Here is a 60,948-nt window from a genome sequence, read left to right as displayed (position 1 = left end):
GCCACCCAAAGAGGTGGGCCGTACGGACAGGGAGGAGAGAGAGAGAGCCGAATAGAGAGAGAGAGAATTAGGGTTTTGGTCTTGGTTGCTTGATTCACAATTAACTGTTAATTGTTATGTCATACAACCCTAGGTATGGATTATATTTATAGATCACATCTCTAAATAAATCCACATCAAGACCAAAACATATTAAGCCCTTCTAACTATTCTAGCCCAACAATCAATGTAGCATGTCATAAACTCATGAGACCCAATAATGGGCTTCTAACTGTTTGACCCAATACTCTTGTGTGTGACCTCATAGGATCCATTCTAGCGGGCTTTGGACTATTCGACTAACCCAAAGATCATTGATCATAGTCTAGCAACAGATAATGACGACCCAAAAGAACGAACTTATTATCTCCATAATAGTGATCCTTGATATATCTAGTAATTGCACTTATCGAAGACACAACTCCTTCAATCTCCCACTTGTCTGAGACAAGTGCAAACACTAGTAGAAAACCAGCAAAGGGCACCCCTATATTTCCACGGGTTCAAGGCACACCGGTGGCAAAAAGGCTAAGAATAAAGCAGCTTTAAACCGAGCTAGACATATGGCTCCGGTTCAGTTTGAACCGGTGGCAAAAATGTAAAGGCCACCGGTTTGAACCGGTGCCAAATGAACCGGTGCCTTTTCAAAAAAAAAAAAAAAACCCGCCTTTACCTTCTCCTTCCTCTCTTTCTCTTTCATTTCCCTTCTTCGACTTCCTTCACTGTTTCATCAACTGAGAAACGAACCCTTCCCCTTTTTCCCTCCACCACATCCGCCACGTTCACCGGCCACCAGCATTGTCGAAAACCACCGCCCTTCTCTTTCAAGTCTCCCCTGCCCTTCTCTTTCCCCTTTCTTTCTCTTTCACAGCTGCTGCCTCCACCAGCGTTGTTCGAAAACAATAGCCGCTGCCTCCACCAGTGCGCACCGCCTCCACTACTCCACCGTCGCGCTGCCTCCACCACCGAGGGTCGTCCTCAATCTCTCCTCCCCTTCGCTTCTTCCACCTCCAACTAGTTTAGGGTAAGTTTTTATTTTTATGTTAAAAATTGAACAATTATTTTGAAATATGTTATTCAATTATTTTCAAGAGCATTTTGAACAATTATTGTTAAGAAAATTAAAGTCAAGGATTGAATATAATTTTACCCTAATTTTTTTAATTTTTGCATTGGTTGTTTATTGAGAAATTTTGAATACATATTATAGATTAGAGTAATTTTGCGTTACCTTGTTCCTTAGTTGAGAAATTTATATGTTTTAATGGGTTATTTTGAGGTTGATTTAATGAGTAATTTTGAATATAATAGAAATTAGTAAAAATGTTACTTAAATAGTTGAATTTTGGTATGTTTTAATGTGTAAGTTTAGGTTGTTTTAATTGGTAATTGTGAATATGTTAGAGAATTAGTGACCTTGCTACTAATTAGTTGTGAATAAATTAGAGAATTGTGAATAAGTTAGAGAATTGTGATTACGTTAGAGAATTGTGAATAATTTAGAGAATTATGATTAAATTAGAGAATTGTGCATAAATTAGAGAAATAGTGATATTGCCACTTAATTAGTTGTGAATAAATTAGAGAATTGTGAATACATTAGAGAATTGTGAATATATTAGAGAATTAGTGACGTTGCTAATTTTTTTTTTTTAATAGATTCATATGTGAATTGAAGCACGAGTTTAGCTTGAGGACTACATATTGAGCTCAAGTGGGTAGTTCATAACTGTACATTCATTGTACTTGCTATATTGGTATGACTTATAAAATTTACTAAGCTATATTTCTTTCTATTTATCCATTTAATAAAATTTTATTCATGATATTGCAACTTGTGTATTGTTTAATTGCAAATAAATACAACAATATTTAGAATACTTGCATCAACATATGCCTAGGTACCCGTTCAAGGCTTTCTCATTAGGAGAAAGTCTTGAATAGTCCCCGGTTGGGACAGTTCTTGAATGTGTACTCTCACTTAGGTGGTGAATGTATGTTTTCTTTTCGATTTTAAGGAACATCTTGGCTTACCATTTCCTCACTATGTTCTTTGGATACATATGTGGGTAATTAATTATCTACATCGTGTACTTGGAGAACTAGGGGGAAATGCTGCCGGATTTTCCTTAAAATTGGAAAGTTGACATACATTCACTAGTGAGAGTAGACATTCAAGGATGGGTTAGGATGGAGTGATAAGGACCCTTTGGAAACATGCATTTTTTCACTATATGAATGGTATATTCACGTTTTGTACTTGAATTTGATTTACATAAAATATGTAGCAATTACACATTATTCATTATATGTTGCTATATATGTTTAGAGACAATTTACTAAATGGAGAAGGATTGTGGTTGGATGTATGGTAGACGCGATACATTGGAATTTTGGAATGGGGTTCAAGAGTTTTGCGAGAGGGCTTTAGCTTATCAACGCAAACTGGGTGGCAAAGGTCTTTATTGTCCTTGTGCTGATTGTAATAATGTGAATGTGGTCGATAGTGTTGAAATCGTTAGAGATCATGTATTATGTCGTGGGTTTAGGCATAAATACCATGTGTGGATTTGGCATAGAGAAAGTGGAGAGTACAGTGGGGATCTTGATCAGAATGATGTGCGTGTTAGAAGCAATGAGATTCATGTGGACGAGGAATACGAGAATGATGACTATATTGTTGATAATGGTGAGGATGGAGCCGATGATGATCAGGCGGATGAGGTCGAGGATGAACAAGTGGATGAGATGTTCCATGGTGTTGAAGGTGGAGCGTTTAAGTTATTATCGGAGACTTCCAAAAAGCTTTTGTATCCTCGGTGCAAAAAATATTCCAAACTATCGGCCATGCTAACACTTTTCAACATTAAGTCAAAGCATGGGTGGACGGACATTAGTTTTACTTCTTTGTTGACCGCATTAAGTGATATGTTGCCTGATGGGAATGAAATTCCTAAGTCTTACTATTACGCAAAGAAGCTCATGTGTCCCTTTGGTTTGGAGTATAAGAAGATACATGCATGTCCTAATGACTGTATTTTGTATCGAAATGAGTATGAACAATTGCAGGAGTGTCCACGATGCAAGCGGTCGCGCTACAAGCGCATGAGTTGCAATCCTGGTACGGAGGGACCTCCTGCTAAGGTGTTGTGGTATCTTCCCATTATTCCAAGGTTTAAGCGTCTGTTCTCAATACCAAAAGACACTAAAAACTTGAGGTGGCATGCAGAGGGAAGAAAGAAAAACAGAATGCTGAAGCATCCAGCTGACTCTCCACAGTAGAAGAACATTGATTTGAAGTTTGAGAAATTTGGTGATGAAGTCAGAAATTTAAGGCTTGGGTTGTGCACGGAAGGGATGAATCCATTTGGCACTCTTAGTACCCAACACAGCACATGGACGGTACTTTTAGTGATTTATAATTTGCCTCCTTGGCTGTGCATGAAACGTAAGTATGTAATGCTTTCATTGCTAATAACGGGGCCTAGGCAACCTGGAAACGACATAGATGTTTACCTTGCGCCGCTTATTGACGACTTGAGAAAGATGTGGGACGAAGGGGTTTCCGTTTTTGATGCTCATCAGAACGAGATGTTCACATTGCGTGCAGCCCTTATGTGGACCATGAATGACTTCCCTACATATGGCAACTTGTGTGGGTACAAGGTGAAAGGGAAAAAAGCATGCCCCATATGTATTGATGACACATCAAGCGTATACCTTACTCATTCTCGCAAAGATGTCTACTTGCGGACTCGAATGTGTGTCGATTTGATAATATGGTTGCATCTCATGTTGGTGCCCTTTGCTATTTTTCTAATAGTGGCAATATTTAAATTCCTTAAATCAATGTGTGTCGATTTGATAATATGATTGCATCTCATGTCGTAATCATATTAATCTACAAATCTTTTCTTGAAAAACTGAGTTAGAATTACAAAACAAATGATTACTATGTAATCCATTTGAGCACGGCCATGCATTTTCTGAATTCTCCCTCTTCAAGGGGCCAAGACACATTCCTAATTAAATAGGTAGACTCAATCCAATCTTGCAGCAACAAAAGCTCCCACTCAACTCATGAAGTAACCGGGAAACACACTTTATAATCTCCAGTTACAGGTAGTCGTTTGAGTGTACCACAGTTAAATCAATCATTGAACGGAATAAGTGTTCCACTCATGTCAAAGGAATCCACTAATATATCCGGAAGCTCTATACTTGAGCTTCAAAGTAGGTCTATAGTTCGATCATGCATCATTCATGCATATCCATGTGATTGACAGAGCTTCACTACGCTCCTATAGCCCATGAAACAGAGCTATCCAATCAATCTTACATGCTAGTCCATTAATTGAAATCATCTATGTCCAGTTTAATGATTCCAAACTAGGAACTGGAATAATATATGGATTTTGTTCAGCTGTGGGGTTTCATTCACCAGGTCATTAAATAATTAACCTGAGAGCCCATCAATTCATAATTATTTTGGACATTTTATTTAATATTGAAACCACAATTAACTAAGAGAAATGATAAACTTCTGATTAAACATAATTCTGCCAATGAATGTATTACATATGCAATAATTTTTTCTCAAAAACAAATACAACTTAAATTACATCATTAGCCTCAATCCAGTTGCATCAACATGTTTATCATGCTTAGGCAATGGAAGGGGTTTAGTAAGGGGATCAGCGATATCCTCATCCGTATGAACTTTTCACATCTTGACATCTCCTCTGCCAACGATTTCTCGAATGAGATGATACTTCCTCTCAACATGTTTGGATTTGAAGTGTGACCTCGGCTCCTCTGACTGCGCAATGGTGCCATTGTTGTCACAATACAACTCAATCCCTTTTTAAGCACTTGGTACAATGTCCATCTCAATAAGGAATTTCTTAAAGCATATGAAACATCCGGCCTTGTACTGATCATGGCATACATTATCGACCCTATTGCCGGAGCATAAGGTACATTGCTGTCCAGTGCGCTTCACCTGGATTTGCCTGAAACCTGCTACACATGCTTAAAGCATATGAAACATCCGGCCTTGTACAGATCATGGCGCGTGTGGTGGTGTCGTGGGTGGTTTTGTGGTGTGCTCGTGACTTACATCTCCGTCAAAGGTTGATTGAAGTGTTCGATCACGACTAACTAGCATTAGTGGAGGTTTGATCCGTGCTCGTGGACCAAGTAGAGGAATCACGCTTGGGGTTCTTTATCTCCCTTTGTTCTTGCTCGATCACTTGTGGAATCACGCTTCAAAGGTATTAATTCTAATTCTTTATGTGTTATGCATGATCTTGGGATTAGGTGCTATATGAATATGATTCATGTTTTCCGCATTCGTACCTATAAACTCCTACACGGTTTTAGTACTGTTTGCTCGATTTTACTTTCTGATTGAGTTTTTCCTTCTTTTTTGAACCCATATTTGTTCTACATATGGCTATAACCCTCTGAAAATTCACGCTCCATCTACCCAATTAAACGCTCATTGCAACAATGGGTACATCAGAGTTTGTGAATTCACCAAACCATGAAAGCAAGTTTAACTTGCGGGGTCCCATCCATACGCGTCAACCCTTCCAAAGGTAAGGCTTCCGCGCGATGCATCCGGACTCATAACCATAGACCCTCTTTTGACTACCCTTATCCTTGAACTTTAGAGATTTAGAGCCATGGTTAGTTTGCAAACTCATTGCATCATATTGTGCTTATTTGACTACTTGTGCATCTCTTACTTGTGCATCCTTCTTATGTGACTAAGCTAACTGTTTGTGTTGACTTATGTTCATAAGTAATGTTTTAAACAAACCAACCAATGACTAAAAAGGACTTTGCTCAATTAATTAATTAATTTGAACTTATAAATTGTCTCAAACCGAGTCATAGTTCCTTTGAGTCAACCCGGATTTTTATTCCCGTATACTGCACAAGAGTCAACTTGTTTTTGTCATAGCTGGAGTTCTAGAAAGAATTACGAGTCGTACAACTATATGGATTTGTAGCCCCCAGTTTTATCTTTCATTAGGAATTGGTTTAGTTCCAATCAGAGTCACTTATCAAAAGTTATGACTGAAATACTACAGCCTATCCATTTTAGTGTATATACATGACGTCTTAACTTAATCTTTGTTCGAGTCTAATCACATATCTAGTCGCATGGTCATGACACGAGTCTTGAACATATCACTTTCACTCAAAAGTCTTAGAACACACTTTTTACATTATTTTTCTACACCATGACCATGTCTTATGTCCATGCATGAGTCGTCCTTTCCGTCATTTGAGTTGAGGGTCCGCCCTATTTTGAAAATTTTCATATCTTCCCACATTCTTTCACATCATTTTCCATACATTACATACCTCACACCTTCCTTCGTATAACACTTTCCACATTCTCTCATTTTACATTCTTTCTCCATACATATCACTCACCTCATACACTATGATCTTTCCCCATCTATGCATGTTGAATCGAGTTTGAGTCGTGTGATTGACAAGAAAAAAAGTAATGATGAGACAGAACACGAGACAAGCTTCTCACCAAGATTTCATGCTTTTTTCTTCTTTTTTTAAACTCTTCCCCAATAAGTCTAGCATAGGTACCATTCATCTACCTTTAGATTTATTTCATAGGTTTTTCTTTACCCTTTCCACTTTTAATAAAATGAGCATTTCTTTCCTTGCATATGATCATTGCATTAAAAAATAAAATGTTGAACTAAGCACAAGGTATACCAATGATTTGAGGCACATCTTATAGCCATATCATATCACTTTCACCCTTCAAACACACAATCCTTTCTTGAGAAACCACTTTGAGCTTCGTCTAACGGTTGACTTTTCTTTTTTTCAACCAATATTACCTAACCTTGGGATATGATGGTGTGTAGCTTATGCAATTTCCAAATACAAAAGCTTGAGTGATTTGTACTAAAACCCCAAAAGTTCAAAATAATAAAAGTGTGCAAAAGGGCAAGTGTTCCAATGTCTTTGATATGAACGTGTTTCTTTTCGAGTGCTCGCTACTGTTCCCGAGAAACATGAATGCCAAGTGAGTGATAGACCTCATGATCGAGATTGCCCACAATTATCAAAAAAGATTCAAAATAAAAAAAAAAAAACGCAAAAGGCAAAAAAAAAAAAAAAAAGAGAGAGAGAGAGAGAGAGAGAGAGCAAAAAATATAAACAAAAGAGTGTTCAAAAGTGAGAAACCTCAAGTATACAAATACAAAGATTCAAAAGAAAGGTTGCACACCTTGGGGGACTTATCTAGGGTCTTGAGCCTTTATCCCCTTCTTCTTGAACCTTTAGCCTAACCCCTTTACAACCCTTCAAAGACCTTTTTGAGGTGTACACATACTTGTGCGTGGATCGTCTAGAGCTATGTTTGGCCTGATTCCTAACGGATACGTAGGCAACCTCACATTGGGGTGCGGCCGTAATAAACATGCATTTATTCACATTCACATACTTATTCACATTGTGATCATATCAAGGGATCTCCAATGCTCATCCCTATCCATTTAGAGCTAAACTTGGGGGCTTGATCCCTACATCATTAGCTTACCCTGCCTAAGAGTCACCATCATTTGACTCTTCTCAAAATATTTCCCACACTGTTAGCCTTTGCAACTTAGACTTAATGTCACTTTCACACACATCACAGATACATGGACAAATAATACTTCCCTTAGGAACTCTTTGTCATGAGATCTTAACACAACATTGAAGCATGCCTTGTCATATCAAGATCACTCATTATCATAATTATCATCGCATCAAAAAGTAAGAAGTGCTTAGCCTCTATGCCTAAGTTACCTAAATACCTTCAACATTGAGTCAACAATTGAGATACCTTGGGATGTTATAATCCTCGCACCATGAGATACAACATTAACATATACATTTGACTAAGCTCATTCAACATGCACCGCAAACACTCAAACACTTCACTTCTATTCACATCTTTCTTTTTCGGGAGAAAGTCGGTACCCTCCACAAAAATGACGAAATTTTTTTGCATTTTCGAGTCACACAAGAACATTACAATGCACACGCGATTCATATACATTAAGTCATGTCGTATCATATCACATCGAGGTCAGTCTACAGACACGTGTCAAAACACCTTGAGTAAACCTCAAGTCAAAGCAATCAAAAAGAGCCGAGTACACTAAACCTTGGGTCAAACCCAAATATAAACATAAGCAAAGTTCTATAGTCCAAAATATAGATGCAGGTACACTAAGTCCCAGACGGACAGGTGATCTTTACAAACATTTAAGACAAAAGACGTAAGTTTTTCAAGACATGAGAAGCTATCACTTCCAAGGCGTGGAGATGAGAAAATTTGAGAAGACGGCCCAAGGCGTAGTCGTCTTCGACGGCATTCCCTAGGATGTGGAGGATGTCACCTTGATTTGAGAAGACGGCTCAAGGTGTAGTGGTCTTCGACAACATTCCTTAAGATGTGGAGGTTGTGAAACAAAACAACTTTGATTCAACAAAAATCGATCGTATCCTAAGGCATGGACGCTTCACACAACAAGTTTCTCGAGGTGTAGAGACCTACAATCATCAAAAAAAATTTCTCAAGACGAAGAAAAAATTGTATGTTGATGCACACTTCCCAAGACGTAGAAGTTGGCGATTGCATCCCAAGGCGTGGGTACTTAGCGGAATTTTACTTGCGAGCTACTCAAGGCGTAGAAGCTCACAATAGGACTCCCAAGACGCGGAAACTATTAAACTTCCCAAGACGTGGAAAATCATCATTGAAAAGACTACTCAAGACGTAGCAGTCTACGACATGTTGCCCAAGGCGAGAAAATTTGCCATCATTCATTTGTGGGTTGCTCAAGGCACAGAAGCTCACGATAGAATCCCCGAGGCGTGGAGAAGTCGTCATTCGATGGATCGCTCGAGACGTAGTGGTTCACAGTAAAAATTCCCAAGGCGTGGAAGACCGTCATTCAGTGGATCGCTCAAAACGTGGTGGTTCGCGATAGAATTCCCTAGCTTGTGGAAGATAGTCACAAAACAGAAGATGGCTACAAGTAGAGTCACCTTCGACGATGATCTCTAGCTTGTGGAAGATTGTCACAACAAAATAGAAGAAGGCTACAAGCAGAGTCACCTTCGACGATGTTCCCTAGCTTGTGGAAGATTGTCACAGCAAAACGGAAGATCGCTACAAGCAGCAGTCTTCGACAATATCCCCTAACTTGTAGAAGGTCATCACAAATGCAGCAACAAAATCGGTTACCCAGAGACGTGCACTTGACGGTGCAAGATATGCGTTTCTTAACTCTTTTATCTGCTTAACACTAGTTTGCAGGTATCGGCGTTACAAGAATGATTTAGGATCGTAGAACGTCATGAATCATTCTCCGTCTATATCGCTACTTTGACTTTTATTTTCGAAACTTACGTTTCTCCAAACTCAGTCAAAGTGGGGGCTTCTTTAGACACCTGATTGTGTCTCCCCAAAAACCAAACCCAATTATGAATATCTTTCACGTCATTGATTATCGAACAAGGTGAAATGTGAAAGAGTCTCGTGACGCACCTGTTTTTGATAAAAATACTTCTTTCTGTTTTCAAAAATGTTTCTTTTCGTACCTTATTTATGGAAAAGTTCCAGTCCAGTTTAGTTTGGTCCATGATATGGGTCCAACGATAGGACTCCCAAGGAAGTTATGGCCAAAATACTAAACTGGGCCCAAACCGGATTTTACCTACGAACCAATGATCATGTGAAGGGTCCAAAGACATTTAATCTCATTCCTAAACTAATTAGGATTAATTAGAAGCTTCTTTAAGTTTCTAAAGGTTTTAATTATCCTTTTTGAAAAGATAAGATCAAAGAGTTTGAAATTGAATAAAACTCCTCTTTTTAAGAGTCCTTATTTTGTGCAAATGGAATATGTTCAGATAGTATTTTCGTGCCTCATAATTTTATCCAAATATTATATGGTTGGATAGCTCTTGAAATTATCTTTCCAATGATATATTATAATATTAATTTCAAGCTATAACGAAAAAGATATGAAAGAAATAAGAAACTCTATCCAAAACTTACACCCTTCCACTATTTCTGCCATATCTTTTATTCTACAAAAGATTTTAATATTATTTTAATTGGTTTGGAAAGTAGACTTCAAGATCCAATGACATATTATATGACTTTTTACGACTTCTCAATCAAAAGATATGATAAAAATAAAATCCGCAAAAAACTGTCTTATCGCGCCGCGATAGAGCCATTGCAATGCGATAAATCTATCACCGTGGGATAAAAGGAGTTTTAATCCGATTCGAATTTCGACTCATTTCTTATCGTTTCCGGACAATTTTCTCTACAAATAGGGGCGATATTCCTTATTTTTAAATCATCAATAAGCTTGATCACCAACAATCATCCTCTCTCTTCTCTCTCTAAGCTAAAGCTTATTTTTTTCTTTCTATCTCTTGATTTTCTAAGCCTAGCCTTTTCAAAACACCATTCGTCCATCACGAGACTTAGACACACCTAGCCAAGCTCGAAGTTACCTTCACCTTGACGTGAAAGGTTGATAAATTTTGAGGGTTTGGTCCCAAATCCTTATTTCAATTATTTAAATTAATTATTTAATTTAATATTTTATAACGTGTGTATTCTTTTAATAGAAAGAGGTACGAGGCATCAAAATAAGTAGCTTAATTACTCTTTTGATATAGAAAGAATGCTTAATTTAATTAATATTCCTAATATCATGTTAGGATGCTTTTATTGGTTTCTAGTATCATGTTTAGGGTGCTTCCTATTTCTTCTATCATGTTAGTATCATGTTAGGGTTAAAGCTTTGATCTTTAATGCTTAGTGACATGCTAGGATTTGTTATTAATCTTGTTAGTATCATGCCTAGGATCTTGCTAATATTATTATGCTTTGATGAGAATATTATTATGATGATGATGATTGTTGTGACTAATATAGTTATTATCATGTTGCTTGATCACGCATTTTTTGCAGGTTTAAAGGGAATTTGTACTTGAAATCACACTTAATAAGATAATTAATGATTTGATTTAGTCGAATATGATTTTAATACAAGTGATCACCATTAATAGATTTATTTGTGCATTAAAAATCAACCAACATAGATTAAACAAGTTTAGGGCTAACCTAAAGATTGTATATTAATCGGAAAGTGCACATGAATATGAGAAGAATAAAGTAGAGGCCTATTTTAGGGCAGGTTCAATCTCTTTTAGGTTGGATTCGTACTTTCATCTCCGAATATTCAGTCATGGTTCCAAACCACTATGGAGTTAGCGATCTCTAGGGTCGTGAAGGGGTGTAACCTTCATCCTATGAACGGTTTACAAGTTCCTAAAACTTGTTGGCGACTCTTTTACTCTAGCTTCCTTCATTTGGGACGCCACCATGCTTAAGTGTATGATCGTAGTGGGGTTCAAGTTTGGGATGCTTGAAATATTCCCTACACCGGCTGAGTAGGCAACTCTCTTTTTGTTTGTCAGACATCTTAGAGTCTGACTGATTTCTGGGAGAGAAGAGGTCGGTTGCCTGTATAAAGCTTTCCGCCTCTATCAGCGCCTCTTGGAGGGTGAAAACCCTCTTTCTGACGAGGTCGAACTTAAAGGTCGACCCGTCCTTCAGACCCTTGAAGAAGTCTATGTATGCTACCTTGTAAAACAGTCCTTGAATCCGGATTCTCACCAGATTGAACCGCCTGACATAGGAGTGGAGCCCTTCTCTCACCCCCTGCTTGATGGTGCTCAAAAGCAGGGATGTTCATTGAGAAGTTGGAAGCAAACAAGAAGGCAAGCCTCTTAAAACTATCAATACAACCGGCTGGCAAGTTGCCAAACCATTGTTGGGCGATGCCCTTTAATGTAGCCAGGAAGCATCTACACCACGTGGCATCATCCAACCCATGTAGGTACATGAGTTTGGTATAAGCCATGAGGTGATCTTCAAAGTTGGTGGTACCATCATAGGTACCAACCAAAACATTCTTAACCTTGGCCGGCTGTGCCAGCTCGGTTATCTCCTTAGTGAACGCAAAGGTTGTTCACCGAGTTTGAGCATACGGAGTTGCCAGTCCAAGGGTTGGACATTTTATGCCGCCTGACCTCTGAAGAGGGCCGGCTGCATATATGGGAGGGCATATTGCCCGTATGACATCTGAGGCACATACGGGGCTAACCCAATCATTTAAGGGCCCGTGTGGACGGACTTGCCACCTGTGTGGCTCTCATGCAAGGATTGAGTATTCCTCGCAGAGGTATTTTTCAAGCTGTCTGGGAAAGTCGACGTTGAAGCTGATTCAGACAGCTGCTGATTTCTCTTATGCTCAATGATATGTCGAGCGTTAGAGAATGATTTCTTGTTGCCATCCAGCTAGACATGCCAGATGACTTTCCTTGTGCCCTTCTATGGTAGAAGGACCTTTGACCAATTTATCGTTGCTGCGGCCTTCTCCTTTGGATAGGGAGTAGGCTGCCTGTCCTTGGCCGACTGACCCTTGCTAGAGCCTACCGTCCATTTGTTGATCTGGTCCTTGATTTCACCCTTGAAACTTGTCATGAATTTCCTGAGTTCATCTAGGGTGACTGGAGCCTGACCCCTTGCCATCTTGGTTTCCCAAGCTGGTTGTCCAGAGGGTCTGCTTGTACCCGCCTGGCTGTCGCCCCATTCCAGTTGATCACTGTGACAGATGCCTTTAGAGATGAGTGACCCATCAAAGGCCACATATGTTTCGACTTCAACGTTGTTATCAAAATCACGGTTTGAATAGGCCTCGCCATTGACTCGAGGTCGACTTGGTTCAGGTGGCAATACAGACTCTTGAACCATCTTAGAGGTACTCTCTCCACAGACGGCGTCAAATATTTTGGTGTTTTTTCTGGTCCCTCGGGAGAGTTACAACACCAAGACTGGTCCCGCGCGGTCTGTACCTGCAAAACACGGAGACCCCGGTTGGTAGGAGCTCCGCCTCCGACGATCAAGTTAGTATCGGTCGAAGAATACGAAAAGGTGCGGAAAAGGTAAAAGTGAGATCTTCTCGGATTCCGAGATCAAGTGATTTTCTCTGATGTAAGAGAATGTAGGTATAAATTAATAAATGAACGTGCCCCCAAAATGGGGTAATCTCCCTATTTATAGGGTCATTGGTAAATGTGCCCTTTCTTAGGTCACTCTGACCTAATTCTGGTGGGCTGCGCCGCATTTCTCGGGATTTAGGCCCTAAAGGCTGCCACATGTCAAATGGGGATAGGTCCACTTTGGACTTATCTTGAGCTGACACGTGTCGCCCATTGGTTATGCCACGTGGCATGGGTAATTTTATCAAAAACAAACTTCGTACCCAAATCAAGACATTAAGAATGACAGCTTATTATGATATATAAATGATTAGAAAAATTGTCAAAAATAATACAATCTTTAAGCGGTCCGCCAAAAATTAGTCGACCTTATGATTATTTCTGAATAATACTACCTTTATAGGGTATCCGCTTTAAATAGGATATTTTACCTGGAACCGTAATGGCCGGTCAACTTTTTAATTATTTTTTAATAAATTCATTTAACAGTTTCATTAACTCTTAATTAAAACTTTAATCATGTTAGCACTTAATTTTTTTTTTAATAATTTTACTAAAAAAAACACTTAACAATTAAAATTATAAAAAAAAATCCTCCACCCATCTCCCCCACCAACCAGGCAACCACCACCGCCACGTCCTTCATTCCACTTCCCTGGGGCTTTGTCGGCATGTCGCTCCTTACCGTCCGGCGCCGGCCAGCCGCGCTCATATCCTCCTTGCCCCGGCACCAGCGTGGAGCTCTCCCCCTGTCGCACGTCACCCTTATCTCTCTTCCCCTTAACGACCAATTTCCTCCCCGAAACCCTGCTCCCTCACCCACAAAACCCCCTAAAACCATCCCCCACTCTCGAAAAACCCTAACCAGACCTCCTCAACCATCGACGGCGGCTTCTGTTAGGGTTTTTGAGGTTAGGGGATGGATTTTAGGGGGGGGGGGTTTGGGGGAGAAAGGGGGCATCGGGGAGGGGGTTGGTGGTACGTGCGACAAGGGGAATGGGGTCAACGTCGACACTGGTGCTGGGGGATCTGGGCATGGCAGGTGTCAGGAATGAATAAGGTGGCAGCGGTGGCTGGTGGGGGAGATTGGTGGGGATGGGTATTTTACAAAAATAAATAAAATAAAGAAAAAAACTTAATGAAAACTAAATATTAAATAAATAAAAATTAAACTAAATTAAATTTCAAACCAATAAACTAATGACACGTGTCCCACATAACCTGTTAATCAGGTTAATAACCGGTCATAACTTGTATTAAGCGGATACCCTATAAAGGTTGTATTCTTCAAAAATAATCAAAAGGTTGACTTATTTTTTGCGGACCGCTTAAAGGTTGAATTATTTTTGACAATTTTTCCTAAATGATTTTGTATATTTTAAAAAATTTTAAAGTTAAGCTCTTTTGAAGGATTCTTGGTGAATTTTGGTGAATTTTGGTCTTAGAAGTAAAGACAACCATTGGGTTGTGGAATTTAATGGTTGGTACATGCCAACATGTTGGGCTACGGAATTCAAGATGTAATTTTCCTAGGTTAATTGTTGTCGTCCGGAACTACTTGGGCTACGGAATTCGAGTAGGAAAATCGGGATTTTGGTCATTCTTATATGTAGACGGTTGTGGAATCGTCTGTAGGTTTGCCCTAACAAACCTTTGGTGGTGGGCTGCAGAATTTACCGGTGTTCATATTTGTATGCTTGCCTCACTATCAATCTATTTTTGAAAAGTTAAAATTCGTTGTTTTCAAAGTATTACTACTTTGAAAGGTCTTCATACGTCAAGTCAAGAATTTTCTTAACACTTTAAGGAACCTTTATGAAGGTTAATTATTGTTTATATGAGATACCGTTTCTATTTTTGGGTGCTATTATTTAATTATGTCATCTTATGGTAATATTTTTTTTACAGTGTTCAATATACATGTTTGATTTGTATTATGATCATGTTTCCATGTTTCTTTTCATACTTTGAGTTCGTCTTGTTGTTCTTGATTGAGTTAATGTGTTTCTTGTTTTTTTTTTTAGGTTTTATTCTTGTGTCTAAGGGTTTCTTTACTTAGCTTTGTCTTTCTACAAGTACTGGGAGAACTGCTAGTTACTCCCTACTTATTGTGGAACCTAAATGTTATTTGCAAGTGAAGAGTAGCGTCTATAGAGTCTGGGATGAAAGCATAGCGTTTAGTTTGTCCCTTAGCAGTTTTATAGACTGGCCTTCTCTTTTGGATAATTGGATTTGAGGTTGTTCACCCCTCGTTAAAAGATTTCTTTGCTCATGTGATATTTCTCTTACTTAACTATTTTAATTTCAGTTATTTATTACTTTCTTTTTTTAAAATAACCTTTAAAGTGTCACTACTGTCTCGACGTTATTTACGCTAACATCTCGCCTTCTGTTTAAGACGGGGTGTTACAAAAAGCTATTTTCAATAGGAACTTAGATTTATTAAATTGCGAGAGCCTATTAGATCTATGTTGATTAATAAATTACAAGAGCCTGTTAATAATGTTATGTTTGCAATATTAATCGTTGATTGTTATGTTTTATTCCTAAGTATTAATTATTGGTAAACTTATGACTCTAGGCTTTTTATTATTGATTTCTTCCTTAATTTAATTCATACAAACCTTATTCGTTTCTTTATAATTTAGATTATAATAATTATTTAAGCTTACCTTCGTAAAATCGAACGGTTACGATTTAAGTGAATTTAATCTCACATCTTTCATGAGTGTTTCTCTCTCTCCTGATCAACTTTTTCACTCTCCCTTCAAAATTTTGGGGTTTCTCTCGTTCAGAAATCAACGGTGAAGTACCAAATCTCAACTTCAATCACTACTAATTTCGATCTCGTCGGAAGCGAAAAGCTATAAATTGCAGCATAAACAACTCATACATCTAATTTCTCTAACTTTTGAGTTTTTTTAACTAATTTTTTAATTTACTTATTCCTTTTTATTTTGCTTATCAAATATTTGCTAAAATTCAGTAATTATAAGATTTTCATTGTGTTTGTGAGTTTATCTAGTCTACAATTTTGTTGATTTTGTCAATTTTCGATTTTGGCTAGATTAATTTGCATGTTTAATTGATTTTACTAGTTGTCAATCAATTCCTCTTACACTAAAGTTCTTCGCGTCGGAGATCCTTAGTGTGATTTTTGTTTATTCATCGATTTTTGAAGTGAAATTTGATTTGAGGAAATTCCTAGGTTGAGAATGGATGAGTTGTTGAGTTAGAGTTTGTGTTGAATTTCTTTTGGTGTTTATGTGTTTAATCATTTAGGGAAAAAAATATCTGAATTGATGTTGTATTTTTAAAAGATGGAGACTACAGATCTTACTCAGATGAAATATCTTGTGGAAAAGGATATTGAGCATGTATATCTTATTTTCTTACATTTTTTTTCGTATTTTATGCATAATATATGATTGTTAGAGCTGTAATTGTTACTAAAATTGAAATGATATGAGCTTAGTAGGAGCATTTGATTTAATTTCAGTTACTAACTTAACCGTTGACTTCTTTCTTGAGTGATAATCTCGTTTTTCAAGATGGTGTATGAATGTAATCATGTATGATAGCCGTTAGGCGTCAGCCCGTCACCCATGCATATGGGTGAAACAGTAGCTTAGGTGTTTTAATTTTAAATTAACTACAACACTATCTATCGAGTTACATGATTTTATGCAAGTTTCTAAGTGGTCCTCTATTGTGGCAGAGGCTATAGCTCCTTTGCACCTTCTGATAATAGCATTCCACTAGAAAAGATTTATCATCTAATTAGGAGGGTTAGTATGTACTACCAGTATGTAGTTTTGTGATAGTGTTCTAATGCTGTAAATTTGTCCTTTGGAGTAGACATTTGATTCTCTATTTTGTATCTACAGATTTTTTTAGCGGTTGTAAATTGATATAGTTATCTTGTTTTTATATATAGTGAAATTTATGTAAATGTGGTCAAAATTTATATAGTTACCCTACTTTTGTATAATAGTGAAATTTATGGTCAAAATTGATATAGTTACCCTATTTTTGTACATAATGACATTAAAGTAAATGTGATCAAAAAATTGATATAATTATCTTATTTTTGTAGATAGTGACCTTAATGTATATAGTTACCTAATTTTTATATATAGTGACCTTGTGTAAATGTCATTAAAATTGATAAAGTTGCCTTATTTTTATATATAGTGACCTCTGTGCAAGCGTCGTCAAAATTGATATTGTTACCTTATTTTTATATATAGTGACCTCTGAGCAAGCGTCGTCAAAATTGATATTGTTACCTTATTTTTATATATAGCGACCTCGTGCAAGCGTCGTCAAAATTGATATTGGTGCCTTATTTTTATATATAGTGACCTCTATGTAAATGTCGTCAAATTAATAAAACTTGATATAATTACCTTAATTTTATATATAGTGACTTCTAGGTAAATGGGGTCAAATTGATATAATTACCCTAAGTTTTATATAGTGACCTCTATGTAATTATTTTCAGATTGATATAGTTATGTTATTTTTATATATAGTGACTATATGTAAATGTCGTCAATTTAGATAAAGTTACCTTATTTTAGTATGTAGTGACCTTTAAAACGGTTGGATTGATTATATGTAAAGTTGGAAAGATCTCAGGGCTTTTAAACCGTCCGATCTTTTGTGCTAATGATGAATGGTTGAGATTTGTTGTTTTCAGCATAAGCCTTGTAAATAAATATATATATATATATATATATATATATATATATATATATATATATATATATATATATAGAGAGAGAGAGAGAGAGAGAGAGAGAGAGAGAGAAGAAGAAGGCTCATGTAAGAACCCTCCTCTATATAAGAACTCAATCTTATATAAGAATCCATCTCAGTCGTTCATTGGTTTGATCTAACTATCTAAAATACTCCTTTAGTAATGGCATTTTCTATAATTCTTTACAATTTTTTTTTACACTTTCAACAAAATACCCTAAATCTTTAAGATTATTCTTTCTCTCACCTCAACACTTTCTCTCTCCTTAGAATTTTCTCTCTCCTCAGCACTTTCTCTCTCCTCAGCACTTTCTCTCTCCTCTACATCAACGAAAATTACTTGGTAAGTTTATCAATTGTTAAAAAAGTCTGATTTAATTTTATTACTTGATTGCTTTGCTGTATTTCTAGATTTTTTTTGTTTGATTTTCCATTAGATTTTTGTGCGTTTTTTTTTCCTATTTTTTAGTTCATTTTTTTTTTTGGTTCGATTATGCTGATTTTGTTTTGTGATTTTATTGTTTTTTTTTTTTTTGCGATTTTTTTCTCTTCTTTTTTCAAGTTTTTTTTTCGATTTTCCATTTTTTTTCTTTCGATTTTCCATTTTTTAATTTTTCGATTTTTTATTTTCAAATTTTTATTTTTCGATTTTGTTTTCGATTTTTTTTTTCGATTTACTTTTTCAAGTTTTTTATTTTTTGATTTTTATTTTTCGTTTTTTTTTCGATTTTTTTTTCAATTTTTTATTTTTCGATTTTTTTCTCTTTTTTTTTCCGAATTTTTTTCGATTTTTTTCCAGTTTTTCGTTTTCATTTTCAATTTTTTTTTTCTAGATTTTTTTCTTGCTTGAGTTTTTCTATTTGCTTGAATTTTATTGGATTTTAATTTCAGATTGTTTTTTTGCTACAATTTGTATTTTTGATAATTAGGTTTTTGCATATTCATGGATTTAGATGATGTTGAAGATAATTCTCCTTCTTCCACTGTTACTCATTCAGGTAATTTTCATTGTTTTAATACTTTAATTTCAATTTACTTACATGTTCTAACCTTTACTTAGTTGCATGTTTTAAAGTAATTTTGTGAATTTGTGGATTATGTTCAAAAGTTGTTTTAATGTTCTAAATTATTTCTGGTTATGTTCTAAAGTAATTCATTATGTTCTAAATTTTTCCACTTTATTCTATTTCAATTTACTTACATGCTCTAAACTTTACTTACATGTTTTAAAGTAATTTTGTGAATTTGTTGATTATGTTCAAAAGTTGTTTTAATGTTCAAAATTTTTTCTGGTTATGTTCTAAAGTAATTCATTATGTTCTAAATTTTTTCACTTTATTCTGAATTTTATTATGTATGTTATAAAGTAATTCACTATGTTCTAAAGTTTATTCTTAATGTTCTAAACTTTTTTCTGTATGTTCTAAAATTTTCTATGTATGTTTCTCTTTCTCTTTATGTTTTAAAGTTTATTTTTATGTTCTAATATTTTCTTCATATTCTATGACTTTTATTGTAAGTTCTAAAGTTTACCTTCTAGTTTTAAATTTTACTTTTTATGTTCTAATGCAGTTGGTGTTATTTATCGTACTCCTGAGATTGTTGGATCATTTAGCCCCGGTGGTACCACTAAGGAATGGATTCCAAGTGTTCCCGAGGAGTTAAAACCCCGTTTGGGGATGATATTCAAAGACCCCGAAGAGGGTCTTAGTTTATACAAAGCATATGGAAATGCCGCTGGGTTTACTTCTAGGAAATCCACTACTTCAAGGAAGAAGAATAACAATGCTATAATTGCTTTTCAATATGGAGTTTGCAATAAGGAAGGTTTTAGGGCAACAAAAAAACCTATTGCTCAACAAACCGTTAATAAAGAGGAAAAGTTCGTATTACTAGGAAACGTTTAGTCACTCTTGTAGGATGCAATGCTCACATATGTATGAGATATGATGCCGGAAAGTATGTTGTTAGTCATTTTAAAGAAGAACATAATCATCCTTTATATACTCCAAGTTGTGCAAAATTTAAGAAGGATAATAGAAAAATGCATATTATGCATAAAAAGTTGATTGTTAATAATTCAAAGGTGATTTATTTTTATGTGCTAAATATTTTTTTTTCTTTGTTATGATTTACTATGTTCTAAAGTTGATTCTTAATCATAGTAATTTTATTTTTTTTTTACTTTTTTTTGTTTTTGTAAACAGGTAAATGTTGGTCCTGTGAGGTCTTATACTATGATGAAAGAATTAGCTGGATCACATGATAATGTTGGTGCATCTAAACAAGAATTCAAAAATTTTTATAGAGATTTGAAGGCTTATATTGCTGGAACGGATGCCCAAATGTTTGTGGATAATTTTCAAAATAAGAAATTGCTCTGGAGTGCATTTTTTTTTACTATGATGTTGATGAGGAAGGTAGACTTTGTAGAGCTTTATGGGCTGATCCTATTTGTCGAAAAAATTATGCACTTTTTGGTAATATGGTTTCTTTTGATACCACATTTAAAACAAACAGTTGATGTTCTAAATGTAGATTTCTTAATGTTCCTAAATAAATATCTATCATGTTTTGATGTTCTAAACATATATTTTTTATGTTCTAAACTATGTATGTCTGATGTTTTAAACATAGATTGGTGATGTTCTAAACATAGATGCCATATGTTCTAAAATATATCCATTATGCTTTCATGTATTAAACATTATGCTTTTGTGTTTTACACTTTATGCCTTGTCTTCTAAACTAATATCCATCATGTTTTGATGTTCTAAACATTATTTGTTGTGTTCTAAATATTATGTCTATACGTTCTAAAGTTTACTTCTTAAGTTTAAAGCTTCATTCTATATTCTTCTTAAGTTTATTGTTTATGTTTTAGGTAATTCATTATGTTTTAAGACAACTATATTATTGGCAAGTTTAATAATTAAAATAAATTATGTGCTCTAAAGTTTATCCTTAATGTTCTAATGTATACCTTTATGTTTTACAATTTACCTCTATGTTCTAAAGTTACCCTTATGTTATAATATTTTTTGCATATATAATTTGTGTATGTTATAGTTATAATATGATCTTTGGTCCATTTACTGGTGTTGATCATCATAAAAAATGTGTTACTTTTGCGGCTTCTTTTGTAGCTCATGAAGATATATCATCTTTTGAATGGGTTTTCAAAACTTTTCTTAAAGCAATAGGAAATAACGAGTCTATGTGTTTGATTACCAATCAAGACCTTGCAATGAAAGTTGTTGTTCGTAATGTTTTTTAAACTACAGAACATAGGGTTTGTATGTGGCATATTATGAAAAAGGTGCCTGAAAAAGTAGGTCAGGAAATTTCCCAAGACACTGATTTTTTGAAAAAAAAAATTTGTGCATGTGTTTGGCATTTAGAGATTGAGCCGACATAATTTGAAAAAAAGTGGAATAAAGTTATTTCAGAATTCAATTTGAACGATCATGAATGGTTGGCACACATATACAACATACATGATATGTGGATTCCAGCGTATTTTAGAGATTTATTTTTGGGTGGCATCATGAGGACCACATCTAGATCAGAAAGTGAAAATAATTTTTTCACTATGTTCACAAATTTCCATCTCACTTTGATTGAGTTCTACATGAGGTAATATGTAGTTGTTTAAATATGTTCTAAAGTTACTCTCTATGTTCAAAAGTTTTTCTTCTATGCTCTAAATTTTCTTTTTATGTTTTATAGTTTTACTATTTATTTTGTAATTCTCTTTTATGTTCTTTTTTATGTTCTAAATTTTATCTTACATGTTGAAAAGTTTTTGTTTAATGTTTTAATAGTATTTAGATCATAATAAGCATGTCATGTGTATTATTTTAAAATGTTCTAATGTAATTCACTTTATGTTCTAAAGTTATCTTCTATGTTCTAAAGTTAATTTCTATTTTCTGTAGATTTGAATGTACATTGGATGCTCAAAGGCACACTCAAATAAAATGGATAATGATTTGAAGAATAAGCGTCTGGAGTGCAAGACTCCAATTCCTTTAGAGGAAAATGCTTCAGAGTTGTTTACAACAACCATTTTCTATGAATTTTAATATGAGCTTGAAATTGGATGTTTTAATTGTGGTGTTGAGGAGATGAAGAAGGACAATGAGATTTACATTTTTACACTAAGGGAAGGATCTAGGAGGAGGACTTTTAATGTTGTTTTTGATCCAACTACCTTAGATACCAAGTGTTTTTGTAAAAAATTTGAATGTGATGGTGTGCCTTATAGGCATATGATTTGGGTGTGGAAGGCAAGGATGTTAGAAAAAATTCCCAAGACCTACGTTCTAAATAGATGGTGTACAATGATTTATAAGAAGCCCATTTTTTATTTAGAGGGTAATGTGTTGGAGGAATGTCTTAATGCAGTAGATAAGAAGATGCTATTAAATGATTTGTGGTTTGAGATGCATGCTTGTGTGAGTTTAGTGCAAAACAATGAAGATGATCTTAGTGATCTTGTCAAAAAACTTCAAGCCATGAGGATAGATTTGGAACAAAAGAAAACAACAAATGGAAGCAACAATGTTTCTAGCAAAGTTAAAGACATTGAAATGCTTATTGGAGCTAGTTTACCTTCTGAAGTTTTTATAAAACCTCCTAAAATTTCAAAAAACAAAGGTACGAGGGTTCATGTTCCAAATCAGGTTAATGTTCCAAATGATACCCATGTTCCAAATAGTGACAAGAGAATGAAGAGTGTCAGAGAAAAAGTCGTTGAACAAAGTCAAAAGAAGAAAAGATTATGTAGAGCATGTGGAGAGCTTGGCCATCATGGTAGTTGTAATTTTCCAGGGAAAGATAAGTGATATTGTAAGTAAACACTTTTTAATTTTCTTATGTATTAATTAGTAATAAATTAAAATTATTATTATTATATAAATACTTTGAGTTTTTAATTTAATAAATAACTATTCATATTATTTTGTATATGTTTTAAAATGCATCAAATATGTTCTAAAAGTTATCATATATTATAATGTGTTTTCTAATTATTTTTTTTTTAATTTGATGAATATGCTATTAGTACAACCGCATGGGACATATTATTTTTAGGAAATAATCTCATTTACTTGCACATGGAAAAAAAATTTGTGTAAATTTTTTTTATATTTTTTTTTGTATTCTTTTTTATTATATTGAGAACATAATAGCATATTTTTTGTCTAATTATTCTCTATATTCTTATGTTTACAATTATATTAGAACACGATTATGTTATAACTCTTATTCTTTTATTTTTTTTCCTTTTTGTAAAAACCATGACTTCTATCACCACCAAACTCCACTCGAAATAAAGATGGGTATTGCTAAAACTAAGATCTTAAGCATGATTATTGAAAAATAAAGGTAAATAGTTAACTATTAAGCCAACCCACCACTAGTAACTATATTGAAACCACCCATCACCACCAATAGCAGAATAGAAACCATCCACCACCACCACCACTATTGCAACTTACCCTCACTTACCCTATCAACCTAGCAACCTCAATTAACACATAAACCAACCAAAAACCTATAGATCGATTTGAACCTACCAACCACAACAACGGAATTCCCATGAGAATGGGGTTGGATGAGGAGGAGAGAAAACAATTTTTTGCGAGGAATGTGAACCATTTATTTTTGGCAAATTTTGCAAGTAACAATAACCGAAGGTAGTATTAACTTTCTAACTGCATTTTTAAACAAAAATATCAAAACCATAACCTTATCATCAATCCCATTAACAAGAGTACTAAAAACACATATGTCTTGTATAATATATTTATATATACGTCAAAAAAAAAAGTTGGTGAGAGCGACAACAAATTGAAGCTTAGAGGAGAAATATCTTTATGTGTTGTTTTTGGAGGAATTGATGTCTTTGGTGTGACCTCATTCCTTTCCTCTTCCTTCTTCGTTGTACACAAGAAAAACTTAACCTTATTCTTTTTTCTAAACATAATCAAAATAACTTTAGAACATGGACAAGTAATTTAGAACATAATTAGAAATACTTTAGAACATAAACTTAAATACTTTAGAACATAATCAGAAGTATTTTAGAACGTTTTAAAAAATTAAATTAGAACATAATTAGAAATACTTTAGAACATTGACATGTAATTTATAACCCAATCAGAATTACTTTAAAACATAGATATATAATTTAGAACATCATTAGAAATACTTTAGAACATTGACATGTAATTTAGAACTCAATCAGAATTACTTTAAAACATAGATATATAATTTAGAACATCATTAGAAATACTTTAGAACATTGATATGTAAATTAGAACATAATAACAATTACTTTAGAACATACACATGTAACTTAGAACTTAATCAGAATTTACTTTAGAATATAGACAAGTAATTTAGAACATAGATATATACATTAGAACATAATCAAAATAACTTAAAATTAGGTTAATGTTCTAAATCAGGTTAATGCATGTTCCAAATGATATTAATGTTCCAAATGATACCCATGTTCAAAATAGTTATCTCCATATTTGTACAAAAATGTACTATTATATTGTTTTAAATATCTTTCTAAAGATATATACTTAAGATTTACACAATCATATATCAAATTTTGTTGATCTTTGACCACTTTCTAGCCATCTTCATCACTCTTTTCCGTTCTTCATTTACTTTTGATGTTATAATCTTCCCACAATACTCCACTCGTAACCTTTTCATTTGCACAAACTGTAAAAAAAAAAAAATTAAATAAATAAATAAGTAAAAAATAAATAAATAAAATAATAAATAAATAAAAATTAAAATTAAAATACACACGTTTAGAAACATAAACACGTAATTTAGAATATAATAAAAAATACTTTAGAACATTCCCATTTAATTTAGAACATAATCAGATTGACTTTAGAACATAGACATTTAACTTAGAACATAATCAGAATTACTTAAGAATACAGACAAGTAATTTAAAACATAGATATGTACATTAGAACATAATCAGAATAACTTAAAATTAGGTTAATGTTCCAAATGATACCCATGTTCCAAATAGTGACAAGAGAATGAAGATTGTCAGATTGAATATTGACATGTAATTTACAACATAATCAAAAATACTTTTGAACATGCTCTTCAAAAAAAAAAAATACTTTTGAACATAGATATGTAATTTATAACATAATCTGATTGACTTTAGAACATATACATGTAATTTAGAACATAGATATGTAATTTAGAACATAATTAGAATTACTGTAGAACATTGACATGTAATTAGAACCTAATCATATATGTCTTGTTCTACACTTACATTGTCCTTCTCTAGCCCCGAATTCCATTGTTTTTGACATTGGCCTTCATAGGTTTCCATGTGCTTCAACAGAAATATTCCACAATCATGTTTGTTTGCATTGCTCTTCCATTTCATCTCAACTTTTCTTGTTTCATAAGTGGAGATAATGGCACTCTTGTTATCAGTTTCCTCATAGAATTCACCAAATGCCTTCAACTAAAAAATTAATATTATAATTAGAACATAATCAGAATTAGAACATAGACATGTAATTTAGAACATAACTAGAAATACTTTAGAACATTGACTTGTAATTTAGAACTCAATTAGAATTACTTTAGAACATAGATATATAATTTAGAACATTATAATTAGAAATACTTTAGAACATTGATATGTAAATTAGAACATAGATATATAATTTAGAACATCATTAGAAATACTTTAGAACATAGACATGTAACTTAGAACATAATCAAAATTACTTTAGAACATAGACAAGTAATTTAGAACATAGATATGTACATTAGAACATAATCAGAATAACTTAAAATTAGGTTAATGTTCCAAATGATATCAATGTTCCAAATGTTCCAAAATTTCTTTATAGCATAATAAGAAAATAATAATTAACCAAGTCAAAACTCTACATCTTACCATCTTTGTAAAGTCATCTCCATATTTATCTTCAAAAGAAACATTTGCTGGAAGAATTCTATTATCAATGACATCGAGAGTTCCTTCCAAAAAGTTGAAGCACAACAAATAATAGTGATCCGGTAAAACAGCCAGAAAGAAAACCTACGTTTAGAACATAATCAGATACTTTACAACATAAACAAACATGTGTTTAGAACATAATCAAATACTTTAGAACATAAATAAAAATATATAGAAAACAATAAAAAGACAAAAAAAAATATGTTACCAATTAAAAGTTGTTAAATGTTGCTACTTCGGCATTTGTCATTTCGTTTCTCATTTGATGAAACAGAGCTTTCTTTCTATCTTCTAAACTTTCTGTATTTTTGATGTATTTTTCAGTGCAAAGAATGAGCTGAAAAAAAAATTAAAACTTAAGTAATTACAACATTGACATATAATTAGAACATAATCAGAATTAGAACATAGACATGAAATTTAGAACATAATTAGAAATACTTTAGAACATTGACATGTAATTTAGAACTCAATCAGAACTACTTTAGAACATCATTAGAAATACTTTATATCATTGATATGTAAATTAGAACATAATCAGAATTACTTTGGAAAATAGTCATATAAGTTAGAATATAATTAGAAATAAATAGAACTTAAAATTTCTTTATAGCATGATAAGAAAATAATAATTAACCAAGTCAAAACTCTACACCAAAACCTTTTTTTAAAATAAAAAAAAAAAAAAAAAACCTTTAGAACATAACCAAAATTACTTTAGAACATAGACATGTAATTTAGAAAATAATCAGAAATATTTTAGAATATTGACATGTAATTTAGAATATAATCACAATTACTTTAGAACATAGTCATACAATAGCATGATAAAAAAAAATAATTAAGTCAATTCTCAACACCAAAACCTTCTTAACCAAATAAAACCACAATAAACTAATCATCTATGTTTTGTATAATCTATATGGTAAGATATTTAGAACATACATAGCATTCAGTAGAGAAAAAAAATCTACTCTTCTTGTCTACACCACGCCTTTTGTTTTCATAATTTAATATGAAAACAAAAACATCTGCAATGTTTTTGAACATGTAACTATTTCCTGAAAGACTATCCATCTCATCTCTCCTAATCACCATTGTCGTTTTGTCAGCACACAAAAGTTCCCTAAAATGAGAACAAAAACTATATTAAATCAAAATAGCATTTTGAACATAAGCATAATACTTTAGAACATAAGCACGTAATTTTGAACATAAACATAGAATTTTAGAACATAAGCATAGTACTTTAGAACTAAATTTTAGAACATGGACAAGTAATTTAGAACATAACCAGAAATACTTTAGAACATAAACTATATTAAATCAAAACATAATTTTGAACATAAGCATAATACTTTAGAACATAAACACGTAATTTTGAACATAAACATAGAACTTTAGAACATAAGCATAGTACTTTTGAACATAAGCTTGTAACATTTAGAACATTTACTTAGAAAAAATATATAATTTAGAATTAAAATTATAAATAATTACATAATTTATAGCTTTGAACAAATACTTTAGAATATAAATATCAAATTTAGGGCATGTGCATATAGTTTCAAACATGTACTTTAGAACATAAGCATCTACCTTAGAACATAAGTACAATGTTTGGAACATAAGTATATATATTTTATAATATAATCACATACTTTTATTATAAGCATATAAATATAGATTGATGAAATCTTACGCGTTATCTCCTTGAGCAAAAGCACAGCTATCACTTTATGATCTAAATTGTTGAAGAGTTTTTCATGATTAACCATAAAAGGCGAACGCAAGTACATTAGAAGCTTATCCTTTCCTCTTTTTTTCCTTGTTTCTTCTTCTTGTTTTTCCTCTTGCTTCCTATTCAATTGATTTAAGAAAAAAAAAACAATTAACAACTAAAATCAAATAATAATCAAACAACTGTCATAGCCTAAATCTAATTTCTAAAGTTTTCAAAATAATTATTGTTGCTTATTCTCTTTGTTGTTCTTTCCTTCATCATTCTTCTTCTTTTCTTTTTTGGTTTTGTTGTCCTCTTTTTATTCTTTCAATGTAGGTGAATGATCTTGATTCAAAAAATTCACAATTAACAAATTCACATAATTAATTTAGAACATAACCAAAAAAATTTAGAACATTAAAACAACTTTTGACATAATCAGAAATTTATATCATACAAATTAAATATTACAAATATCTAATAAACATATAAGAAAAATAAAGTTTAAATAAGTTGAAATTACCAACTATTGGTGAGGGCGACAACAAATTGAAGCTTGGAGGAGAAATATCTTTATGTGTCTTTTTTGGAGGAATTGGTGTCTTTGGTGTGTCCTCATTCCTTTCCTATTTCTTCTTCGTCGTACGCAAGAAAAACTTAAGCTTATTCTTTTGTCTAAACATAATCAAAATTACTTTAGAACATGGACAAGTAATTTAGAACATAATCAGAAATACTTTAGAACATAAACTTAAATACTTTAGAACATAATCAGAAATACTTTAGAACATTATAAAAATAAAAATAATTAATCTAAATCAAAAATCAAAACCTTTATAACCAAGTATGTGTTATTCTATTCCTAGTTCATAACCAAGTTGTAAACTAATTAATTATGTAAAAATCACAACCAACTACACCAAACCACCCCAAACAAACTTGTAACAATATAACATAATAAAAAAATTCAACTAATAACAAACCCAAATCAAAACCAATATATATAACTAGAACACACAAATCATTAATTCTATATTAAAGTTTTACTAAATCATCCAACATATGTTCTAAACCAATACTAATGTCTTAAATATTCCTATTATTAAGTTACATTGATTACCCTTCCTTTGCTTCAACTTTCTTGTTCATCTCTTTTTCCTCCTTTTCTCCTTCCTTGGTTTCTTCTTGCTTCTTCTCTTGTTCTTCTTCTTGCTTCTCTTCTTGTCCTTGTTCTTTCTTCTCATATTGTTCTTGTTCTTGCTTCTCCTCTTGTTCTTTTTTTTTCATCTTTTCCTTCCTCTTGTTCTTCTTGCTTTTCCTCTTTCTCTAGTTTTTCCTCTTTTTCTTCATCTTGATTTTCCTCTTTCTCTTTTAGTTGCTTCTCTTTGTGATCACTTTCCGGGGTTTAGAAAATCACAACTAAGAACACATTCAACCATTTTATCATCTAGAGCAACTATGAATGAAAAAGAATATAAGAAAATAGTTAGAACATAAGAACTTTGAAATATAAGTTCAAAATACTTTATAACAAAGACATGTAATTTGAATAAATGTTAAGTTACAAATTTGTGGTGAGGGCAACAAGCTTTTTTCTTCATTCTCCTTGTTTTTTTTGTCTTCTTTATTTTGTTCATCAATCTCATCATCATTCTTCTCCATGTTTCTCTCTTCATTAACCTCTTTGTTCACATTAAAAATATTAAGTAGAAACTTTTTGGGGTATTTTTACCCTAAACACCTGGACCAATGAGGGCCAACCACGTGTCAGAGGCTGGCAAGTCACCTCTGACCAATCCCCAGCTGACACGTGGCACTCCCAGATCAATTCTCAAAATTGCGGCCTTCAAGGGCTCAATTCCCCAAATTCGCACTTTTGCGGCGCAGCCCACCTGCCTTAGGTCAGAATGACCTAGTGGAGGGCACTTTTCCCCATGACCCTATAAATAGGGAGATATTACCCCATTTTGGGGGCATTCACAATCATTTATTACATCCATTTTCTCTCACATCAGAGAATATCTGAGCTTGGAATCCAAGCAGATCCCCACCTTAAATTCCGCACTTTTTATCCTTTTTCAAGTTTCTAACTTGATCATCGGAGGCGGAGTTCCACCCAACCGGAGTCTCCGTTGATTTTGCAGGTACAGAGCCAGTCGGACCAGTCTTCGAGTTGTAACTCTCCAGAGGGACAAAAACACCCAAAACAATTGCACCGTCTGTGGGGAGAGTACCTCAAGATGGTTCAAGATTCTGTACCGATTCCTAACTCTACTACTCTACAGCCGGTTACCCAACTGGGTAACCTTGATAATGTTTAACCGGTTATTCAACCGGGTAGCTTTGGAATTCCTCGGCTTTCTTCCCAGCCTCAGCCGGAGGTCTTCACTGAGGAAGAAGAGGATGATGATGATGATGATGATGTGGAGACCTATACAACCAGGGATGGCTCTCTCATCTCCAAGTCCATATGTTCCAAGGACCAGTTGGAACGCAATGAAGACCAAGCGGGTCCGAGCAGGTGGCCCCCTGGGCGGCCATAAGGGGAATCTCGGAAGGCTAGAGGAGAAGCTCCGGTCACCCGGGATGAGCTCATGCAATTCATGAACTCCTTCAAGGGTGAAATTAAGGAGATGATCAACAAGAGCAAGGCTGGCTCTAGCAAGGGTCAACCGGCTAAAAAGACTCCCTCTGTTGGGAGGAAGAAGCCAGTCAGGGACAGGCAGCCAACTCCTCATCCCAAGGAGAAGGCAGCCGCAAAACTTGACTGGGCTAAAATTCTATTGCCCAAGAGGCAGCCCCAGCAACAACAGCAGGAGGCCAACAAGACGTCTGCCTCCGGCGCTCGACATATCATTGAGCGGAGGAGACAGTAGCAGCTGTCTGAGTCTGCTTCTACATCAAGTTTTCCAGACAGCTTCAGAGAAACTTCTACAAGGAAATCATTGTCCTTGCATGAGAGTCGAACAGGGAGCAAGACCGTCAACACCGAACCTCAACTCATGATAGGGTCTATGCCATACGCACCCCAGGCGCAGTATGGGCAATATGGCCTCCAATTTATGCAGCTACCCCCATTCGGAGGTCAGGCGGCATACAAAAATGTCCAGCCACTGGACTGGCAGCTCCGGCTACTAAAGCTTGGTGAACAGCCTTCTGCGTTCGCCAAGAATATAACCGAGGCGGCCCAACCGGCCAAGGTTAAGAATGTGTTGGTGGGTACTTATGATGGTACCACCAACCCTAAAGACCACCTGATGGCATACACCAACCTTATGTGTTTACAGGGTTGGGACGATGTCACCTGGTGTCGTTGTTTTCCGGCTACATTGAAGGGAATTTCCCAACAATGGTTTGGCAACTTGCCAACCGGATCTATTGATTGTTTCAAGAAGCTAGCCTTCTTGTTTGACACCAACTTCTCAATGAACATCCCTGCTAAGAAAACAAGTTTAGACTTGAGCATCATTAAGTAGGGTGAGAGAGAAGGGCTACGCTCATATGTTAGGCGGTTCAACGTGATTAGAATCCAGATCCAGGGGCTGTCTGACGAGGTAGCATTTACAGACTTCTTTAAGGGTCTGAGAGACGGGTAGAACTTCAAGTTCGACCTTGTCAGAAAAGGGGCATTTATGCTGCAAGCGGCCTTAAGGGAGGCGGAAAGCTATATTCAAGCAACCGACCTCTGCACGCCTGGCAGCCAATCGGACTCCAAGAAGTCCGACAAGCAAAAAGAGAGCTGGTCTGCTCAGCCGGCAAAGAAAAAAGAAGAGAGTAAGAAAAGAAAAGAAGTCTGGGCGGTCAGTGATTCTGAGCAGCCGTCCTAGAAGAAGAAAAAAGAGTTTAAACCGTACGTTCCCCGGTATGAGTTTAACAAAGACTGCAACTCCATCCTCATGGAGGTAAAGGACTGACTGTCTATTGAGAAGCCGAATCCAATGAAGAGTTCTGTCCAGTCACGGAACAAGAACAAATACTACCAATTCCATGAGGAGGTAGGCCATGACACCAACGACTGCTTCAGTCTTCGGCGTTGGACCGTCTGGCTGACAAAGGGATGTTGAAGTCCTACATTTCTAAGTCCCCAGCCGGGGCAAAGAAGAAAAATAAGGGTCAGTCCTCCAAGACAACCCACCAGCCTACTAGTAGCTCGGATACCGATAAGGATCCGGTCTACGCTATAGCAGGCGGATTCTCATGTGGTGGCCTTACCATCCGGGGCACCAAAAGCCATCTTCGAAAGATGGACAAGGATGATGACGAGCAGGCGTTTGCTAGTTCCACCTTCCCAGATGTCCTCATTACTGAGAAGGATAGGGGCAGCGTCCGCCGTCCGCATGACGACCCGGTCGTCATTGAATGTAAGGTTGTCAACCAATTGGTTGGACGCATCCTTATTGACACCGGCAACTCGTCGGACATCATCAGCCTCCGGTGCTTGCAAAAGCTAAAATACAACTCCAGTAGCATGTCACCCACCCCTTGGTTGGTTTTGGGGGTGGGATGGTCTACCTAGGAAGAATTGACTTACCCATCCGGCTGGGAGAAAAAGGCCAGGGACGACATATTGTCGTTAGATTCTTGGTCGTTGAGGAGTTGACCGCCTACAACATTATTCTTGGCAGGCCAACCCTCAACAAAGCCAAGGCGATAATCATCCCGTCTCTCATGCTCATCAAGTATGAGCGGGATGATGGCTCTTTTGGTTCCCTGAACGGGGATCAGAAGACGGCCCGGGAGTGCTACCTCTCAACCGTCAAAGATACTGTGGCCATAGACGGCCAAGGGAAAGAACCAATAGAACTTGACAATGTTAAGGATGCCAGTCCACCCCTACAAGCAGCCGGAAAGAAAAGGAAAGTTGCACAGCTGGTGGAGGTGAAAAAAGAAAAGAAATAGCAGTCACTGACCGGTGAACGGTCAGAGGAGCTCCGTCCCCAACCGGCTGGTGAAAGTATTGATCTAGCTCTGGATGACAGCCGTCCAGAGCGAACTGTAAAGGTTGGGACGGTTGCTCATGTTGTTCTGGGTGTAGATTTGCACCTTCTGCTGAAAGAATTCAAAGACATTTTTGCCTTTGAAGTGGAATAGATGCCTGGCATCAGCCCGGATCTCGCTGTCCACAAACTCGCCGTTGATCCAAGATTGAAGCCTATCCGGCAAAAGAAAAGAAATCACGGCGAGGAAAGAAGTCAGGTGGCAGCTGCCGAAGTAAAAAAGCTGCTGGATGCTAGGTTCATTCGGCCATGTAATTTGCCCGACTGAGTGGCGAATGTTGTTCTTGTAAAGAAGCCGAATGGTACCTGGCGGATGTGTGTAGATTACACAGAACTCAACAAGGCATGCCCAAAGGATAGTTATCAACTTCCAAAGATTGACAGCCTAGTCGATTCTACAGCCGGTCATGCCTTGATAAGTTTTATGGATGCCTATTCCGGCTTCCATCAGATACCCCTGTGGAAAAAAGATCAAGAGAAGACGACCTTCGTCACTGATCAGGGGTTATTCTGTTATACTGTGATGTCGTTTGGCTTGAAGAATGCGCCGGCTACGTTCCAACGGATGATTAATACAGTCTTCATTAATCAAATTGGGAGGAACGTAGAGGCATATATTGATGACATGATAGTCAAATCCAAGCAGCAGGCGAATCACCTTGCTGATCTCCGAGAAACCTTCACCACAGTCAGGCGGCATAAGGTTATGTTGAATCCTAAGAAATGCGTCTTTGGTGTTGAGTCTGGGAAGTTTCTCGGATTCCTGATTGATCAAAGGGGGATAAAGGCTAACCCTGAGAAGATACAGGCGGTGATTGACATGAATTCACCCCGCACTGTCAAGGAAGTTCAGAGGCTCACCGGTTGCCTGGCCGCATTGGGGAGGTTCCTCAGCCGGTCAGGTGACAAATGCCTTTACTTCTTCCAAGCAATCAGGAAGAAGACTAGGTTCGAATGGGGGGATGATGCTGAGGCGACCTTCTAGAAATTAAAAGAACACTTGCACTCTTTGCCAAGGCTTGTTAGTCCTTTGCCTAGAGAAAAGTTGTACATGTACCTAGCCGTCTCAGATCATGCCCTCAGTGCTTTTCTCCTTGCTGAATGAGACGGCATTCAGCTCCCGGTATATTTCATTAGCCATGTGTTAAAGAATGTTAAACTCCGGTACCCCATGGTTGAAAAATTTGGTCTTGCTCTATATATGGCCTTCAAAAAGCTGAAGCCATACTTTCTAGCACATCCGGTTGTCATTTACACCGACTAGCCCCTCAAGCGGCCAATGTCTACCTTGGAGTCATCCGGCAGAATGTTAAAGTGGGCTATTGAAATGCAAAGTCTTGAAATTACCTATGAACCAAGGAATGCAGTGAAAGGTCAGACGTTTGCCGATTTCATTGTTGAAATGACTCATCCGGTTCCTTCGGATAATGTTAATCAGGTTTGGAAGGTGTATGTAGATGGGAGCTCTACAAAGAACGGCTGTGGTGCAGGCATTATCTATGAATCTCCAGAAGGAGATAAGTTTGAGTATGCACTACGGTTCAAGTTTCAAGCCTCAAACAATGAGGCGGAGTATGAAGCCTTGCTAGCCGGAATCCGCATGTGTAAGGCAGCAGGGGCAACAAAGATTGACGCCTTCTCTGATTCTCAGTTGGTCGTTAGCCAGTATGAGGGAAAATATGAAGCAACTCATCCGGCTATGATCAAATATCTTCAGGCTGTCAAAGAAGAGGCTGGGTCACTTGAAGAGTTCCGACTGAGTCAAGTGCCCCGGTCACATAACAACCAGGCGGATGCATTGTCAAAATTGGCATCCTCCGCCTGCCATGATACGCCTCGGTCAGTCTTTTGGGAAGTTCTGGAAAAAAGAAGTATATATGAAGAGCCAATTGGAATTCTGGACCGAAGTTCTACCTGGATGGATGGCATCCGGACGTATCTAACAGACGGCACCCTCCCTGATTCACCACAGGAAGCAGCCGTCATGAAGAAAAGAGCAGCTAACTTCAAGATGAGAAGCGGAGAACTCTTCAAGGCTGGATTTCTCAAGCCCTTGCTGAAGTGTGTTACCCCAAAAAAGGGGAAAGAGGTTCTCGAAGAGCTGCATGCGGGATTTTGCGCCTCCCACACAGGCGGCAAGTCCCTAGCCGTCAGAGCTAGGCGGCATTATTTTTGGCCTACCCTTGAGGCAGACGCCAAGGAATTTGTGAAGAAATGTGACAAATGCCAAAGGTTTGGCAAGCTTATACATCGCCCGGCTACTGATCTGACGGCAATCCACAGCCCAGTTCCGTTTGCTAAATGGGGGATGGACATTTTGGGTCCTTATACGCCTGCTTCAGGCGGAAAGCACTATATTCTGGTGGCTGTGGATTACTTCACCAAGTGGGTGGAGACGGAGGCAGTTAAGAATATCAAGACAAAGGATGTCATCTCTTTCATTTGGAAGAACATCATCACTCGGTTTGGGGTACCTATGTCTATGGTATTTGACAACGGCCCTCAGTTTGAGACGCCCCAGCTCAAGACTTGGTTGGGAAATCAAGGGATCTCAAGTTACTTTGCCTCAGTCGGCCGTCCCCAAGAAAATGGCCAGGTTGAGGCTTTCAACAAACTCATCTCAGACGGCATAAAAAAGAAAATTGAAAGAGCCGGTGGTTTATGGGCAGAAGAATTGATTCATGTCCTATGGGCCATCCGGACAACTGCCAAAGGGTCAACTGGGGAAACTCCATTTCTCATGGTGTACGGTGCTGAAGCCGTCTTGCCCATTGAACACTATGAGCCCACGCTCAGAGTGATGCTCTATGATGAAGAGGCAAATTGGGAGGCCATGCGGCTGGCATTGGACTCCCTCTTGGAACGCAGGGGCAATGCTGCCTTGCATCATGAGATTTACCGTCTGAGAATGACCAGAGCCTACAACAAAAGAGTACACAAACGCCCTTTGAAAGTGGACGATTTTGTGTTACGCAAAATGGAGGCAACCGGTAGGGCCAATGAGCTTGGAAAGCTAACTCAAAATTGGGAAGGCCCCTACCGGATCTATGAAGAAGTAAGAGACGACACCTACCGCCTGGAAACCCCAGACGGTAGACGCCTGCCTAGAACTTGGAATGTGGACAACTTGAAAAAGTACTACTTCTGAGACCTGTAAATTTTTGTAACAAAGAGTATTAATGAAAAGTGCTTTTCGTTTTCAATTATGTTTTCTTTTCTTAGTTCCGTCCGGGTTTTCCCCATACGGGTCATTTTCTTAAAGAAACAATGCCTAAGTTTTAGTATCTCACTTAAACGTCTGAATGACATGAGGCCAATTGCCAGATAACCAACTAAGTTTGAAACTTAGTATTAAATTCAAATGTCCATAGTGACATGCGGCCTATGGCCAGATCCTAAAGCTAGGCACAAAACCGCCTAGTGGCTATGCAGCCGGTCTCCAACTAGACCAGAGGCCAATGGCCGGATGGTTGTCTTTTTCATAAATTCGCCTATCCCAATCTGGATAAAGGCGTCCGGCGACACCCCTCCGGGTGCAATCGTCGCAGAGAACAGCCTACCTGCTCGTTTTACGTATCCATACAGACGGCAAAGATTGAACGGTTAAATTAGCCAACTCATAGCCGTCTAACTTGAATTGCTCCTAGGAACGTTTAAGACTGTGAACTTCCGGATGCCCTTGACATCAGCCGGAGTATTATCACAAGCCAATTCGGGCAAAACTTTTCGCGTAATGGCTATGATTGTTACCCAGACGGTCAACTACCGTCTTGGGCAGAGGTTGTGTGCCTGTTATTTGTCCGGCTGTGTACTTGGTTTGGGGCAAGTCCGGCTGTGTACTTGGTTTGGGGCAATCACTATTGTGATTGATTTGTCTTACAAACATCTCATACTCTCCAAGTATAAGAAGTTTTCAAGGCAATCAATTAGTTTCAGATGAAACCAACCAGACAGCCGTCCAGGGGTAAGGACAGCCGGATTTGTACCTGCCGCATGCTTTTCATAAGTTAGGCAAAATCACAAGTATATATCAAGTGTATATGCAAAAGTGAAAAATTGAAAAAATTGTGCAAGTATAAAAAACCGACTGAGTCGGTATACTTCATAGATATTTAAAATTGGCACAAAGGCCAAAACAATTGTTAACCGGAATCACATCCGGTGAAGAAACCAATGTTAACCGACTCCACAGCCGGTAAAAATACATAACATACTCGGCATGCAGGTCGGAAAGACAAAGAAATTTGGCATACTGCCGCAGAAATACAAGAAAAGGAGAGCTACTCAGTGGGCTGCTCCGGCTGGACCTGGACTGTAGGGGGAACTCCCTCCGAATCAGCAGCCTCTTAAGGCTGGACATCCTTGTTGCCCTATTCCCCCTCTTCCTCCTTCGGCTCCTCGTCATCCGAGACCTCAGCCCCCTGCTCAGCTGCCCAAACCTTGAAACGAGGTGGAGCTGGGTCACCAAGGACTTCGGCATCGTACACCGCAGTGGCGTAATCATACCGAAGTTTGTACACCTCGAAGTCAACATCCGGGTAGAGGAGCCTCCAAGCCATTTTTAGGCGGACTTCATTGTCCCGCTCATTCTCAATGATGAGTCGGCTCTGCTTAGCGTCAAGATCCTGTTTATCCTTGGCCTTCAGGGTGGCCAACTCGGCAACCAGCTGGGAGTTATCCTTCCGGAGATTCGCATTCTCCTTATCGGCTCCCTCCAAGGCCCTGAGATCCGACCCGGCATTTTTCAGCTGAAGCTCAAGATCATTGATCCGGTTGGTAGCCGCGTCGTTAGCAGCCGTTAGGGTCTTGACCAGCTCCTCCTGTTTCAACACCACTGCTTTAATGGCAAGATCAGACATATAATATGCATATTCAGCAGAGTTGAGGTTTTGTTGAGCCCTCTTCTTGGAATCATTTACCTCATCTTGTTTTTTCCTGAAGGGCACCCGGAGCCCATCCACCCGGACCATAACCTACGCAGGGTCAGTCGGAAAATCAAACAAAAAAAAAAAGAAAAAAGAATTATGAAACGAAAAGAAGTGTCAAGTCCAACTTACCTCCGCCAGTTGACCTAGGATTTGGTCAAAATCTACCTCATGACGGTTGGGGATGGAGTTCTTCTCCGATTGGGTGAGAGTTCTCACCATTCTCTTTACAAACCCCGCCATGTCCGGGGGCCCAGAAGTAGCATCTACACCATAAGAAGTACTTGGTGAGAGACTAGCAGCGTATTTGGCATTTATTCTTTGCCGGATGCTAACTGACCCCCCGGAAGGGTCGAACATTGTCTTGACTCTCAGAAAGTCAAGCGGCCAAGGAATCTCAATCTTACCTTTGGCGCCAGCTCTCGCCGTCTCCTCCCCTCCTCCTACAACTTTGAGTGGCTCGCCACTCTTTGATGTCTCTGGGGCATCCGGCTTTTTCTTGCCTTCTCTCTCTGAGCTTTCACTCAGAGACTTCAGGGCGGCGGGGCTCTTGCCTCCGGTTGTGGGGTGGTCTTTGGCAGTAGAGCCAAAGACCGACGAGCTTTTCCTCCCGGCTTTGGCAGCCGGTGTTCTCAGCTTCTCATCCCCAGGTCTTTTCAAGACCTTTGTAATGGACCGGGGGAGGATGCCAGTAGGAGCCTGCAAAACAAACTGAAAGTTAGTCATCCGACATCAAAGGAACTTGGATAAATTCAAGACAAAATATATAGATGATTTTACCCCGCCTTTCTTGGCCTCTACGGCTGCCTTTTTAGCCAGCACCGACTCCTTGTGGAGCTGTACGGCAGACTTAGCCGGTGTTTTTGCAGGGTCCACCATGTTTCTTGCTTCTTCTGCAAAAAACAAAGAAAAAAGGATTAGAACAAGAATAATTGAAATCACTGAAGCATAAAATGCAGACGGCAAATTGCCAGGTGGGTGAGTGAGTCTACCCTTGGGAAACATGGTGCTCAACCCACAGGTGGACAAGAATCTCTCGTCCGAGAAAAAATCCGGATGGGGGATCCAATTTTTTGGTACAACTATATGAGACCCATCCCCCAAGGGCTCAGTCGTAGTCTTGAAAAACTCTGGCTCTATTATTTGCTCCCTGGCCTTGGTAAACAGAGCCGGGCGCACGCATTTCTGGCCCACTAAAGCCGGCTCCTTGTTGTAGCGCCGGAGAATTTCATTCATCTTCAAGGAAGGGGAGGAGATCAAGTACCATTTGTCTTTCCATCCTCCCCATTTGGACACCTCGTCCAAAGTCATCAAGTATTCCGGGAGCGTGGAAATAGTGTACCACGCCTCGTATCCGCCTGGGCCACTCTTCAGGTAGTGCATATGGGCGAATGCAGTAAAGCTGGGCTCAACATCCTGGAGCTCGCAGGCGGCAATGTAGCTCAGAATATTGACCCAAGAGTTTGGGGTCAGTTGCCACACTCCCAAATCGTACCCCTTCAAAATTTTCCGGATGCCTCTATGAAGGGGGAAGCGGAGGCCGGCTTCTATCACCGCCTCATAGCAAACGAAATAGTTGTTTGCGTTGTCAATATCGTCCCCCCAAGCCATTACAGCATCGGCAGGCGGGACTAAGATATCCCATCCCTCTCCAAAGGGATGTTGCTGCTTGAAGGCCTTGAAGCCACTTTCCAGGAGAGAGATATCTCCCGGCCGCATCCTGGTCTTCGTAGGATCCGGATTTTCTACTACTTTTGCTGAACGGCGATATGCCTCAGCAAGGTCCTCTTGGTCAGAGCCGGATGCCTCGGCCTCTGACCTCTCAGCGGCTTCGCCGTCTGAGTTATTTTGTTGCTCTGGAGAGGAGGCGGCTTCCTCACCGGCTCCCTCTTCCATTTTGTTATTGGAGGAAGTGGAGGGGGCATCCTCCTGGGAGTCACTTTGCTCATCAGGACCTTCATAGTCCTCTTCTCTCACAACTTCATCAGCGGGCACTTTCCTAGTGCGCCGCCACTTGGGTTTGGTAGCCGTTTGTTTTACTCTAGCCATTGTGTCCTACACAGACACAAAGAGGGAGGAAGCTGGAGATGAGCAAAGCATTTCTGAAACTCCAGGCAAGGCACCCCCGGTTCTAGACTCAGCCGTACCAGGAGACCGGCTGAATTTCCTAGGCAGTGCCGTGTGTGCGCATGGAGAGTCCATTTTATTTTTTGAAAAACTAATGTATACGGCCGGAAATGAATGTATACAAGCTAAAAGAAGAAAAAACTGAAAGAAGGGAACGGATAGTTACCTCACTTTAAGTTTTGAAAATCTGAAAACAAGCAACAACCGGTGACCGGGTGACTTTGAGAAAGCACACGGAGATCTTGAATTTGCTAGAACGCAACCGGGATCAGAGCACCTCTCTCTAGAATCTCTCTTTCTCTCTCTAAAAAGTCAATGAAAATTGAAAAGTGAAGAGGAGGGAGGGGGGGCAAATCCCTATTTATAGGGGGGTGAAACGGTGGAATCCCCGTCACGCCTCCGTTAAAAGAGCCGTTTTTACTGTTCACCTTTCACGGGTGGACACGTGTCACAGGCACCACGTGGCCTGCCACGTGCCACCTGTGAGGGGCAAATGTTTGGGGTATTTTTACCCTAAACACCTGGACCAATGAGGGCTTTCCACGTGTCAGAGGCTGGCAAGTCACCTCTGACCAATCCCCAGCTGACACGTGGCACTCCCAGATCAATTCTCATAATTGCGGCCTTCAAGGGCTCAATTCCCCAAATCCGCACTTTTGCAGCGCAGCCCACCTGCCCTAGGTCAGAATGACCTAGTGGAGGGCACTTTTCCCCATGACCCTATAAATAGGGAGATATTTCCCCATTTTGGGGGCATTCACAATCATTTATTACATCCATTTTCTCTCACATCAGAGAATATCTGAGCTTGGAATCCAAGCTGATCCCCACCTTAAATTCCGCACTTTTTTTCCTTTTTCATGTTTCTAACTTGATCATCGGAGGCGGAGTTCCACCCAACCGGAGTCTCCGTTGATTTTGCAGGTACAGAGCCAGTCGGACCAGTCTTCGAGTTGTAACTCTCCCGAGGGACAAAAACACCCAAAACAGAAACAATTAGTACACAACTTAGAAAAGTAAATAAGAAAATGAGTTTGAAAATAATGTGAAATTACCAACTATTGGTGATGGGATATCATCATTTTTCTTCTCATTGCTTTTTTTTCTTCTTTGTTCTCTTCTTTTTCTTCTTCATTTGATATCAAATCTTCAAAATAATAATAAAAAACAATATTAGAACATAATTATATCATAAGGATTTGATTTGGAACATAAACATTAACTTTAATTTAGAACATAAAGTATAAACTTTAGAACATATAGCGTAAACTTTAGAACATAAGCATATACAAACATTCTATTTCATTCTTTTTAGTACTTTTCTTTTCCAAATCAATTTATTCAAAGAACATTAATAAGAAATGAGTTTGAAAATAACGTAAAATTACCAACAATAGGTGAGGAGATACTGTCATCTTTTTTTTCATTGCTTTTCCTTTCTTCATTGTTTTCTTCTTTTTCTCCTTCATTTGATGTCAAATCTTCAAAAAAATTATAAAACAAAATATTAGAACATAATTATATCATAAACATTTCATTTGGAACATAAACATAAACTTTAGAACATATAGCTTAAATTTTAGAACATAAGCATATACAAACATTCTATTTCATTCTTTTTAGTACTTTTCCTTTTCCAAATCAATTTATTCGAAGAACATCAATAAGAAATGATTTGAAAATAATGTGAAATTACCATCTATAGGTGAGAAGATACTATCATCTTTCTTTTCATTGTTTTTCCTTTCTTCGTTGTTCTTTTCTTTTTCTCCTTCATTTGATATCCAATTTTCATAATAATTATAAGACACAATTTTAGAACATAACTATATCATAAGGATTTGATTTGGAACATAAATACTTGATTTAAGAGCATCATTTAGAACATAGGTATAATTTAGATATTAAGCTTGTAGTTACCATGTCCCAATGTCTTTGGTGACTTTTCATCATTGAATTTCTTCCATGCTATGTTCATCAACATATCCAATTCTTCTATGAATGCCGACTCATCGAAGAAATGTTGATCTTGACTAAGTATAGAAGGACTTTTCTTTGGTTGCTTTTCTTCTTCTTGATTTTCCAATGGCTATATATAAGAATACATAAGTTAGAGTCCAATAAGGCATTTATTTATGTTGAACTATTACAAATATAAAAATTACACTTTATAGGTTGAATATACTTTAGAACATAGGCAGAAAATAGTTTAGAACATAACCAAAAGCTAATTTAGAACATAAGTAATTTAGAACATGATTATAATACCTTTGTGGTATACTTGCACCAAATGTTGTCTATAAGATGATACATTTTCCCAGTTGTTTCTTCCTCAACAAAGATATCTTTTGCTTGGTCCAAAATGTTATACATCTCTTTCACATTCGATGCAAGACTTTTTGCCAAATCTCCAAATTTGCTTAAAAAGCCCTAATAATTTAGAACATAAAGTAATGAATATTTAAAACATTATAGAAATAAGTAAATAAATCAATAAAAAAAAATATTAAAATATTATACCATCATGTCATTTGGAGAAGTGATAGAATTACAAGCCATGGATTGTTTTTCCATAACTTTGTCCTTTCCTTTTTCTTTCCCTTGCTTTTTTGACAATGCCATGAGTTGTTTTTTCGTTACTTTCTTCTCCCCTTGTTTTTCTCTAATTGTCAAGGGTTGCTCTTTCTTCTTGCCTTTGTCTTTCCCTTGCTTTTCTCTAATTGTCAAAGGTTGCTCTTTCTTCTTGCCTTTGTCTTTCCCTTGCCGTTTTTCCAATTCCTTTTTAAATATAAATTACAAATCTTAGAATACATGCATAAACATAATGTATGGATAAATATAAAACGATAATTACCATTGATGGACCTTCACTTTTCTTTTCTTTATCCTCCGATTCTTTCTTCTTGATTCGACCCTACAAATCATAATATGAATAAATTACAAACTTTAGAACGTACATAATAAACTTTAGAACATACATAATAAACTTTAGAACATAAAATAAACATGCATAATAAACTTTAAAACACATATACAATAAACTTTAGTACATATATTATAAAGTTTAGAACATATAGTATAAACTTTAGAACATATAGCGTAAAATTTAGAATATAAGCATATACAAAAATCATACCATATTCAATTTCATTCTTTCCAGTACTTTTCCTTTTCCAAATCCACGGTCTTTCTCAAACTTCAATCTCGTATGAAACCTTTCCTGGTTCCACAATGCTATTAATGGACCTCCACGTGGTATCTCTAACCCTTTCCTTTGTACACGATCAAAATAGGATACCTACAATAATTAATTAGACTATTTTAGTGCATTTTTATAATAATATAAATAACATATATAAAGAATGGTAAAAAAGTTAAAAATTACTGTAAGAAAGATGAAAGGACCCGTGAAGAAAGATTCTCCATCTAGCCATTTTTTAGAACTTTTCATCAAGTGGTCCTTAACAAACTTGCACCAATCCAACTTAACTATATTCATCATATCCTTGCAACCATACAAAAACTTAATGTATATTTTTGTGCTATTAGTTGAACGGATGCAACTATTAACCACACAAACCAAGAAATTCCAAATGAATTCATCGGAAACTTGATCTTGTGTTTTATTTACCTCTTTCACCTTTTCGATCCTACTAATCAATTGTCCATTTGTTGGAGCACCCTGTAAGACATAAAATAAAATATATAAGTTAGAACATAGGTGGAAGTAATAATTAATATGCAAAAAATATTTTAGAACATAAGGATAAATTATTTTAGAACATAAGCATAAATTATTTTAGAACATAACAGGTTATAATATCAATTGATTTAGAACATAGAGTATATAGTAAATACGCAGAAAATATAATTTAGAATATAAGCCAAATAACAAGTTTAGAATACAAGCACACAATAAAAAATATTCATACCAATTCAAGGTCAAAGTTTTTTCTCCATTTTTGCATAAACTTTGCACATTCCACATTCGATTTTTCATTTGTATCATGAATTTCTATATCTCCCATTGGCAATCCATATGTCATGTGAACATCAATTTCATTTAAGAATATTTCTTCTTCTCTCCCCGGTAGCATCAAGCAACATCGTTCACTACAAAAATAAGAATGTTTTAGCAACAAATTTTAGCAACAAATGTCTAAATTGTTGCTAAATAGCAACGAAAATATATTTTGTCGTTGCCTAACTAAAAGTGATACTTTACGCTTCAGTTTTTTAAAAAATACTAGCAACATATTATTGCTTTGTTGATGTTGGAAACAATATATCTTACCGATTATTGCTAAATAACATCATATTTTTGTATGGTTTCTATATAGGAACAAACTATGGCAACTAATTTTTTACTTCTCATTTAGAAATAAACTGAGGCAATTAATTTTTAAATTGTTACCATTAGAAACAAATTGGCTCACTGTGGTTGGGAGATGATAACAAATAAATATTTGTTGTCATTTAGCAATGCCATTTAACAACAAGTCATGGCAATGAAATTTCTAGTTGTTGCCATTTAGAGACACTCATCTTACTATTTGTTGCTAAAATAGCATTAAATTTTAACGTGTTTCCATTGGAATCAAATTGTGCTCTTGTTTGTTGCTAATTTATTTGGAGGCCTCAAAAGTCAGTATATTAGTTTATTACAAACAAATTTTGAAATAAATAAAATAGAAATAAGACATCTTGTCTTATCCTAGAGAAATATTTGAAGGAAAAATAATCATTCAATCACAATGAATAATGATGGAGGAAGTACAATATTGTAAGAGCATAAATTTTACTTGTATTTCTATGCAATTGATTAAGGGTTTGTTCTCTTCAGCTTAATTTCAGTTAATTTTCAAATTTCCTTCTCTCATAAACAATCAGTAAATCAGAACATGCCCTAAATATAATAAATTCACAATAATTAATTAGATATATTATAACATTAGGTCTTATTTTTATTTCCTTTTAAAAAATATAAGCTCATTATCTTATCTTAAGTCTAGCTAGTTATCTCAACTTGTCTTAATTTACTTCTCCTAATTAGAAAATAGTGAAAATAAGGTGAATAAATTATCAACTAAATAGTAGTCATAATCGTATATTAATTGATGTAGTTGATGGTTGAGGTTTTTGATGATATATGTGAGTTTTGATAAACGTTTTGATCGAGGCTTTTTTTAATTTTTTTTAAAGATAATATGTTAAATGACATGGCTCAATTATTAAGTCTTTAGTGTTAAACTTTGATATTGTGTGTTAAAATTTTGTGAAATCTATATAATCTAATTTTTAAATGTAAATGGCCACATAGGTTGAGACTGAAATGAAGAAAAGGAGAATGCCACGTAACATATGAGCTTAACTGTTTTATATAGTTTATAATAAATACTAAACATGTAATGGTTATTATTATTATTTCGTCCATATATATATGTATGTTTTTTTTTTTTTTTTTGACAGGACGAACTAAAAAAGAACAATAGAAAAGAACTAAAACAACTAAAAGGACCAGAACAAAAAATGACGATGGCGAGCCTGAATAGCTAACCAATGAGCCGGAGCCACCCACTGACGAGGAACCTTCCGAAGTTCACAAGCTGAGAACCTAAGGAGGATATCCCTAATGTCCTGAATCAACCAGATGCAAGAAATATCTCGACCTCTTTTATCTTGAAGAAAAGAAAATAAAGTCGAGCAGTCAGTGTAGATCAACAAGCGCCTGAAACCATAGCGATCAGCAGCCTTGAGAGCAGTCAGTGTATATATATGTATGATTGTTATAGACATTGTATATATTATAGATAATATAGTAGTAAAAGGCATTTGAAAAAAAATGGAATGATGTAAGGGTCTGTTCTTTCAGCTTAATTTCAGTCAGTTTAGTTCAGTTCAGCTCCAATCAGTTCAGTTTCTAATTCCCTTCTCACATAAACAATTCATTTCATCTCTATTTAATATAGTTTAGTTTAGTTCAGTTCAACTCCAATCAGTTCAGTTCAGTTTGGTTCAGCTTAGTTCAGTAAATCAGAACAAGCCCTAAAAGTAGGTTAAACTTTTTGAAACATGTACCCCAAACCACCATAAATTTAGATTATTAACATTTGAGTTTAAACGAGCCAATTAAAAAAAAACACGAACTAACAAGCTTTAATCCGGATTTGGGGATCAGTTTTGAGTAGTTAGACTCCAATCCCCTCCCAATTATATTGTTGCTATAGGGGATCGATCTTTTACTATAAGACTATAGTAAATGAATACTCTTTTTTTTGTTTTAATAGTACTAAACTTTAATTTTTAACAAAAATAATACATTTGAATATTATGTCTCTCTTCCGATCCGTACTCCTACTTTTTTATTATTATTATTATTATTATTATTATTATTTAATTAAGATTACATGTTTTAATTTCGAACAAGTATAGATCCCATTATCGTTTCTTATGATATTTTAATAACCAAGTACCGGACTTACATCTTATTACAATAAAGTCATATAAATATAATAAAATTATGTGTTAATGTAATATTTAATACTCAAATCTATTTTTGTTTGTTGATCTTATTTAATATTCTATATTTTAAAAATTAACACCCACTTCAAATTTAGTGGCAAAATTAGTTTTGGCGGAGTTTTTAATTAGAGGCGCAAACAAACAAAAAATCTTTTTTTTTTAAAGCATTAAAAAAAACAGTAAAAAAGCCAAATCAAAAAATTAAGAGCACAAAACCCTAGAAAAAGCAAAACTACCAAACTTCTCCAAATTCTCAGTTCTTTCTCACCGGCTGCCGGCGCGACGACGGTGTGATTCACCATTTCACCTGACGACCATCTTCAACAATTTGTCGAGGTCGACACTCACCAGGTATGAATTCTATCTTTGACTTTTTTTTAATCTTTAATTCTTTATCAATTGTTAGTGCACATAATGTTATACTAATAAGCAATAAAACAGAATTAACTTATCTCTTGATGCGTGAACCAAACTGACAATAGCCGCGTCGTGGAGAACCACTGACCTAAAAGACGATTCCGCGCTACCTCCCGGTGCAGTAGACAATTGCGGTCGCCCTCCAGGATAAGCACGGCGCCGGAGTTTATGTGCACTCACAAACCCGACTGGAACTCAGAATACTTGCCCAGAAAACAGAACGTAAAGAACATGTGTTTAGATAATTTTAGAGAAGAGAGATGACTGATTGTGTTGTGTGTTTTGGCTAAGAAAACCACCGAATATTTATAGGGTGAAGAGGAAAAACGGAAAGCATGAAAGGTGGGAAGAATCTGGTCGAGAAAACGACCAGATTAATTTTGTCAGTCAACAACCGAGGCAAGAAACAAGGAATTAATCAGTCAGCTACAATCAAGGAATTAATGGCTGATTAATTCTCACAACAGTTAGAAAAGAATAAACTCAACAGACAAAAAGAAATATTCTGTTTAACAAAGAAAAGGGAAATAAAATTTCTCCAAAAAGATAACAAGGACCCACGCCCGCGCATCGCATTCCCCAAGTCCCGAGGCCCGAGCCCGACCCGGCTCGGCGCGCGTGCGCGTGTGGAGTAACACACACCTCCAACTCACTCAACTAAGTAGTGCTAAAGCACTACATTATAAAAACAAGGAAAAACCTTCCTCCCCAATCAATGTGGGACTTTTCCCCTTTCATTTGTTTTTCTCTCTCTCTCTCTTATTTTTCCCAACACTCTTGTTTTATATCAAGAACTTCCAACACATAATACAATGAAGCTTCCGTGTAATTATTCATGATATTTGCAAGTTGTCATATGAAAATTTGTTTTATGTGAAACATTAGTGGTGTGCTTTAATTTAATGGGATAGTAGTTTCGTTCCTAATTTGGTTTTTTGGCCGCCGATTTCGTTTTTCTTGAATCCACAATAGGGTCTTCTTTTTGATAGCAATTGAATTTTTTTTTATAGCAGTTTGGTTTTTAATTTGATCCTTAATTGGGTTTTCCATGATTATATCTAAATCTAACGTCAACAATTACAATGTTTTTTTTTTTTAATATTTGTAAATATGTCACTAGATTTTTCCCTCTGCAAGGTCAGATTAAGCTAATCATTAGTGAGATATAGTTACACTTTATTGATCTTGGAAGCATTTTGCTTCCCTCTGGGATAATTCATAGCCATTTATTGATACCTGTAAAAACCAAAGGCTGGATTTAGAATCTTCAAGATAAGATTCAAACATAATGTACATTTGTGATTTTACACTGCTAATTTATAACTATTCATGGTTTTAGGTATGTGTGTTAGTAATAGGATTTATTTAAGTGATGCATGTAAAACACTGTTGCCCACCAAGTCAGTGTCTAAATTTTAGTGAATTATTTCTATCTGAAATGTTACGATTCATGTATATACTTATGGTGTTGGACTGCTGGGTGAGGTTGGCAGATGATGTATTCGTTCTGAGCAGCTTTCTTTATTATTTGATGTATTAGAATAATAGGAATTCAGTCTTTAAGATATAAGACGTATGGCTTTCCTGCATTAATTGATCTGTAATGGAGGTATTAACATTTTTCAGTTCTCATTCATTGAAAATTTACATTTATAGTGACTTTATTCTTTGATATGGCTTCATGTTTTATACGAAACATAACTCTTTATTTGTGGTTTTTAGCTTGTGTTGTTGCCACACAAGGTTAGATAACAAAGGAGTGAGTAAAAAGATATTGTTAAATGTAGCCTAGTTCATATAATAGTAAGAGTATATTCTGCATGGGTAATAATTATAAAACATAGAGAATTATTTGTTTGATTGGCTACCATTTACATATGAACATGATAGGCAGGTTCAGGTTTTAGTTTTATGTTATGCATATTATGTGAGGTTTGTTTTATCCTTATTGTTTGTGTCAATTAATGATATTAATGGTCTAAACTTTAGTTCCCTATTAACATAATAAATATAAAAAAAATTATATTTCTAGCTCCTGCTGGTAGTATATGCATAGACCACTTTACTAATTATCTACAACTATGCTATCCTGGTGCTCTTTCTCAATATATTACGCTTTTGTTGCTTAATTAAATGTGTACAACTTTGGATACTATGATAATGTGTTGCAAAAGTTCTCAAAACTTACAGAATGTTGCATAGGTATTTAGAAATGACAAGTGATTGTGATTAAGTGAAAGATGGGATGGAAGAATGTCATTCATTCTCATGCTCTACTGACTTTATTTTTGTATCATTATATTTTAAGTGAATTTGCAACGTAATGAGGGAGAATCGAGCATGGATGTATAAATGGTTGGAAGGAAAATTCCTTAGCCCAACCTTTGCTGAAAAGGTCAAAGAATTTATTACATTTTCTACCACACAAGACAATGTTGTGATAGATGGTGTGATGAAATGTCCATGTGCAAAGTGTCGAAATATTCCATATCAAGATCTTGAAACCATTAAGGAGCATCTCTATAGGTGTAGACACCCAAATATGTCTCCCCAAAACCAAACCCAGTGATGAATACCTTTCACGTCATTTGATTTATCGAACGAAGTGAAAGTGTGGAAAGTCTAATGACGAGGATGTTTTATTAAAATATTTCTCTTTCTGTTTTCAAAAATATTTCTTTTCTTACTCTATTTATATAAAAATAGCCAGTCCAATTTGGTTTGGTCCATGATAAGGGTCCAATAATAGTGTAGTTGGATTGGGCTTGAAAAGAGCTTTCCAATGATATATTATAAGCCCAATTCCGATGAATTATGAGGAAGTTATGGATTAAATTAAATTAGACCCAATGATTTTTAAAGTGGCCCAATGATCTAGAGGAGGGCCTATTAATTATTATTCCTAAAGTAATTAGGATTGATTTTGATCTTCTAGGAATATTTAGAAGGTTCTCTTTAATTCTAATAAGATTAGGATTGATAATTATATTTTAAAAGATGTTTTATTTAGAATAAAATATGTTAAATCTGATTTCGAAAACTGCTCGGACGAATAATTACCTGCAACCGGTGTTAAAGGTAATTACACGTGGAAAAGCGCGTTGACTTTTGGACTAGCGCGAGACGACAGAGTCGTCGCCAGACGTTGACTTTCATCGCCTGGCGCTGGCCTTCGTCGCCTGGTGATGAGCCTGTCGTCTGGCGATGACTTCCTGTCGCTTGTGACAGGAGGTATTTTATTCCGAATATGACTTTCTTTGATCCCGTGCTATTTTTCCTACAAATAGGGGTCGTATATCTCTGTTTTCAGATCATCAACAGTCATCTAATTCTATTCTTTCTCTCTCTAAAAGCTAGAAGCTTTCCTTCTCTCTCTTCTACACCTTCCCTTTTACAAGATTCCTCATTCATTAGTTCTAGACACACCTAGCCAAGTTCGAAGTTGCCTTCGCCCTAAACGTAAAAGGTTCAATATTTCTGAGGGTTTGGTCCGTAATCTCTATTTCCATTATTTGATTTAATTGTTTGATTTATTATTTTCCTTGAAGTTACTAACGCGTGTATTTTGTTATTAGAAAGAGATACGAGGCATCGAAGTAAGTACTTTAATTGTTTTATTGATCTTTTGATATAGAAATCATGCTTAGTTATTTTGTTGATTTCTAGTATCATGTTAGGATGTTATATTGCTTCCTAGTATCATGTTTAGGGTTAATTAATATTGCTAATATCAAGTATGATTATTATGATGCTTCCTATTTCTTTCCTAATATCATGTTAGTACCATGCTAGGAATAAAGCTTTGATCTTTAATGCTTAGTGACATGCTAGGGCTTGTTATTAATCTTGTTAGTATCATGCCTAGGATCTTACTATTATTATTATGCTTTATTGAGATTGAGATTATGATGATGATTGTTATTATGTTGCTTAATATTATATATTTTGATTGCTTGATCACGCCCTCTCTTGCAGGATTAAAGGAAATTTGTACTTGTAATCACGCTTAATAAGATAATTAATAATCTTGTTTAGGCTAATATGATTATAATTCAAGTGATCGCCAATAATAGATTTGTTTGTGCATAAATTCAACCAACATAGATTAAACAGGTTTAGGGTTAACCTAATGATTGTATGTTAGTCACATTTTCGGGGTTTTCTTTCGCTTTTGGCAGAGACCTTGGCAGCTGCTATATTTTGTTACCCCCGTCGCGTCGTCCTCCGGGGGCGAGGGCCAAACTCCACTTCGCTCATGTACGTGGAGGAAGAAGGCTATGGTTGCTTGTTTTCTTGTCTCTCGTTTCTTTTCTGAACATTCCCAATAAGGATAACCCGAAGCAGAACATCATTGTCCCACCTAAACCTCCTGACCCTTATGCATACCTCTTCCGGTTGATCCACGTTTCGAACGACGGCTGCTATACCCTTAGAGCAGAGCAAGCGCACATGAATATGAGAAGACTAAAGTAGAGGCCTTTTTAGAGAAAGTTCAATCTTTTTTAAGTTGGATTTGTACCTTCATCCCCAAACTTCTAGTCATGGTTCCAGACCTATTGGAGTTAACGATCTCTTGGATCGTTAAGGGGTGTAACCTTCACCCTGTGAACGGTTTACAAGTTCCTAAAACTTGTTGGCGACTCTTTTACTCTAGCTTCCTTTCCTTTGGATGCCACCATGCTTAAGTGTATGATCACAGTGTGGCTCAAGTGTGGGATGCTTGAAATATTCCCTATAATAGGTATGGTTTTTTGCCTAACTATTTCCAATGGGTTTTTCCTGGTGAACTACACCTCCAAAGAGAATCCAATAGTAGCAACTCCATATCCACCGAGGATGCATCAAACCCATACAAAGATATGGTATTAGATTCCTTTGGACTGGAAGGTGGTTTAGAAAATATTGAAGAAGAACCACATCCTAGTTACAAGAAGTTTTTTGACATGTTAAAGGCAGCAGAAGAGCCATTGTATGATGGCTGCAAGTTGTCTGTACTGTCTGCTGCTGCAAGGATGGCAAACATCAAGTGTGAGTATAATATTCCACATAGAGCTATAGATGGATTTGCTTCCTTAATGAAGGACATGTGCCCAGATGAAAATAAGATGACAGATAGTTTTTACAAGACTAAAAAATTGCTTGAAGGGCTAGAGCTTCCGCACCAAAAGATTCATGTATGTCCAAATGGATGCATGTTATTTTGAAAGGAACACAAAGATCTTAAAGAATGTTTGTATTGCAAAGAAATTCGTTGTAAGACACTTAGAGAAAATGGAAACAGTTCTCCTCATAGTGTTCTTATATACTTTCCAATAGGTCCGAGATTACAAAGATTATATGCAACAAGATCCAATGCAGAACAGATGAGGTGGCATAAGGATAATCCTCGAGTTCATGGCCTCATGTCTCATCCAAGTGATGGAGAGGCATGGAAACACCTAGATGAAGAGTACCCTTCTTTTGCTGCGGAGCCTAAAAATGTTCGTCTAGGTCTTTGTACAGATGGATTTTCACCATTTGGAAAGACAAGAAGACAATATTCTTGTTGGCCCGTTATTTTAACTCCTTATAATCTTCCACCCGAGTTGTGCATGAAGAAACCTTTTATGTTTCTCATTTTGATCATTCCAAGTCCGAAGAATCCTAAAGGGAATCTTGATGTGTTCTTGCAACCTCTTATTGAAGAGTTAAAGCAACTATGGGAGGTTGGGCTACCAACTTACGACATCTCTCAAAGACAAAATTTTCAACTGAAGGCCGGTAGATTAGCTTGCCCATATTGTATGGAAAACACTAAGTATTTCACTCTCAAGAATGGTGGAAAACAAAGTTGGTTCGATTGTCATCGTTAGTTTTTACACCATGATCATACTTTTCGAAAAAATAAGAGTGCTTTTTTTAAAGACAGAGTTGAGGGTTCCTCCCTACCACCACGAATAAGTGGTGAGGAAATTTGGAATCGAGTATCTTTATTTCCAAAAACGGTTGAGCGAATAAGGGGTGATCGCAACGAGCCAGAAGGATGTGGAGAGTTCCATCATTGGACAAAGCAAAGTGTCTTTTGGGAGCTTCCATATTGGAGCAAACTCCTGATACGCCATAATCTTGATGTCATGCACATTGAAAAAAATGTATTTGATAATGTGTTTCACATTGTAATGGATGTCAAGGGGAAAACTAAAGACAATGTGAAAGCAAGAAGAGACTTGGGAGAGTATTGTAAACGACGAAAATTGGAGGCGCAAGATGTTGTTAATAGTAAAGGGGAAAAACGAAATTTAAAACCGAATGCTCCTTTTGCGTTGCCTAAAGAGAAAAGAAAACTTGTTTGTGAATGGGTGAAGAAATTAAAGTTTCCTGATGGATATGCTTCGAATTTAGGTAGATGCGTTGATTTTAAGGAGTGTAAGCTATTCGGTATGAAAAGTCATTATTGTCATGTTTTTATGCAACGGTTGCTGCTTGTTGTATTTAAAGACTTGTTACCCCTTAATGTGTGGAATGTTATTACTGAATTGAGTCAGTTTTTTAGAGATCTTTGCTCAACCACCTTGAAAGTTACTGACATGGTGCGCTTGGAAGAAAATATTCCTGAAATTATTTGAAAATAAGAGAGAATATTTCCACCTAGTTTTTTTAATAGTATGAAGCATCTTCCTATTCATTTACCTTATGAGGTAAAAATTGGTGGGCCGGTGCAATATAGGTGGATGTACCCATTTGAGAGGTAATTATATTACATTAAATTCATCTTTAACTTTTTATAAAACCTTTTTTGATTAGATACATAACATATTTTTTTTATAGGTTTTTATACCTTTTAAAAAGGAAAGTGGGCAATAAAGCTCGGTTGGAAGGCTCAATTTGTAACGCCTACTTACTCGAGGAGGTAACGAACTTTTGCTCCCTTTATTTTGGAGAAGATGTTGACTCTAAGGTAAAGGATTTAGGATTGGGCACACGTGCTGAAAGTGAATTAAACCCTAATCCTGACCTACCCGAGATGTTTTCTTCAACTTTTGGATATAGTTCATCAGAAGGTCAATTGTAGCTTGAACAAAAAGATTACAAAGTTGCTCACCGATATATTCTGAGTAATTGTGAAGTTTTACTGCAATATGAAAGGTAACTTTCTATAAAAGTACACTAATTTATTTTTCTTAACACCTTTATATGTTTAGATACTAATGTAATGAACAGTTTGTTTGAAGAACAAATGATACGAGAACATAATTGCCAAAGTTCAGATGAAGTTTGGATCAAATATGAAGACATATATCCTGATTGGTTTAAAGATTATGTAAGTCACTTAGCTAATATGAAATACTAATTAAATATATGATAGACTAGTGTTTTTAGCATGTAAGTCAATGACCCAAATGACATTTTGAACCTTTAATTAATACAAGTATTGGAAAAGGGCATCAACAATGACATTGTTCGCTCGTTAGCTTTTGGACCATTAACAAGAGTTCGAAAATTTAATCACTATCACATTAATGGCTATCATTTTCATACGCTTTCTCATGGAAAAACCAAGTCAACTATGAATTATGGTATATGTGTGAAAAGTGTCCAAGGAAGTGATTATTATGGAATTCTTCAAGAAATAATAGAGTTGACTTATGTTGGAGCAAGAAAGCGTTATACAACTGTGTTGTTTAAGTGTGAATGGTTTGATGTTGGACTTGGTACTAGGATACATGATAAGTATAACCTTGTTGAGGTGAATCACTCAAAAAGATATTCAAAGTATGACCAGTTTGTACTGGCATATCAAGCCGAACAAGTATATTATGCCCCTTGTTCTAGTAGTAGCAATGAAAGAAATCAGTGATGGTTTGTTTTCAACATTAAGGCAAAAGGAGTTATTGATGCGCCCGTTGAGCCTAATGCATTCCAAGTTGTTTCCAATGAAAATGCTCCCTTGTTATCTGAGTTTGAAGTTGGTAATGAAGAAGCCTAAGAGTTTTCCTCTAATGATTATGAGAAGTGGAAGAGGGAGATGATGAGGAGGAGGATGAAGAGGATGAGGAAGAATTAGAGGAAGATGAAGATAATAGTTTGTTTTAGATAAAGATATTTTACTTTTTACTTTGATTTATTTAATAATTATTGTGCCTTTATTTAAATTCTTGTTATTGTAATTTTAAATTTTAAATTTCAAATTTTTATATATGAATTATATCTTACAGTTTGTTGCTTTTTTAGCATGCTTTTTTTAGTTATACACTTTTGACTATTATAATGTCTTTATTACCTTGTCTTTCTCTCATTCTATAGTGTGCAGTGAAAATGGTTCTAACCCGAGGTGGCTATAATGGGAGGGGTCTTATCATTAGGCGTCAACCTTATGTTTCATCACAACTTTCTTCTCAGCAAACAACAACAAATGATGAAATGAATGATAATGTCATGGAAGCAAATTATCATTCTCATATGGAAGAACTACATGGGGATCAAGAGGATATGGGATATGATGATGATGTAGGCCATAATGAAAATGGAGAGGAAGTAGAGTTTTCATATGAAACTGGTAATCCGGATGCTACTCAAATTTTACACAAAACTAAAGGATTGTGGTAAGTAATTTTACTAGTCTATATTAATTATTATATTTATGTACTTAAATATTTATCTGCAATTTGTAAGTGTTAATGAAACAGGTTCCATTCTCGTGAAGTTGTTGATAAAGTTGTAGAAACTTCATATAAGACTTATTTTATAGGACCGTGGAACAACTGGGCAAAGGTTCCCACATAAGCAAAGGCAATATGGTGGAAAGCCTTTAAGGTGATTTTCATTATAGTAAATGATATTCTATAATACTTTTACAAAATATCTTGTTTTATTAATAAATAAAATAATATTCACTAACAAATGGTGCTTTATTGTTCAATCAAAGGCTAAGTTCTCTTGAGATCCTTCAATGGCAAAGTTGGTAAAGAAAGGATGGCAGCAAAATTGTTCTAGAAGACTCTCGGGCGTAGTGTGTAAGATGTTCACAACAAAAGGTTATCGTGCAAAATGGTGTCACCCAAGCATTAGGAAGCGACTTACGGCTATTAGAGCAACCGATACCTTCAAAAAGAGGTCTGCTCAATGCTCCTTAAATCGAAAGAGACCTGGGAAAGATATGCCTATCCATTTCCAAGGATCTAAATCAACTGAGCAAATTAGGATTGAACTAGTTTGTCCTCAACCGCATCTAAACTGTGATTTTTCTAGCTGTTCTTTGTCTTTCATTATTGATGGCATTGTTATGTTATTATTGTTGTTGTATTGGTGTTGTATTGGTGCTATATTTTTGCTGTATTTGTGCTATTTTGGTGCTGTATTGGTGTTGTTTTGCTGCTATGTTACAACTGTTTTGCTACAGCGTTGCTGTTGTTTTGCTGCCGTAGTTGTTGCTGTTTTAACGGTCCTCTATTTGACCTTGCATTGGCCAAGGCTTGTTGTTGTTGCTGGTTTGAACTTGTTGTTGCTTCTGTCTCCTGCTGTAAGTTAGTGAAACGGGTGGTGGTGGTGGGTTCATTGCAAGTTGATTTCAAAATGGGGAAGGTCTACGTTGCTTATGTTGTTGATGTTGCTGCTGTAGTGCGGCTTCTGCTGCTGTTGCCGCTACTGCAGTGCTGCAACTTCTTCTGCTGCTGCTACTGCAGTACTTCTGCTGCTAGTGCTGCAGCTGCTGCAATGTTGCTGTTGCCGCAGTGTTGCTGCTGCTGCTGCATTGCGGCTGCTGTTGTTGCTGTAGTGCTCAGTGTTTTTGTGCAGTATTTATTTTAAGGGAGTGGTTTTTATAAGATTTTGACATTATTAAGGCAATTTATTTCCTAAAAATTGCATATATTATTTTCTTGTTAATTTTAATATGACTGGATAAGATTATAGACAATTAGCTTTTATAGTCTATTTCGTGTTATAATAATTTTTGAGTTTTTTTTTCCCTTGACATGAGCAAGAGAAAAAACTACAGCGTGTGCCTACTGCAGCTGAGTTGTATTACAAATGTCATGTTAAAGAGAATAAAGGTTTTGTGGATGAGACAACACAAAAAATTTGGGTAAGTATTTAAGTTTGTAATAAAATGCAATTATGCTTGTTATGGGAACATAACAGAATACTCACACTAACCACATTTGTTAATTACTTTTTAGGATGATTTTCAGAACAAGAAAGCCTCTAATTTGGAGAGTGAAGATCCCAAAATGGCGGACGAGTTACTTCTAGATGCCTTAGGTGGATGGAAAATGGAAGAATATATGGTCTTGGAAGTGCTACGGATAATTATTATGTGAAACCACGTAATGAATCTAGTTCGAAGGATCGGAATGAGTTGGTGACTAATTTGCAAAATCATGTTCAAGAACTCAATACGAAAAATTTAGAACAAGCAAAGGAGCTTGAAGAGACAAAGACAAGTCTTGTTCAAGCTACTACAGAGCTAAATGAAACAACAAAGAAGCTTAATGAAACAACGGCTGCTATGAAGACTATTCAAGCTCAAGTTCAATTCCTAACACAAAATGCAGTTATTCGTTGAATTAAGATGATCATCATCTACAGACTACATATTTCTAAGTAGTTAAAGAAACAAGTATTTGGTTGTTTATTTTGAGTATTGCCTATTTAATTTACATTTTCTCTAACTTTTGCCTTTGATGTTCAAATATTTTATAGAGACGATTTTTGTTATATTGGCTTTGGATTTTACTTTAATATAATATTTTCTATTTAATTTAGTTGTTGTACGAAAATAAAATTTAAGTTATTTTTATTTGACAATGAAAGCTGGTTTAATAATAATAATAATAATAATAGTAATAATAATAATAATAATAATAATAATAATAATTTTGGTGCTAGATTTGGCAAACAATTATAATACATTGGGTGCTAATATCGTCGTAATATTTAGCAACAAAAAAAAATTCATTTCCATTTTAAGGAACTAAAGTGATAATTTTGTTGCCATTTTCAAGAACCAATTTCAATAATTTGTTGCCATTACTGGAAACAATTATTTATACTTTGCTGCTATTGTTAGCAATCACTTTAAATTAATTTGTTGCTATTTGGCTTGTAATTCGTCGTCCTTGTTAGCAACGAACAGTACAAATCAGTTACCAATATTAGCAACAACTCTTTAAAAAATTGTTGCCAGAGTTGGCAACGCATGCACAAGACATAGCAACTATTGTGGCAACCATATATAAATAGATGTGATATAGCAACAATTTATTTTAGAATTTGGTAGCCAAAATCACTTGGCAACAAGCCTTTTAGCAACCACTAATTTTTGTTTCCAATTTGTTGCCAAGTCAAGTTAGCAACGGATTTTTGGTGTGTAGCAACAAATTTTGATTGTTGCTAAAATGTTCTTTTTTTGTAGTGTTTTGGAATCAAAATTTGTAAGAAGTTGTTCTGTCAACCTAGATTTAAATTAAAGGTTTAGAATATAAAATACGTATAGATTAGGATAGAAATAAAAATAAAAATTAACATAATAATTAAACTTTAGAACATTAATTAGAACATAATAGTTGATCTTTAAATCATAAAAACAAAAATAAAACTTAATGCTAGTGCTTACCAAGAATCAACATAATGTGGTGCATCCAATTCAAAAAAAGCTCCAAATCCAATTTCCTTAATTGCTTATTTATGCTTATCAGAAAGACCTACCAACACTTGTTTCATCAAGTCCTTAGCAGTAACTCTTTGATAAGCTGATCTCTTATCTTTTTCCTCTTTGGACATCCTCATCATCCATTTCTTTTTCAATCTTTCTTTTCTTACTTTTCACATTTTTTTTTTCAAAACCACCTGAAAAAAGTAGAACATTAGAAAGAATTTTAACATAACAAAAACATGAACTTTAGAACATCAACATAAAGTGTAGAACATAAGCATATAGTTTAGAATACATGTACTTGTTAAAAACATGTTTTTTAAAACATAAGCACATAGTTTACAACATGAGCTCATAGTTTTCTAATGTGCGCAATCATATCAGATTATAAGAATACAAATTAACAGAAAAAAAGACTTGAATTAGAACATCAACTTTAGAACATAAGTTTATTGTTTAGAACATTTAACTTAGAACATAAGCATATAGGTTATTGTTATAAAAATAAAGTTTAACATATTTAAAACATAAACTTGGAAATGTAAGCATTTAGCTTACAAAAATAAAGTTACATATTAATTAAATCATTTAATTTAGAACATAAGCATAAATGTAGAATGTAAACATGCAATTTATGACATAAGCATATAATTTAGAACATCAACAAATAATTTAGAACCTTTTTACTATCATCTTTCACGTCCTCTCTTTCATCATAATTCTCCTCCAACTTTGGTCCATCCATCTCATCATTAATATCATCTTTATCATCTTGATCATCATCCTCATCATTGTCATCCTCTTCTTCTTCCTTTTTTTTCATTTTTCTAGGTGGTTGAATCCTTGATAGAAGCTTGCTACATTTTTTTCGTTTTAAACTTTGCACATGTTTCTCAAATTTCAGCTTTGTCAATTACTTCCGCTTCATTTTCAACAACTTTCCTTTAAAATCAAATATAAATTATTTAGAACATATATGATAATCTTTAAAATATAATCAAAAGTACTTTAAAACATTGACATGTAATATAAATAATTTCAAACATATATAATAATCTTTAGAACATAACAGAAAACTTTATATCATAATAGAAATACTGTAAAACATAATAGAAAACCTTAGAACATAATAGAAATACTTTAGAATATAATAGAAATACTTTAGAATATAATAGAAATACTTTAGAACATAAGGGAAAAATAATACATAAACTTTAATTACCTTTTTCTTCCATAAGTAATTTTTTCATCTGGTATAATAGTAATTGCTTCTTCTGATTTTTCTTCATTTTGGCCTTGCATTTTGCTGCAATTTTAAGAAATCAAAAACATTAGTAACATTCCAACATTAGTAATATATTTTAAACATAAGAATAGTTTAGAACATGCTGAAAAATAGTTTAGAACATGCTATCATAATTATATCACTAACAATTAAGAACACAACAAGAGGTAGATTTAATTTTTGTTCTCTTGTTGCACTAAATCTAAGTATACATTATCCAAATAGTAATTCATTAGTACTACTTGAATGGAAGCTTCACTAGTACATCACTGTTCTAATATAACAATGACATTTTTCAATGACAAAATAGTACTTCGTAATAAATGAATAAACCTTTGTAATGGACATCATTTATCAAGGGCATCACAAAAACAAGTTGTTCAGGAATGTCACTAAGGATGAAAGTCTGACTGAACCGCACAAGAAGTACTACACAAGTTGTCTTTGTAGGCATTATATAGTTTTAACTCTTTCAAATATTCATTCAAGTCCAATGCATTTAAAAGTCTTTCAAGATTCAAGCAATTTCTAAACCAATAATCACCAACTTCCTCAAATTTTTATTCCCAATTAAGGGAAGAGACCTCATATAAAAATAAAAAAAGGCAACGAGACTTGTTTCAATATGAATACAAAACCACCTTGAACATAAAAGAGCTAGCATTTTTGCAAGATTCAAGCATACATTCTGACTGTTGGGAATCAGATCTCAGTCAAGATCAGTAACTATTGGCACCAAAGCAACTTTAGCTATACACTAACAGATCACTACTACTATACACTGATATCATATCACAAGCCTCATTAGTGGAAAGTACATCATTTCAGACTTCAGAGTAAGAGAATGAAGCTACAAGTCTCAAGCTGGCTAGATACTTGTCAACATTTTGCAAATAGCATCTTTTCATAAACATATATAAAGAGGAATCAATCCATGCAATTTACTCCCTCCATCCTAGAAAAGTATGAAACACATCCTCCACCTTCCCGATTTTCCCTCCCAAAGTCATCCAGTGCACAATTAGACAACCAATCACATGAAAGGATGAAATACATACTCCGCATTGCACTCCCAATTTCGAAAAAAAAAATCTTGAATCTATGCCTTATTTAGAATCTCCCAAGGCTTTAAGCAACAAAACCAAATCATATTCTCAAATTATCAATTCTTGGATCAAATATTAACTTTTACAAATATACATCAATCAGCATAATAAATCCAATTAACTGAAATTAAAAGATAATAGATTTGAAATACTAACCTGCAGAAGTATAATTAGCCTAATCAATAGCACAATGACGAAAAAATTAACCTGAATTCTTCACTTTATCGTACTAGATAAAGTCTAACAAAATGTTCAAGATCTTG

The 60,948-nt window shown here is 35.7% G+C and overlaps 2 protein-coding genes across 2 annotated transcripts; both read left to right on the top strand.

Moving 5' to 3' along the window:
- The first annotated feature begins 16,484 nt into the window (after positions 1-16,484).
- On the top strand, positions 16,485-21,202 carry LOC145565174 (protein FAR1-RELATED SEQUENCE 5-like). Its single transcript, XM_081625256.1, has 7 exons — positions 16,485-16,541; positions 17,867-17,876; positions 18,855-18,923; positions 19,498-19,752; positions 19,845-20,011; positions 20,133-20,272; positions 20,995-21,202. The coding sequence occupies exons 1-7, from the start codon at positions 16,485-16,487 to the stop codon at positions 21,200-21,202; spliced, it is 906 nt and encodes a 301-aa protein (XP_081481382.1).
- A 1,066-nt stretch (positions 21,203-22,268) lies between these two features.
- LOC145565173 (uncharacterized) lies at positions 22,269-22,772 on the top strand. The gene has a single exon (XM_081625255.1). The coding sequence runs from the start codon at positions 22,269-22,271 to the stop codon at positions 22,770-22,772; it is 504 nt and encodes a 167-aa protein (XP_081481381.1).
- Positions 22,773-60,948: the final 38,176 nt, after the last annotated feature.

This window comes from Chenopodium album, chromosome 10 (assembly GCF_948465745.1).
Source record: "Chenopodium album chromosome 10, dcCheAlbu1.1, whole genome shotgun sequence".
Lineage (NCBI taxonomy): Eukaryota > Viridiplantae > Streptophyta > Magnoliopsida > Caryophyllales > Amaranthaceae > Chenopodium > Chenopodium album.
This window is presented reverse-complemented; position numbering and strand designations above follow the sequence as displayed.

What these genes read in the sequence shown, in the direction of transcription:
- LOC145565173 (XM_081625255.1), top strand. Translation starts at nt 22,269, where the DNA reads ATGATTTATAAGAAGCCCATTTTTTATTTAGAGGGTAATGTGTTGGAG.
- LOC145565174 (XM_081625256.1), top strand. Translation starts at nt 16,485, where the DNA reads ATGGAGACTACAGATCTTACTCAGATGAAATATCTTGTGGAAAAGGAT. An exon ending in TTCCACTGTTACTCATTCAG is followed by an intron (nt 18,924 to 19,497) that starts GTAATTTTCATT and finishes GTTCTAATGCAG; the next exon opens with TTGGTGTTATTTATCGTACT. An exon ending in TGGAGTTTGCAATAAGGAAG is followed by an intron (nt 19,753 to 19,844) that starts GTTTTAGGGCAA and finishes TCACTCTTGTAG; the next exon opens with GATGCAATGCTCACATATGT.